Here is a 72089-nt window from a genome sequence, read left to right on the forward strand (position 1 = left end):
TGGTATCTGCTCCTTTGCACAAAGAGGAACAGGATTAGCACTGCCAGAGCCCTACAAAATGACCCCCAGCAGGCCACTGGTGTGAATGTCTCTGACCAAACAATCAGAAACAAACTTCAAGAGGGTAGTCTGAGGGCCCGACGACCTTTAGTTGGCCCTGCGCTCACTGCCTGATACTGTGGAGCTCGATTGGCCTTTGCCATTGAACACCAGAATTGGCAGGTTCACCATTGGCGCCCTGTGCTTTTCACAGATGAGAGGAGGTTCGCCCTGAGCACATGTGACAGACATGAAAGCATCAGGAGAAGCCGTGGAGAACGTTATGCTGCCTGCAACATCATTCAGCACGACCGGTTTGGTGGTGGTTCAGTGATGGTCTGGGGAGGCATATCCATGGAGGGACGCACAGACCTCCACAGTCCGGACAATGGCACCCTGACTGTCATTAGGTATCAGGATGAACTCCTTGAACCCATTGTCAGACCCTACACTGGTGCAGTGGGTCCGGGGTTCCTCCTGGTGCACAACAATGCCCGGCCTCATGTGGCAAGAGTATGCAGCCAGTTCCTGGAGGATGAAGGAATTGATACCATTCAATGGACCCCATGCTGGGCCGACCTAAATCTAATAGAACACCTCAGGGACATTATGTTTCGGTCCATCCGACCCCGCCAGGTTGTACCTCAGTCTGTTCAGGAGCTCAGTGATGCCCTGGTCCAGATCTGGAAGGAAATACCCCAGGATACCATCCGTTGTCTCATTAGGAGCATCCCCCGACGTTGTCAGGCATGCATACAAGCACATGGGGGGCCATACAAGCTACTGAGCACCATTTTGAGTTGCTGCAATGAAATTTCAGCAAAATGGACTAGCCTGGTGCATAATTTTTTACTTTGATTTTCGGGGTGTCTTTAAATTCAGCCCTCTGTAGGTTGATAATTTTAATTTCCATCCAACAATGTGGCATCCTCTTGTTCCTAACACATTACCAAGTCCATATCAGTATAGATATCCAGCATGATCTTTTTTCCTATTGAGATCCAATGTGTTTTCAAAGTGTTCCTTTAATTTTTTTTGAGCAGTGTATTATCTTAGGTTGAGTCAGTCAAATAATTAGTATTCTTAGAAGAAGTAAGAAATGCCCATATTTCTCCCAGTTCCATGTTCTATAACCAAATTGTTAGTTTTGGACAAACCAGGAAGGGTTATTTTTTGCTCTTTCTGTGGCTAGTAGGGTGATACGTTCCTATGTGGTCACTGAGTCAGGAAATTAGCAAAAAGTTGAATTCAGAAACGTAAGAACCTCTCAGGATTATATTGCTCCTCTGTTGTGTGGATTTCCCCTTACATCCTGTTTAGTCATCTGGAGAAAAAAATGCAGTGAAATCTCCCTAATAGGTACACCAATGGCAATACAAAACATGACAAAGGTTATAACTTCTTCATTCTAGAACCAAAAATGACGGTGAATGACGGTGAAGTATTTTTCCTAAAAAAAGGAATCTATGTCCACATGAGACACCTAAGAATAAAATACATATGCTGTAGATGAATAAGTACCCACCATACACTCTAAAGAGAATTGAAGCTTGTTCAGCATGCCGTGTCTGTATCTTGACTATGTAATGACCACCATCATCGACACTGAGATCCGTTATGGCCAAAGAACCATTGGGAAATGCTTGGACCCGTGTAAAATATTTCTCTCCCACAGCTATAGGTGACTCATCATCAGGGAAATAGGTGAGGATTTGATATTTAGAACCTGTGTCTGGTCCTTTAAACCAAAGGAAAGTCCGAATCTTGTCAGTAATTCCAGTAACACTTAAAGTGACGGAGCTTTGGATAACTGGATTCTGAGGGATCAGCTGAATATTGATTGCAGAGACCATGGCCATCCATGCACTGAGGACTGAAGAAAGAACATGTGAAAAAAGAATCCAATACTAATCTTTCTATTGATACAATTTATAACAAGTTAGATAATCACCAATTTTGGGGTATTCCATTCACACCCCAAAGAGTGAGTTGAGCATAGGTTAACTCAAATAGTTCATGTGAGTTGGCATGCTGTATTGCATTTATGTGCATTTCGCCTCCTGGAAGACACAAAGGGTCTACTGCACGACTGAGCCAAAACTTGTGTTGGCCTACTGTTTTGCAGGTGCATTGATGCACACTGCGCTGACTTGTGTTAACTAAGCATTGCAATGAAAACAAGTGGAGCTTGCTCTACCTTTGTCCAGCTCAAACAAGCCCAAATCAGTGCAAAATGCCAGTGTGAAGGGTTCCCATTTCTTATTTTTCACAGGCCCTTGTGTTGGCATGCATTGAAATAAATGTGGCAACATAGCTGGTGTGAATCGACCCTTTATTAGAGATGTTTCTCTCATGTTTATTTGCCCAAAGATATGCTTTAATATCCCCTTGTAGGGTATTTTTTTTAGGTGTTTTTATAGACCAAAGCTGGCAATAGATGGATTGCAATTCGGCCAGCTCAGCAAGGACTGACTAAATATTCAAGGCTCACCTTCTTCCCATTGACCGCAGCTCACCACTCCCGATCCTCAGCCCACTTTCTTTCCCCTTGTTCACAGCTCACCTCCCCATCCACAGGTCACCTTCTCTACTCTTGTCCACAGCTCACCCTCTCCCCCCTGTCCACAGCTCACCTCCCTGTCCATAGGTCACCTTCTCTACTCTCCTCCACAGCTCACCTTCTCCCCCCCATCCACAGTTCACCTTCCCATCCACAGGTACCTTCTCTACTCTCGTCCACAGCTCACCCTCTCCCCCCTTTCCACAGCTCACCTCCCTGTCCACAGGTCACCTTCTCTACTCTCGTCCACAGCTCACCTCCCCCCCCCATCCCCAGTTCACCTTCCCATCCACAGGTACCTTCTCTACTCTCGTCCACAGCTCACCTCACCCCCCTGTCCACAGCTCACCTCCCTGTCCACAGGTCACCTTCTCTACTCTCGTCCACAGCTCACCTTCTCCCCCCCCGTCCACAGTTCTCCTTCCCATCCACAGGTACCTTCTCTACTCTCGTCCACAGCTCACCTCACCCCCCCTGTCCACAGCTCACCTCCCTGTCCACAGGTCACCTTCTCTACTCTCATCCACAGCTCACCTCACCCCCCTGTCCACAGCTCACCTCCCTGTCCACAGGTCACCTTCTCTACTCTCGTCCACAGCTCCCCTCACCCCATCCCCAGCCCACCTTCTTTCCCCTTGTTCACAGCTCACCTCTCCATCCACAGGTCACCTTCTCTACTCTCATTCACAGCTCACCTTGCCCCCATCCACAGCCCACCTTCTCTTCCCCTGTTCACAGCTCCCCTCCTTGTCCACAGGTCACCCTCTCTATTTTTCCTACTTTTTCTTCTCTCGTCCACAGTTCACCCCAATCCCCGTTACACTCCACAGCTCGCCCCCCCACCCACAGGTTACCTTCTCTTCTCTCATTCCACCCCTCCCCCCATCCACAACTCACCCCCATCCACAGCCCACAGCTCACCATCTCACACCCTCCACATTCCACAGCAGCCACCCATCCACAACTTCACTTTTAACGTCTGTCAACATAACACCTCTGCCCACCCCCCCCCCCCCCCCCAATCCACAGCTTACACGTCCAGTCCACAGTCACCTCTGCATCCCCATCCACACAGCAAACAGGAACAAACTTGAGGCTGTCAATCACAGATTGTGCCCTCCCCATCACAATTTTTCTCTTGGTGTCAGGAAAATTTATCAGAAGTGATACAGATAGCAGGAGAATGAAGCAGCAAACATAAGTTACACTAAGTGCTCTGGATTGAGATAAGTACATACTATACAGAGATATGTTTTGTTCATATTTAATGTCTGAGGTTTACAAGCACTTTAAAGGGTAACTTCACTTTCATGGGAAAAAAATTGCTAACAAAAAATAGCGTATACAATTGCTACTCAAGTCATATTGTAATTGATTGTTCTTAAAAATTAACTTTCTTTTCAATCTGCAGCCACTGTAACTTTCTGTAAAATGCTTTGTAATATGGCTACCTGGAGCTGTTCTGTACACAGAATGTATACTGACCACACCCCAGAAACATCATTTCCTGCTTGTGTGATTGGCTCACCAATTTTCCCAGAAGTCTGCACTAAGATACAAGTCAGATTCCTGGCATCCACTGCAACAAAAATTTTGTTGAGATAATCCCAATAGGAACACGTCTAAAGGGATGCAGACCCTGCAATTTTCCCCAATAGAGCCCTGCAGGCAAAGCAGCTGATTGATAATTAAGAAACCACTTCCATTATTCCATTAGACTCACTTTCTCACATGGACACAAACACACAGGGATTTCTTCAGAATAACAAAAGGTGGGAATCTGCAGCAAAGTTTGTTAAAATCCTTGTACTGTACAGAGATCACCCAGAGGAGAATGTTTTTTTTCCAACAAAAGTGGAGTTACTCTCTAAGCACAAAACACACAATGACTTCTAGCACCATAAAGTCTCAATGGGCAACAGACCATCATCAGCCATAGATGGAAATCCTTCAGCTATGCTCCACCCATACAACCCTCCTCAGTTTGGGGAGTCAACTAAATAACTGTAAGCACCCAGGAGAGCACAAACATCTAGTGCATGGGTCTCCAAACGTTCTAAGCAAAGGGCTAGTTTACTGTCCTTCAGGTTTTTTAGTGGGCTGGACTGTGGTTAGCGAAAGAAAGAAATGCTCCATGGAAATGAACAGTGTCCCATCATTGGTGTTAGTGGAAGGAATAGTGTCCCATTGATGCTGTCAGTGAGAGGAATAGTTTCCCATCATTGATGTTAGTAGGAGGGGTAGTGCGCCGAGGGCTGGATAAAGGCAACGCAAAGCAAAGGGCCACATGTGGCCCCCGGGCCGCAGTTTGCAGACCTCTGGTTTAGTGCATTACCATAGATTTATTGTGTTCAAATAATAGCAAAATGAATACTCACAAAAGTAGAGGATATGTAGGAAATCTGAGGAAGGGGGTGCATCCCCTGAAACACGTTCAGCTTGCCAGTGCAGTGGTATTGTATGTCAGGTTACGCGATTCCCACATTGGACTATATTGCGCTTACATATCCTCTACTTTTGTCAGTGTATTCTGATTGTGTATCAATCCCACTGTGAGAATACAATTGTCCCAGCGGGAAGGATGCAGCCATCCACCTCACTTGTGTGGATTGGAGTATCCGCTCAGTTTTTTTCCTTCAGACCACAACCTAAATGAAAAAAAAATAATAATAATAATCTTAGGCTATAAGGCTATTTTTTTTTTTTAACCAGGCCCTTACAGGTATATGCCATAATGTGCTAGTATTAGCACAATATGACAGACTTACCTGTCAGAGGAAGCCCTACAGCGCTGAGCTGTTACCATTCCCAATGATCCCGGGCCCTTTGATCTTCACCCATTCTTCCTTCTGGGTTCTGATTGTTTGGCTGCTTACATGGCCGGGTCACGATGACTTCACTCCCACATTCAAAAAACGAATGTAGCCACCATCTCTAAGGATTGTGAGCTGAAATATATTACATTTTTGTTCTTGGGTAGACATGTGCATGACGAAAAAATGTGTTTCCTTTCGCTTAATTGTATTAATCTAGTTATTTCATTTCCTGAAATTCAGTTGATTCATTCAATTCGTATTTGGGATATGGAATTCGTTTGATGTCTTTTTCACATTTTTTTCGAATTTACCAATTTTTTTTTTTTAATTAGAAACGTTTGAAATGATACATTTTGAATCCCTCAAATCGAAAACGTCCAATTTTTTTTTTTTTCGATTTGAAGTGAAGAAACAAAAGAAAAATGTTCATCAAATGATTACAATGACTCTCTAAATATCCTTTGGCTTAACCACTTAGCGACCGCCCACCGCAGTTTTACTGCGGCAGGCAGCCCCTCCTGGGCAAAGCGACGTAGTACTACGTCGCTCGCTCAGGAGACTCTAGGGGACGAGCGTGTGCCACCAGCGGCGCGCTCCCGCCCTCGCTCGTCAGCTGGGGAGCCAGTGCATGTGACCGGCGGCTCCTATGGCCACTGAACAAAAGAAATCTAACTGAATCCTCCATCCATGCTAATAATACGGACAGACCAATCCCATCTGCCGGCACCAGCAGCTGTCACAATTTCCAAACAGTTACCAGCATCTGATTGGCTGAAGTCACTGTTCGCCCAAACAATTGACTTTTGTTGGAAGGAGCGATTCCGCCAGGGCCATACACTGCTGGAATTTTGATCAAGCCAGCAGGAAGCTGTACAAATTCAAGCCAGGCTAAACCTAATAGATATTTTTTATTTTTTTTTAAATCACTGAAATCTGGTTGAAGTGTCAAAGCATCAAAGGCAAAAATGGCAGTTAATGAGAGATCATTTAACCACTTCTGGAAGGTTTACCCCTTCATGACTAGGTCATTTTTTGCAAAACGGCACTGCGTTACTTTAACTAACAATTGTGCGATCATGCGACGCTGTACCCAAAAAAAAAAAATAATGTCCTTTTTCCCCACAAATAGAGCTTTTGGTGATGTTTGATCATCTCTGCGTTTTTTTATTTTTTGCGCTATAAACAAAAAAAGACCAACAATTAAAAAAAAAAAAAAACAATATTTTTTACTTTTTGCTATAAAGCATATCCAATAAAAAAATGTAAAGAATCAAAATCCCAATAAGTGTATATTGATTGGATTGCACAAAAGTTATTGCGTCTACAAACTATGGGATAGATTTATGGCATTTTTGTTTTTTTGAATGTTTTTACTAGTACAGTAATGGCGTAGATTCAGTGATTTTTAGGGGGCTGCGACATTGCGGCGGACAAATCGGACACTTAAGTGACACTTTTGACACTAATGGCTCGTTTCCACTGAGCTTTCTGGTACGGTTTGGTTCGGTACGGTACGCTATTTATGCCGTTTCCATTGTGAATGGTACCCTAATTCCGAACCGTACTGTACCACTTTTTTGATACCCTTTCGTTGGGGTACCAAGCACATTAGTACCGTACCAACTGGGTGGAGCTACACTCTGCAGAACTTTGATTGGTTGACAGAGAATTCTCTATCACAGCTTTACTGCTACACCACGCCTATCATGAAAGGGTACTATTGGCAGTGGAAACGCAATGTGTACCGTACCGAACCGTACCGCACTGAACCGAACCGTACCGTACCACTCAGTGGAAACGAGGCATAAGGGACTAGGGTTGCCACCTCATCCCTTTAAACCAGAACACACATTAATTACACAGGTTCTAGGGCTAATATAATGCACATAAGGCACTAACTGAGTTTAATTACCACCTTCATCAGCCACAGAACCTGTGTAATTAATGTGTGTCCTGGTTTAAAGTGATGAGGTGGCACCCTTATAAGGGCCACTTTTTGGGGACCAGTGATACCAATACAGTGACCAGTGCTAAAAAATGCACTGTCACTGAACTAATGACATTGGCAGGGAAGGGGTTAACATCAGGGGCGATCAAAGGGTTAAATGTGTTCCCTGGGAGTGCTTGTTATCTGTGTGGGGGAGGTGCTTTGACTGGGGGAAAACAGAGATCTGTGTTCCTGCTTAGCAGAAACACAAGATCTCCATCTTCCCCTCTGACAGAATGGCGGTCTGCCTTGTTTACATAGTCAGACTGTCCTTCCGCCTTTCTCATGAAAGATCGCCGGGCTCCAGCAAACATCGGGTCCATCGTATCCACTAAATGTCTCTTGCTGTGTCCAATCACAGCAGGAGTGGGTCGCCGGTGATGCGCGTGCGTGCCCCAGACCCAGTACATGAAATCGCATACAGGTACGTCATTTGGCGCAGGAGGGCTCTGAAGAAGAGGCTAAGCCTCGAAACTTGTTAGCCATCATCCATCGAGGACTTTGCTTCTGTTAACGCGATACAGATTGTTCCAGCTGTTTGGATTTGAAGCCTACTATTGGGGATAATGCAATACTGTAATAATGACACTGGCAGGGAAGGGGTTAACCCTATGGGTGATCAAGGGGTTAAATGTGAGCCTAGGGGAGTGATTCTAACTGGGGAGGGGGGCGTGGCTTCTGAAATGACCAAAGAGACCTGTAATCCTATAAAGAAGGATCACAGGGGCTGTATGATCATTTCAGGGAGAAGAACGGTCAGCTGTGTTTAACAGATGACCGTTCTTCTCTCTCAGCGGGGAACGATCGCGGGTGTCAGGCGGCAATCAGAGCCACCTGACCCATGCATCGGCTTCCCCGCCCCCTAGCTATCCGTGTGTGACCGACGTAGGTCTACGTCGGTTTGTGTAGGAGAGCCACCAGGCAACAGGTGGTAGGGAAGCGGTTAATAACCACGCTGACAACCAACTGGAGTTAATGGTCAAAGAGGCCTTTTATTAACCAATGTAATAAATAATATAAGACATAACAACCTGAATACAATGTAAATACAGTGGAACTGAAGCCTCAAGGTCCTCGTAGGCCTCACTCACAAGAAGAAAATACCTGCGACCTACTACAGGCCTCCAGCCGCAACACCACCGACTCAGAAACAACCAGCCGCAGATACCTCTATTATAACAACTGGGATCCGTACCTTAGATGGGTGCCTACCAAGTACATTTTTAGTGCCCACAGTAACCTACAAGGACCTTGAACCCCGCCATCCGCTTGAGAACAAGCGACCCAATCCCACAACCCAAATAAATTACGCAATCAACAGAAGGGAGTAAAAATAATTACAGGGCGGGCGGGAGGGAAGTTTTCCCCTGGCTGATCCCCCTTCAACTGAGGATCAGCCCTCCCTTCTGCCTATCCACCCCCCCCCCTGCAACTCCTCCCATGCCTTACCTACTCCCCTTCCTAAACCAATTGCAACCAAGTATGTATCTAAATATATTTTAACTATGTTTTTATCCCCATGACCCTTTAACCCCCTGTCATGCCGGTGTAACGTTAAAAATTCCCTACCCTCGTCCCTTCCGGTGAGGGTACGTCATTCATCAGCTGAGCAGCTTCCCAGTGCGCATGCTCAGAGCTGCGGAGGGTAGGGAATTTTCACGGGGTAGTGTTTTTTAACGTTACACCGCGTCATTCATCAGCTGTTGCCGCGCGTCCCACTGCGCATGTCCAGCCACTAAATGAAATGATCTCGGCTCCAAGCCTGAGACTTTCCTGCGGGCGCACGTCGTTCATCAGCAGATGCGGCGTCCCAGATCATTGCGGCTCCAAGAAAATGTTAAAGCGGCGGGGGTCTATGAAAATGTAAAACATTTTCCTGGAGCCGAGATCAGGGAAGTCTCAGGGTTGGAGCCGAGATGATTTCATTTAGCGGCTGGGCATGGGCAGTGGGACACGCGGCAACAGCTGATGAATGACGCGGTGTAACGTTAAAAAACCCTACCCCGTGAAAATTCCCTACCCCCCGCAGCTGTGAGCATGCGCACTGGGAAGCGGCTCAGCTGGTGAATGACGTACCCTCACCAGAAGGGACGAGGGTAGGGAATTTTCACGGGTAGAGTTTTTTTACAGAACACCGGCCCTCCGGTTATGTCTTGCTTTTATTTTATTCCCTGTTGATAAAGTAGATTTGCCAACAGAGCAGTGCTACTACATTAGTGCTACATTAGTTGCTATTTTGCTGTTAGTGCTACTACATTTTTCAAAACTACATTCTGCAATTTGCTGAAGAAGAAGCCACATCCTATAATTACACTGATTAGCTTTCAACAAAGTATGTGACAAACAGAAAGTTGGACATTGTTCTGTAGAATAATATATGAATTCTGATTGGCTGCTGTGAACAGAACAAGAACTGTTTGGGCACTTTTATAAAAGAAAGTCCAATGCTCATTATCCATATACAGATCTACACTGCGGTGAGTATAAAATATGTAAGATATTACCTGTTATTGTGGACCCGCTCATGGCTCTGTCTTCTTCTGCTGTTGTCTTCCTTCTGTATGACATCTGCAGTTGGCCTTCCTTCGCAGGATACACTGCCCTGGGTTGATAACAGACAAAACTTCCTGATGACGGACAGGATCCCAGAGCCACCGACTCCTATTTCTGGAAAGGAAATCTTACTAGCTGACTTGTTACATTCAGTATTTCTACCATTACCTAGGAAATGACTTACAAGTGCTTGTACTCAAGGCGGTTATGGATAATGGACGGAAAGGAAAAAGACAATTTCATCCACTGGATCAAAGTTTGCTAAGAAAGCGAAGTTTTAGATCATTTTTTTTTTTTTATTTTAACATTCGAAAGAGAGAACAAGGCTTAACCACTTCAGCTCCGGAAGATTTACCCCCCCCCCCCTCATGACCAGACCATTTTTTTTACAGCACTGCGTTACTTTAACCACTTCGGGACTGGAAGGTTTTACCCCCTTAAAGCGGTTGTATCCCCAGCGAAAAACAAACAAACCCTGTAGGACAATGGCATAATGTACTAGTATGCATCGCATACTAGCTCATTATGAAATACTTACCTTAGATCGAAACCCCCGCAGTGCCGCCCACTTACCAGTGAAACAGCTAACATGTTCGGCCATCCTGCTTCCTGGTCCTTGTCCTCCGGCCATCTGATTGGCCAGAGGCGCGATGACATCACTCCCGCGCATGGGTTTACATAGGCAGACCACCATTCTGCCTTTCTCTTGAATGATCAGCAGGTCCCAGTGGACATCGCAATCGCTGGACCCACTGATTGGCTCCCGCCGTGTCCAATCACAGCGGGAGCGGGTCGCCAGCGGCGCGCGCCCCAAACTTGGACGTGGCAGATCTTAGTACTAGGTACAGGATCTGGCACAGAGCGGCCGACCTGCCGATTTATATCTACGTGGGGCGGTCCGCTAGGGGTTAAGCTGGCCTTACACTTGTAAAATTGTGTTTGACATTTTTCATTTGAACCACTTCCGGACCGCCCGCCGCAATTTTACTCCTGCGCGAGCCAAAGTAGGTCTACGTCGGTCGCGTGCCTGCAGCCAGGCGGCAAGCGCACTGGCGGCACGCTCCCACCCCCACTCGTCAGCAGGGACTCTGATGCACGGGGCAGGTGGCTCGGATTGCCGCCTGACACCCATGATCGTTCCCCGCTGAGAGAGAAGGACGGTCAGCTGTTGTAAACACAGCTGACTGTTTGTCGTTCTGGAATGATCACAGAGCCCATGTGATCCTTCTATATAGGATCACAGGTCTCTGTGATCATTTCACAAACCACGCCCCCTCACAGTTAGAATCACGCCCCTAGGTACACATTTAACCCCTTGATCCCCCACAGTGCTAACCCCTTCCCTGCCAGTGTCATTATTACAATAACAGTTCATATTTTTAGCACTGATTACTGTAGTAATGTCACTGGTCCCCCCAAAAGTGTCAAAAATGTCAGTTAGGGGTTCGATCTGTCAGCTGCAATGTCGCAGTCCCGCTAAAAATCGCAGATTGCCACCATTACTAGTATAAAAAAAAATGACATAAATCTTTCCCGTAGTTAGTAGACGTGATAACTTTTGCGCAAACAAATCAAAATACGCTTATTGCGATTTTTTTTTTTTACCAAAAATATGTAGTAGAAAACAAATTGGCCTAAAATGTTAAAAATTTTTGATTTTTACATTTTTTGGGGGGGAAATGTTAAATAGCAGAATGTGAAAAATATTGTTTTTTTTTCCTTTTTTTTAAGAATTGTCGTTCTTTTTAACTTTTGTTTATAGCGCAAAAATTAAAAAATCGCACAGGGGATCAAATACCACCAAAAGAAAGCTCTATTTGTGGGAAAAAAAGGACAATTGTCTATTAAAGTAACGCAGTGCCGAATTGCAAAAAAATGGTCTGGTCATTAAGGGGGAAAATCTTCCGGATCTTTGGATTTCAAATGGTTAGTTGGGTCAAATTCATTTTGAGTGCAGGGATGAGAAAATGCGAAGGAGTTGGGTAGAAACATTTTCTCTAACAATTTTCTTACAATGTGATTTTCATTTGGAAAAGTCAATTTATTCCAATATCGAATGTTTAGAGCAATCACAATTTGGAACTACTTTCAAACAACATTTATCAAATATGCTGAGAATTTTCGTAGGGCTGTCTGTGCTCATTTGAAAATCTACTGGTGAATGACCAGCTTTAGAACCCCTTCCAGAATTTTTTTGATGTGTCCCCAAAGATTTCCCCTTACTTTTTGTCACAGTGACCCCCTGTCACCAGCATGGGAATAATACGTTTCCTTGTAGGAGCATAAGTTAAAAAAAAAAAAAGGAAACTTACAGGGAAACCAAAACTGGCGCACAACTATTAGTTTCAGGTTGATAATAAGGGTGGTGAATTCAGAGGGCTGGCCGGTCACAAGGAGCTTTGACAATTTTACAGATGGGAGGAAAGAACGGTAAAGATGAATTCAGGTTTGGATATTTTCTACATACACTATATTACCAAAAGTTTTGGGACGCCTGCCTTTACACACACATGAATTTTAATGGCATCCCAGTCTTAGTCTGTAGGGTTCAATATTGAGTTGGCCCACCCTTTGCAGCTATAACAGCTTCAACTCTACTGGGAAGGCTGTCCACAAGGTTTAGGAGTGTGTCTTTGGGAATGTTTGACTATTCCTTCAGAAGCGCATTTGTGAGGTCAGGCACTGATGTTGGATGCGAAGACCTGGCTCGCAGTCTCGGCTTTAATTCATCCCAAAGGAGTTTTATTGAGTTAAGGTCAGGCCAGTCAAGTTCCTCTACTCCAAACTCACTCATCAATGTCTTTATGGACCTTGCTTGTGCACTGGTGCGTGGTCATGTTGGAAGAGGAAGAGGCCATCCCCAAACTGTTCCCACAAAGTTGGGAGCACGAAATTGTCCAAAATGTCTTGGTATTCTGACACCTTAAGGGTTCCCTTTACTGGAACTAAGGGGCCAAGCCCAACCACTGAAAAACAACCCCACACCCAGTGCTTTAAGTGGGCCGGTATGCACTGGTACTCAGTACCGCCACTTTCAAATATGGCTCTTGAGCATACCGCCACCTCTCCATGCGCCTTAGCGTACCAGTACCATTTTGGACATCTGCCCCCTCAATTGCCCCCCCCCCCAAGAATATTTCCCACTCCAGAGCCAGACCCAGGCCAGGGGGGGGGGGGGGGTGCTCTGTGGGGACCCTGATGTGGGGTGGGGGGGGGGTGACAAAATTTATAGGCTATAATAGAGTACCGGCACCTCTTTTGGGCCACTTAAAACACTGCCCACACCACCAAATGATTTGGACCAGTGCACAAAGCAAGGTCCATAAAGACATGGATGAGCGAGTTTGAGGTGGAGGAACTTGACTGTCCTGCACATAGTCCTGACCTCAACCTGACAGATCACCTTTGGGATGAATTAGAGCAGAGACTGCGAGTCAGGCCTTCTCATTCAACATCAGTGCCTGACCTCACCTATGCGCTTCTGGAAGAATGGTGAAACATTCCCATAGACACTCCTAAACCTTGTGGACAGCCTTCCCAGAAGAGTTGAAGCTGTTAGAGTTGAAAAGGATGGGCCAACTCAATATTGAACCCTACAGACTAAGACATTAATGTCTTTACACACACATGAACATTAAAGTTCATGTGTGTGTAAAGACATGCGTCCCAGTGCTTTTGGTAATATAGTGTAGCTACATTGGTCCAGCTTGGACCACTGTAATTATGTACAGTATATACCATACCTGGTTAATGCCTCCAGAACTATGGTGCCCAACCTGTGGCCCGAGGGCCGGATATGGGCCTTTTGTATATGATGTGCGGGCCTCTGATCCCAACAATCTGTAGTGGGAACCTTGATTAGGGTAATAGCACTGATTTCTACTAGCCTCATAATATGTTCCCATGTTCCTATTGTCTTCTGCAGCATATTCCCAGCCATAAATGTATCCTGGTCACACTCTCTGGCCCTAATTTCCCCTATTTGGTCTGCAGTTTCTGGCAGTCCTCTCAAGAATTACATATATTGACCATTAAGTGCGGCCCTTTGATGCCAGGGGCCGCATTTGAGGCCCCCTTTAGCTCGTAAGTTGACAATCACTGATCTATAAGCTTGACAACACTGAAGAAGACACCACTACTCCAGTGATCTTCACTTGCTTCTGGGTCCCATGCTGACCAGCTGGCCTGGGACATTGTGAACATAGAAGATCGGCCACTTGGCAAGGGAGCCATTGAGAATGCTTTGTATTTTCTGAAGGAATGCAAAGTGTTCTCTGATTGGATGAGGCAGGATGGTGATGTCACATTGGTCCAACCTCGACCAGTGTAACTATGTATAAAATATTCATACCTGGATATTTTATAAAGGTAATTGAAAAATGAAGCAGTCTGCATTCCAAACATTCTTGTTTGGGGACACACTACCATAAATATAAGTGGCACTAGGTGCACCATCCAGCTGCAGCAGCTTTCAGCTTCTCCTATGGTTTGACAGGCTGTCGGCAGTGCGGAGGGATGGTGCCCCTGTGCCCCCCGCCCGCAGCTGAACACCGGAATCTTTACATTTTTAATTTCAAAAACCACTTCCACTTTTTTTTTTTATAATCTGATTATAATAATTTTATTTTCTTGAAAATTCTTTTGTGTTTTGTATTTTCTTGCAAAATAAATACAAAACAGTAAGTCTCCATTCACACTGGTATGACTTGTCAGGCGACTTGGTCAGCCTGACACGTCACGCACTGTCGCGTCCCATAGTGTAGTACAGGACCGGTTCTAATAGGAGCGACACAAGTCGCTCCGACTTAGAAAAAGGGTCCTGTACTACTTCGGGGCGACCTGGAGCGACGTGCATAGACATTCATTTTATGAAGTCTGTGCAAGTCGTGCCGAAGTCGGATCCGACCCAGTGTGAACGGACACTGACTGCAAATATTTAATAGAATAAAAACATGCATTAAAAAAAAAAAAAAAAAAAAGGGGGGGGGGGGCTGGAAACAAATACAAAACAGTTCAGTATACCATTACCTTAAAAAGCCCTCACTAGACCCCACCAACCTGAACAACTTAAGACCCATTTCACTGCTCCCAGTCACTTCTAAACTTCTAGAACGCTTAGTCTACAACCGTCTCAGCTCCTACCTCAGTGAAAATAACCTTATTGATCCCTTACAGTCTGGCTTTTGCTCGCAGCACTCTACAGAAACTGCCTTACTAAAACTCACAGACGATCTACTAACTGCTAAAACCAATGGCCACTACTCCATACTTCTATTACTCGACCTTTCTGCGAACTTTGATACTGTTGACCACCCGCTCCTTCTTAATAAACTCCGTTCCCTTGGCCTCCAAGATTCTGCTCTATCTTGGTTCTCCTCCTACCTATCGCAGCGCTCCTTCAGTGTTACCCACAACTTTACCTCCTCCTCCCCATTGCCCCTTTCTGTGGGGGTTCCCCAAGGCTCTGTTCTTGGACCCCTCCTCTTCTCTATCTACACCGCCTCCCTCGGTCACTTGATAAAGGCCCATGGCTTCCAATACCATCTATACTCCGATGACACTCAAATCTATCTGTCTACTCCTCACTTCACTCCTTCAGTCTCCTCTGGCATTGCTAACTTACTGACATATCAACATGGATGTCGCACCACTTCCTCAAACTAAATCTCTCTAAAACTGAGCTGGTAATATTCCCTCCCGCCCGTGCCCCCCTCCATGACTTTTCTATCAAAGTTAGTTATGCAACCATCAATCCCTCCCCTCATGCCAGGGTATAGGTGTAATCCTGGACTCTGACCTATCCTTTCAGCCCCAAATCCAATCGTTGTCAAAAGTTTGTAGACTTCACCTCCACAATATCTCTAAAATTCGCCCCTTTTTAACAACTGAAACCACCAAGCTACTCATTCACTCCCTAGTTATTTCTCGCCTCGACTATTGCAACTCCCTTCTCATAGGCCTACCCCTTCATAGGCTATCCCCTCTTCAGTCTATCATGAACGCTGCTGCCAGGCTTATCCACCTTACCAACCGCTCAGCGTCTGCCTCCCCTCTCTGCAAATCCCTACACTGGCTCCCGATTGCCCAGCGAATTAAATTCAAAATGCTAACCATAACATACAAAGCCATTCACAACTCTGCCCCGAGCTACATCACCAATCTTGTCTTCAAATATCAAACAAACCGTCCTCTCCGCTCCTCTCAAGACCTCCTAATCTCAAGCTCCCTTGTCTCCTCCTCTCATGCTTGTCTCCAGGATTTCTCCAGGGCCTCTCTCATCCTCTGGAACGCTCTACCTCAACCTGTACGGCTATCTCCTACTCTAGCTGCTTTCAGGTGATCCCTGAAAACTCATCTTTCAGGGAAGCCTATCACACCGCCAACTAGTCTGCCATCAGCTCATTCCCTACTCTTACCTCTTGTAACACCTGCCCCACCCAGTGCTGTATCTTGGCCTAGGCCAACAAGGCCCAGGCCTAGGGCAGCACTTTGCAGGGGGGCAGCAAAAAAGATGATGGGGCTGCACTGATATGCTGCCCTGATGGGCACTGATGGGCACTAATAGACTGCACTGATGGCCACTGATGAGGCAGGACTGATAAGCTGCACTGATAACACAGCACTGATGGGCAATGATATGATGCACTGATAGGCTGCACTGGTGGCCACTGATGGGGGCTGTACTGAAGGCCACTGATGAGGACGCACTGATATGCTGCACTGATGTGCAGTAATGAGGTTGCACTGATGGGCAGTAATGAGGTTGTACTGATGAGCACTGAGGAAGCTGAACTTATGGGAACTGCTGAGGCTGCACTGATGGGTACTGATAGACTGTGGTTGTGGTTTACAGATTACAGGGCGGGTCATAAACAGGAAAGGTTGTGGCCTTTACAGGAAGGGGTGGGTCATATTTAAATTGGGGGTGCCCAAGTTTAGTCAGGCCTAGGGCAGCACAAAACCTAAATACACCACTGGCCCCACCCCATTAGATTGTAAGCTCTTCTGAGCAGGGCCCTCTAAATCCCCTTGTATTTTATTGTATTGTATATGTACTGTTTCCCTCTAATATTGTAAAGCGCTGCGTAAATTGCTGGTGCTATAAAAATCCTTAATAATAATAATAATTACCTGTGAAAAGTACAGTTAATGTTTACAAAGCCACCCTATAGATCTAATACAGAGGTAAAAATACAAGGGTACCCCACACCAAAGTGCAATACAGCATACAGATTTTATTAATTTTTAACAATAAACAGTAATAATATAAGGAAAGGCAATCCTGTACATTCATTGCTTGACATATAGATACATCAGATAAGTGCTCACAATCACTTATGTAGCTTGCTGGTAAAGAGTACATGGTAGTGCAACTACATCTAGTAAGCATGGGACTATTTGGCTGCAAAAGATAAAAAAATTAAAGATTTCAGAAAGAATAGTAGTATAATACTTTGATTGGTATTAAACCCAAAAGTAAACATTTATTATAATGCGGCTTTATTTTTTTTATTTTTATTTTTTTTTTATTGAAAGTGTATTCCTTATACAAAGATGCATAAAACATTTCTCCACTCCCCCCCCCCCCCAAGAAAAAAAAAAGTATACAGTTGTTGTTCCTATAAGTTTACATACCCTGGCAGAATGAATGATTTCTGACTTTTCTGTGTTTGGCTGAAGTAATTTATTATCAATCAACTGTGTTTACTCTTTTTACTGCATTTATTGATAGATAAATTGCAATATATTACCATTCTGGGTCTTTTTTTAATACTGATTTAAATAGTTGGCAGAAAACATGCAAAATTGGAATGGGGTGGGGGGGGGGGGGGGTAAAGGAAGAAATGAAGAAAAAAGAAAAAGCATATAACCTTTTATATTGGAAGAGAGAAGGATGACAGGGAGAGAAGGGGGTATAGTAATCGCAGGTGGCCCACCCTTTGCAGCTATGAAAGCTTCAACTAATCTGGGAAGGCTGTCCACAAGGTTTAGGAGTGTGTCTATGGGAATGTTTGACCATTCTTCCAGAAGCGCATTTGTGAGGTCAGGCACTGATGTTGGAGAGAAGGCCTGGCTCGCAGTCTCCTCTCTAATTCATCCCAAAGGTGTTTTATCGGGTTGAGGTCAAGACTCTGTGCAGGCCAGTCAAGTTCCTCCACCCCAAAATCACTCACCCAGGTCTTTATGGACCTTGCTTTGTGCACTACAGCGCAGTCATGTTGGAACAGGAAGGGGCCATCCCCAAACTGTTCCCACAAAGTTGAGAGCTTGAAATTGTCCAAAATGTCTTGGTATGCTGACACCTTAAGAATTCCCTTCACTGGAACTAAGGGGCCAAGCCCAACCCCTGAAAAACAACCCCACACCATAATCCCACTCCACCAAATAATTTGGACCAGTGCACAAAGCAAGGTCCATAAAGACATGGATGAGCGAGTTTGGGATGGAGGAACTTGACTGGCCTGGACATAGTCCTGACCTCAACCTGACAGATCACCTTGTTTTTCAAAAGGCAAACTTTTTGGATATCCTCAGTGATATACAATGTTTTGTGTGTAGAAAACCTGCAACAAACAAACATATTTAACCACTTCCCGCCCGCCCTATTACAGATTGACGGCGGGAATGTGGTTGAGTTATCCTGACCGGACGTCATATGACGGCGGCAGGATAACTCCGCTCTGGGCGCCCCCCGGGGGCGCGCAGAGCGGCGATCGGTGATGCGAGGTGTCAGTCTGACACCCTGCATCTCCGATCTCGGTAAAGAGCCTCTGACGGAGGCTCTTTACCATGTGATCAGCCGTGTCCAATCACGGCTGGTCACATAGTAAATAGGAACAGCCGTTGATCGGCTTTCCTTAGTTCGTGCCTGACAGGCACGAGTAAAGGAGCGCCGATCGGCGGCTCCCCTGACAGGGGGGGGGGTCGGCACTGGTAATCAGATCATTGATTACCAGTGCAGACCCTCGGGGGGGGGGATGCCACTAGATCCACCAGGGATGCCCACTATGACCCCAGGGATGCCCACTATGACCCCAGGGATGCCCACTATGGCCACCAGGGATGGCAATCAGGGCTCAGGGAGCCCCCCATTGCCCTCCCCATCAGTGATGCCCACCAGTGTCCTCCCTATCAGTGCTGCCCACAAGTGCCCATCACTGCCATCCTTTAATGTCGCCCACCAGTGCCCATTATTGCCCACCAGTGCCGCCTATCAGTGCCCATCAGTGCCGCCTGTCAGTGCCGATCAGTGCCGCCCATCAGTGCCCATCAGTGCCCACCAGTGCCGCCTATCAGTGCCCATTAGTGCCCGTCAGTGCCACCTATCAATGCCCGTCAGTGCCACCTATCAGTGTCCATCAATGCCGCCTATCAGTGCCCAGCAGTGCCGCCTATCAGTGCCCACCAATGCTGCATATCTGTGCTACCTATCAGTGCCACATATCAGTGCCTATCAGTGCCGCATATCAGTGCCGCCTATCAGTGCCACCTATCAGTGCCACCCCATCAGTGCCACCCCATCAGTGCCACCCCATCAGTGCCTCCTCATCAGTGCCTGTCAGTGCAGTCTCATCAGTGCTCATCAGTGCAGGAAAAAAATTATTTATTTACAAAATTGTATAACATAAACAAAATTTTATTTTTTTTTTTTAAACTTTTCGGTCTTTTTTTATTTGTTTAGCAAAAAGTAAAAATCGCAGAGGTGATCAAATACCACCAAAAGAAAGCTCTATTTGTGGGGGGAAAATGACATAAATTTGGTGAAGGTACAGTGTTGCATGACCGCGCAATTGTCATTCAAAATGCAACAGCGCTAAAAGGGGAAAATTGGCCTGGGCGGGAAGGGAGGGAAGTGCCCTGTATTAAAGTGGTTAACATTAGTAAAAAGGAATTATACTGAAAGTACAAACTTTTATAATGCAATTTTATTTTTTAATATAAAGCAAGCAAAAACATAGTCGATCCTACCCAATGCATTTTCAGTTATACATTTGTTTTACAGTCCTAAACCTACGACTCCCATTACTATTACCAGCAACAATGTCAGGACCTGAATTACCTGCTGGTGGCACTGTGCTCCCCAGAGTGGAAGGTTGAAGTTCCAATGTCCACCAGCAGGTGTCCCCCAGCAGTCTCCAATAATCAGTCTCCAGTCCACCTAATGCTGGCTGCTGGGTGGGTATATAGGCCCAACTCTTCCATTACACTTTGTGCCAGTATTTCCTTGTGTTCCTCATCTTGTATATATTGTACATACAGTAATTAGTTTGTTAGGCTTCCTGTTATTTAGTTAAGCATTTTTGATTATATGGTTGTAGTTCATTTGTATCTACTTAATGTTTTCTTGTTTCCTGTTTGGTGTGTGGATTTTGTTTTATTATCATTTAATTTACTTCACTATATATATAGTCTAGTCTCAGTTTCTATGTATAGCCACCCAGATCTGGCCATCTTTATTGCGGAATCCTTACAAACAAACTAGTTGCTTACCCCATTTTCGTATATCTCCTCCACTGGGAATTCTTTGCAGGTTTGAAGTTCCTTTTCCTGCTCTGAAATTAATTAGATATGTATTTATTTGCAGTTACTTAAAGAACAAAGCAATATCTTCTGGCATCATTTTTGGGACCTGTACAGTATCACTGGCGAGCTATTAACCACTTGGGGACCGCCCTACGCAGATATACAGTGGCAGGGCGGCCCTCCTGCACGAACCGTCGTACCTGTACGCCGGCTCGCGCTCTGGAGTGCGCGCACGTGCCGCTGGTAACCCTCTCCTGATGTGGCGAATCAGCCGGTCCGCCGAGACATGCTGATTTTTTTTGGAGGAGAGGCAGAACGGCGGTCTGCCTATGTAAAAAAGGCAGACCGCTGTTCTGTCAGAGAGGAAAATGGAAATCTTGTGTTTCTGCCAAGCAGAAACACAGGTCTCTGTCTTCCTCCAGTTAGGCCATCCCCTACACAGTTAAAAAGCACTCCCTAGGAGCGATGTCCACCAGGATCCGCTGATTGTTTGGAGGAGAGGCAGAACTGTTCTGTCAGAGAGGAAAATGGCCAAATATGCCAAGCAGAAACACAGGTCTCTGTCTTCTTCCAGTTAGGCCATCCCCCACACAGCTGGAAAGCACTCCCTAAGAGCACACTTAACCCTTTGATAGCCCCTGATGTTAACCCCTTCTCTGCAGTGTCATTAGGACAGTGACAGTGCATTTTTTAGTACTGATTGCTGTAATGGTGTCTCCTGGAGGTTCTGAAAACACAAAACAACTGAGATACAAGGGAGGGGAGGGGCGTTTTAAACTCTTTCTGATTTGTGTTCCCTGTAGAGGGCAGAGCCAATCACGCGACATCACGTGGCTCCGGCCAGTAATACAGCCAGAGTCTGCAGACCCGGAAGGAAGATGGGCGAAGATGGATGCAGCCGGCAGTGGGGACAACGCGGGCTTCGTTGCAGGTAAGTGTCAATGCATACTAGCACATTATGCAATGCATACTAGCACATTATGTGTTTACTTTGCAGGGGAAAAAAAAGGAAGAGTTTACTTCCTCTTTAAGGTTTTTACACTTAAAGTGACACTAAAGGCTTAAATTAAAGGCAGCATCCGCTGTGGGCTGCAACAACATAGGATGCATGAAGGTAAAAAACCATCAGGCTTTACAATTGATTTAAAAAACAAAAAAAAAAAAAAAAAAAAAACCCCAAAATATATATATATATATATATATATATATATATATATATATATATATATATATATATATATATATATATATACATAGGTCCCATTTATGTGAGGCTGTTGTCTTGCAAAGTACAGGTTCTCTTTAGGCTCAGTTGTAGCACAATGCAATGTACCTACTTGTATCCTCCTTCTTTGCTGGAGAGGAAAATCTTTTGCACATCATGACAACCACAATAATGAGAAACACAAAGCCCAACACTGCGCCACTGATGATGCCAACAAATGCTTCCATTTTAAAACCAGATTCTAGAAGGGAACAGATTATTGGTGTCAAATCATACAATTGTTGTTTACATAGCAAATGAAATACTATATGCATATCTGATCTGAAAATACTATTTAGGGTATACAAAAAGAATGTATTTCCACTTTTGCAGTCAAATTCGAGAAAACCCCACTTTCTTACCTTTCTGATATTTTTAAAACGGAACTACACTGAATCTGAGCGCCACAAACCAAAAAGTGCTTTTTAATTGATTTTTAATATTCAAAGCCAACTCATCCATCCATCCTTGGCTCTATGGTTTATTTTGCTGAGAATTCACTTAGAAAAACACTCTCTAGAATTTCTGGCCATGGCTATCTTGAATAAGGGCAGATGATTAATGTAGAATTTACTTCCTGGAATCCATCTGCCTTTAGCTCAGACATGCAGGCATGCCGCATGAGGGTGTGCTTAGCTGACCCGATGTCCGCTGAGACCTGCCGATTGTTCCCAAGACAGACAGAACAGCGGTCTGCCTATGTAAACAAGATAAGCAGGAACATGGATCTCTGTCTTCTTAGAGTACAAGCACTTCCCCCACACAGTTAGCAAGCACTCCCTAGGAACACATTTAACCCTTTGATCGCCCCTGATGTTAACTCCTTCCCTGCCAGTGTCATTAGTACAATGGCAGTTCATATTTTTAGCACTGATTACTGTATTAGTGTCACTGGTCCCCAAAAGTGTCACTAAGGGAGAATCTTGGATTACTGAGACACTCGTGGACATCGCTGGACAGAGAGGGACCTCAGGTAAGTGTTAGGGGGGCCGAGGGGGGCTGCTTCACACAGAAGTTTTTTTTATCTTAATCATATAATGCATAAAGATAAAAAAGCGTCTGACCTTACAGCTCTTTAAAATATACAGTATCTCACAAAGGTGAGTACACCCCTCACATTCTTGTAAATATTTTATTATATCTTTTCATGTGACAACACTGAAGAAATGACACTTTGCTACAATGTAAAGTAGTGAGTGTACAGCTTGTATAACAGTGTAAATTTGCTGTCCCCTCAAAATAACTCAACACACAGCCATTATTGTCTAAACCGCTGGCAACAAAAGTGAGTACACCCCTAAGTGGAGGTGTCTAAACTGGGCCCAAAGTGTCAATATTGTGTTTGGCCACCATTATTTTCCAGTGCTGCCGTACCCTTCTTGGGCATGGCGTTCACCAGAGCTTCACAGGTTGCCACTGGAGTCCTCTTCCACTCCTCCATGATGACATCACAGAGCTGGTGGATGTTAGAGACCTTGCGCTCCTCCACCTTCCGTTTGAGGATGCCCCACAGATGCTCAATAGGGTTTAGGTCTGGAGACATACTTGGCCAGTCCATCACCTTTACCTTCAGCTTCTTTAGTAAGGCAGTGGTCATCTTGGAGGTGTGTTTGGGGTCGTTCTCATGTTGGAATACTTCCCTGTGGCCAGGGCCGGCCTTAGGTGTTCAGGCGCCCTGTGCGAGCTAATCCTGTGGCGCCCCCACGCGCGCAATTTCTTGCACCTTTTTTGCACTTTATTTGACTTTTCTTTTTTATGATCACTAATAACTTAGCCCCCCTTACATCAGAGACCCCCCACACATCAGAGACCCCCCACACAAAGTCCCCCTTAATTTAGAGCCCCCCTACATCAGAGAGCCCCCACACAGATCCCCCCTCACATCAGAGACCCACCTCACACCAGAGACCCCCACACAGAGCCCCCCTCACATCAGAGACCCCCCACACAAAGCCCCCCTCACATCAGAGACCCACCTCACATCAGAGACCCCCACACAAAGCCCCCCTCACATCAGAGACCCCCACACAGAGCCCCCCTCACATCAGAGACCCCCGACACAGAGCCCCCCTCACATCAGAGACCCCCCACACAAAGCCCCCCTCACATCAGTGACCCCACACACAGAGCCCCCTTACATCAGAGACCCCCCACACAAATCCCCCCTCACATCAGAGACCCCCCACACAAAACCCCCTCACATCAGAGACCCCCCACACAGAGCCCCCTTTCATCAGAGACCCCCCACACAAAGCCCCCCTTACATCAGAGACCCCCCACACATCAGAGACCCCCCAAACAAAGCCCCCCTAACATCAGAGATCTCCCCACACAAAGCCCCCCTAACATCCGAGTCCCCCCTCACACCAGAGACCCCCCACACAAAGCCCCCCTTACATCAGAGACCCCCCCACACATCAGAGACCCCCCACACAAAGCCCCCCTAACATCAGAGATCCCCCACACAAAGCCCCCTAACATCCGAGTCCCCCCCACACAGAGCCCCCCTCACATCAGAGACCCCCCACACAAATCCCCCCTCACATCAGAGACCCCCACACAAAGCCCCCTTACATCAGAGACCCCCACATCAGAGAACCCCCACACAAAGCCCCCCTAACATCCGAGTCCCCCCCACACAGGGCCCCCCTCACATCAGAGACCCCCCCACACAAATCCCCCCTCACATCAGAGACCCCCACACAAAGCCCCCTTACATCAGAGACCCCCACATCAGAGAACCCCCACACAGAGCCCCTCTTACATCAGCGACCCCCCACACCAAGCCCCCCTGACATCAGAGACCCCCCACACAAAGCCCCCCTCACATCAGAGACCCCCCACACAAAGCCCCCCTCACATCAGAGACCCCACACACAGAGCCCCCTTACATCAGAGACCCCCACACAAAGCCCCCCTTACATCAGAGACCCCCCACACAAAGCCCCCCTAACATTAGAGACCCCCCACACAGAGCCCCCCTTACATCAGAGACCCCCCACACAAAGCCCCCCTTACATCAGAGACCCCCCACACACAGCCCCCCTTACATCAGAGACCCCCCACACAAAGCCCCACCTAACATTAGAGACCCCCACACAGAGCCCCCCTCACATCAGAGACCCCACACAAAGAGCCCCCCTTACATCAGAGACCCCCGCACACAGAGCCCCCTTACATCAGAGCCCCCCCCCCACACAGAGCCCCCCACATCAGAGACAGCCCCCCACATCAGACAGCCCCCTTCACACAGAGCCCCCCCACATCAGAGACCTCACTTACCTCATGCTGTCTGCACTCTGCAGCTTTTTTTTTTCTTTAAACTTCCCGCCCACACATCCCCGGGGAGTGTGGGTGGGGTAGGAGGAGGAGGGTGGGGCAAGGAGGAGCTGACGATCCCTGCAGGGAGGAGGGAATCTGTCACCATGGTGGATCGGAGGCTGAGCTGTGTGTGATACACAGCTCGCCTCAGACTATCAGCAGCAGTAGGTGAGGTGACCGAGGCACAGTGGGAGGTTAGCGGCGGCCGCGGCCTGTGTTAACCCTGTCCAGGCCACGGTCGCCGCTTACCTCCCGCTGTGCCTGATCTTCTGCGAGCTGTGATGGCCGCACGGCGCCCTTGTTGCCCATGGCGCCCTGTGCGGCCGCACGGCTCGCACACCCCTAAGGCCGGCCCTGCCTGTGGCCCAGGCTCCGAAGGGAGGGGATCATGCTCTGCTTCAGTATGTCACAGTACATGTTGGCATTTAATGGATGCCTCAATTAACTGTAGCTCCCCAGTTCCGGCAGCACTCATGTAGCCCCAGACCATAAGGGCAGATGATTAATGTAGAATTTACTTCCTGGAATCCATCTGCCTTTAGCTCAGACATGCAGGCATGCCGCATGAGGGTGTGCTTAGCTGACCCGATGTCCGCTGAGACCTGCCGATTGTTCCCAAGACAGACAGAACAGTGGTCTGCCTATGTAAACAAGATAAGCAGGAACATGGATCTCTGTCTTCTTAGAGTACAAGCACTTCCCCCACACAGTTAGCAAGCACTCCTTAGGAACACATTTAACCCTTTGATCGCCCCTGATGTTAACTCCTTCCCTGCCAGTGTCATTAGTACAATGGCAGTTCATATTTTTAGCACTGATTACTGTATTAGTGTCACTGGTCCCCAAAAGTGTCACTAAGGGAGAATCTTGGATTACTGAGACACTCGTGGACATCGCTGGACAGAGAGGGACCTCAGGTAAGTGCTAGGGGGGCCGAGGGGGGCTGCTTCACACAGAAGTTTTTTTTATCTTAATCATATAATGCATAAAGATAAAAAAGCGTCTGACCTTACAGCTCTTTAAAATATACAGTATCTCACAAAAGTGAGTACACCCCTCACATTCTTGTAAATATTTTATTATATCTTTTCATGTGACAACACTGAAGAAACCCCCGCACACAGAGCCCCCTTACATCAGAGCCCCCCCCCACACAGAGCCCCCCACATCAGAGACAGCCCCCCACATCAGACAGCCCCCCTCACACAGAGCCCCCCCACATCAGAGACCATGTAGCCCCAGACCATAACACTCCCACCACCATGCTTGACTGTAGGCAAGACACATTTGTCTTTGCACTCCTCAGCTGGTTTCCACCACACACGCTTGACACCATCTGAACCAAATACATTTATCTTGGTCTCATCAGACCACAGGACATGGTTCCAGTAACCCATGTCCTTAGTCTGCTTGTCTTCAGCAACTGTTTGTGGGCTTTCTTGTGCATCAACTTTAGAAGAGGCTTCCTTCTGGGATGACAGCCATGCAGACCAATTTGATGCAGTGTGCGGCGTATGGTCTGAGCACTGACAGGCTGACCCCCCACCCCTTCAACCTCTGCAACAATGCTGGCAGCACTCATACGTCTATTTCCCTAAGACAACATCTGGAGATGACGCTGAGCACGTGCACTCAACCTCTTTGGTCACCCATAGCAAGGCCTGTTCTGATTGGAACCTGTCCTGTTAAACCTCTGTATGGTCTTGGCCACCATGATGCAGCTCAGTTTCAGGGTCTTGGCAATCTTTTTTTGTATAGCCTAGGCCATCTTTATGTAGAGCAACAATTCTTTTTTTCAGATCCTCAGAGTTCTTTGTCATGAGGTGCCATGTTGAACTTCCAGTGACCAGTATGAGAGAGTGAGAGCAATAACACCAAATTTAACACACCTGCTCCCCATTAAAACCTGAGACCTTGTAACACTAATGAGCAGGGGCAGACTGGCAACTTTCGGCCCAGGGGGCAAGTACAAACCAGAGGCCTATGGTGCAGCGACTCGGCCCCCCACCCACTCTCCTTCTTCCCATCCTCCTCCGGACCCCCATTCCAAGCTGAAGCCCTGCTCCAAATACTCTCTACTTACCAGCTGAAACCGAGTCCCCGACCTGGCCAGCAGGGGGCGGTTGGGGGGAGCTGGGACAGCTGGGTCAAGGCTGGCCGGGGGAGAAGATTCTCCAGTGGGGCATGGAACCGGCCTCTGCTCGGACACAGTTTACACCATTGATGCTGGGGGTAGACCTGCGCTCTGTCCTAGTCTTCAAACCGCACTCAGTAGGTCAGTGGAAGGGACTTTACCAGGAATCCTTTAGACATGTCTGTGGCAGAAGCAGTGAAGCCTTTTTACGGGGCATCAGAGCAGCCCGGGGGACAATTGCCCCCCTGCCCCCTGGCCCAGTCCTCCCCTGCTAACGAGTCATGGGACACCGGGGAGGGAGGTACTCACTTTTGTGAGATACTGTATGCATTTGCCTATGTATGTATAAGTAGTTGTACTGGCAGGCATTAAATGGAATGTTTTGCTTTTTCCTGCATGGTCAGACCCTGCACTGCTTCCCGTTACAGCTGAACTTTAGGATTTACTATTGCATATTTAAGGTATATGTAAATATGTATGCAGGCAGGTGCAGTCTACTTTCTCCGCCGCAGATGGCGCTCTTCTCTAGTGGCATTGCAGCTGGAGAGGAGGTCAAGAGGAACATGGTTCCTCAATGGTTTCCTGGGTCACTGGGGAAGCTGTCTTGTTGGGTGATGCCACCCCATGTGACTCTGGCAGCCATTTTGGATCAGGCAGAGCCTAGTTAAGGCCATGGCTCCCAGGCTTGCCGCACTTAATGAGAGTTGATGGCGTAGTGATATGTACCCCATCCGTTAGGGACAGTACTAGTGGTAAGGGAAGGGTTCCTGATGAGGACGGAAAGCGCAATGACGCATCTTCCTGGACCTTTTCTCATTTGGGCACAAGATGGCCAGGCTGCATTATTAGTTCTTATGGTAGGTGCATTAGTTTTCTTTTTCTGGCTTATTCCTTTAATTTTCACCTGGTGATCCTGTCATGAGTTCTAGTTAAAACTGTGTAGAGACAGACTGTTCATACTGAATATTCAAAATGTCCTGTGACATAGACACAGCATTCGTGAGACAGAGGACTATGTTGCAAGGCTGTCCCGGCAAATCCGGGACAGTTGGCATCTATGTTTTCTGTTTTCGACAAAGCGCAGAGGCAATTGTCCATAGTTGATGATTGGTAGTTATTATTTGTAAAACAATAGCATTTATAACTTAGGGATTCAGCCACCTAATGTGTCTTATGGCAAATAGCAAGTGGTATCTCTTAGTGAACTGAATATCCTAGAACTTACCTGTCACAGTGATAAACATTAAGGCACTGGCAGAGCGCTTTGTTATCAAGTTCTTCACTTCACATGTGTAATTTCCTTCATTCATTGAGGTGATCTGCTCAATGAGGAGTGTGTAATTGTGATGGGGTGTGAGGTTCCTTCCATTTAATTGCCAGCTGTAAATGGGGGTGGGAAAAGATTCCGCAACACATACCAATGACATGACAGAACCAATGGTCACCTGGGAGGAGCCTAAGATGTTCACATTTTGCGGACCATCTGTTATAGAATTAGAGAATTAAAAGACAAGATATTTTTTTAGTCCTGACTATAAAATAATAATTATAAACTAAGAAAATATGCAAAAAAACACTTCACGTTCCCTTTATTGCCACAAATTACTTTATATACAGTACATTTAAGTAGCAGTGCTAAGCTTGCTAGTCAGGGTGGCAAACATACTGTATTTGTAACCTGGCTGGAAGCCTTTTATGGGGTGGGATCTGCACGTCTCTGGCACTTGCAGCAGACCATTCCAACATAAGTGTAGCCCAGCAGCAACTTTTTAAGTAGTGGGAGCCACATGTCCCTATGCACTCCTACCACACCTCAGCCCGCTCCATGTCTTCTACTGGTGGATAGGTATGGTGAGCTGCAAGAAGAGAGAGACTCTCACTCTGCCCATTGGTTTTAGGACTGGGGAGAAGGTGTCCCCAGCATAGATGGAGGGGTGGCCATCTTGGGGAAGACCATAAGAAGCCAGGGCTCAAACTTTAACAGAACCCTTCAGATCTGGCAGGAGGAGAAGAGCCCATACTGAGTAACACACAGGGCGATTGAAAGGTGCTAGGCTCTACTGCTGTACAGAGAGAACTTGACAGTCCAGACTGCTGCGCTGCTGCCTTTAGGACTACTGTGCTGCTATACAGGTGCTGCATAGAGGACATTGCTGCAGTGAGCTGAGCAGAATTTTGTGAGCCCTGTTTTAAAGAAGAGTGGACTTAGCTGCAGATCATGGCAAGACTGCTGATTTGGACTCCAAAGAAAAGGGAGATTGGCTGCAAATATCTCTTGTGGCAGAGCAATTCAGGGCAGAGCCACAACCCACTGATAGCCCAAACCATGGAGAGGACTGAGAGGTATGGAAAGGGAGAAGGCTTCAAATCCAGTTAATGGCTTTAGAGGGGAGCCCTGTGTATGTGTGGCATGAGCTCTCGCCTGGCTTTTGGGAGGCAGCGCTTGACCAGCATTCTTCCTCCCCAGCTTGGGATTATTAACACATATATAGAGAGCAATCCAACAGGAGACCCAAGAGCCCAATGCCAGCAGGCTGTGTTTAAGATCCCCTTGACCAGTGGCATAGCTAGACCTTTAAAATATAGCTAGGCGATATAGTTGACTCGTTATTTGAGTTTATAACTGTACTTGAGCTTGAAATTACTGTTGCATACCCTGCTGTAATATTGCTTCCTGCAGGGTTCAGAGCCCATTCACACTAGCACGACTTGTCAGGCGACTTGTCAGCCTGACAAGTCGCGCTCCCTCGCGGTCCATTGACCGCTACAGGACCCATTCTAATAGGAGCGACACAAGTCGCTCCGACTTAGAAAAAGGGTCCTGTACTATTTCGGGGCGACCTCGGAGCGACTTGCATAGACTTCCATTATGTGAAGTCCCTGCAAGTTGCTCCGAAGTCGTGGTGCACTGTAATGCACAAGTCGCCTCCGAAGTAGTAAGGAGTCGTGTCGCCTCTATGTGAACCGGCTCTTATTGTTTTGTTTTAAATAAAGCTCCCTTTACATTAAAAGTGTGTTGGTGAGTGTGGGTTTAATCAGGGCAGGTCACTAGTTGAAGACAACAGAAGGACCATAGAAGGTCCTTAGAGAGTAGCACAAAATATGTTGCTCACTGGTGAGTCATAGGTCAAATCCAGGAGAATGAGATATCTACAGGGCAACTTATGGCGACTATCAAGGAAGAAAAAGAGGCAACTGTTACTATTGCCATCCAATTTGTCTAATTTGGTGCCATGTCAAGGCCATTGCCACTGGGCCGTGGCAATCGTGGCCATGCCCAGCCTTAACAGAGGGTAAGCCTACATAAAATCCTCATTTTTTCTCAACCTCAAATTTTTTCTTAGTGTAGCACCCTTTTAGTTAGGTTGCTAGGTAAATTTGTTTTTGGTTTCTTCTGTAAACACAGCAGCAGTAATTGTTTAATTTGGTCTGTTGGGAGCTTCACAGGCTGGGAGATTGTTTGCTTGCCCTGTCTCTACAGGAAGCTTCTAGAACTTAGGGCAGAAGAGTCTACCTGCATGGTCTTCAGCTGTGCAGCTATACACTGTCCATGTCTTTAACTATGTGTGCTACATACTCCTGCATGGTCTTCACAAATAGACTGAATAAGTATTTAACTACTCGTGATATACTTCTGCATGGTCCCCAGCTGTGCATCTGCAGACCGTATTAGTTAATTTGTCACCAAGAAGTGTCCTTCCCAAGCTGTATTAAAGGAGGATCACAGGAGTGCAGTTTGTTCTGCACTCCTGTGACCCGTATTCAGCTGACAGCGGGCTAAAATCTGCTGTCGGCTGATGTCACAGAGCCAGTCCAGGCTCGGGCAAGATTGCAACAACGAAGTTGGGATCTGTCCACATGCCTGGACCGATGTGTCGCTGAGAGCCTGAGCTGGCAGCTACCACCCCCCCCCCCTCCAAATCCCAGTGCTTCGGGGGAAGGAGAGCAGACAGTAACCAGCTCTATGCTCAGGAAGCCCTGGAACCGAATGATCGTCAGTGTTTGATCACTCAGGTCTCAGTGGTAGAGCCAGCAGAGGACAGATGCAGCATTGGACCAATGTTGCATTCGCCCAGGTAAGTATGATCCAAGTCCATACTTCTCTTTTAAGCATTTTGGAGTACATCAAACCCCACAACCCTTTCCTGTTACAAGTTTATTCAGCAGTATAATACATAAATAAGTTTCTAAGCCAGAGTGAATGGACCATTGCTGTGTGCCTGGCTGCCTCTGCACTCTTTGGGAAAGAATATGTTCTAAATTCAGCGGCCCTTTCTGCGGTGAGTGCTACATTAGTTCAGATATTCTAGTTGGGATTGTCCTGGCTGACCACTGCTCAAACTGGAGACAAACTCATAGGACAGGAGCTTCCTCAGGCTTGCCTTTTCTTTCATGTTCACTGCTCCTCTGATCACTGAGTAACCCAGAATTTATTACTCTCACAGCTTATATATAATCACCCTTAGAATACTCAACCATGACCATCTGAGAAAGTACTTAATTACCAATTCTTAGCACTCACAAGCTATGGCCAATGTGTAGAAATCGCTGATCTTCTTACTGGCCATGTTCTCAGCCGTGCACTGATAGTCCCCTGAGTCTGAACGATTGGTCCTGGAGAAAGTAATGGTCTTATTATTTGATAATAATACAGCACCAGATGGCAGACGGCCACCACCTTTACTCCATATTATTCTCTCAGCGTTAGAAGAGGCACATGTGAGGGTGATTGTGTCATCTTCCTGTGGCTCAGGGTCAGATACTTTGATCACAGGCTTTGAAACTGGATCTGTTAGTTAAAATACAAATTATTATAAATTCAGCAATAGTTCAATATTGATAAAACTTGATAAATTATTTTTATTTACAAAAACTGCTATATAAACCTGCATTCAATTTGTTATTCAGGCCTAGAGCCCCAGGCTTGAAGGGAAGGGCCCCGACCAGGGGTCCGGGGGGCCCTTTATGGTTTCTTATACCGGGGCCCTGAAGGTTCTAGTTATGCCTCTGGCACATCTGGACATACCCGGTAGGTTTCCCGCACATGTGCAGACACCATGAGATGTCGGACTTCATACCTGCATCAACTACATACTTGTGCCGCAAGTCTCTGGTGCCTCTCTAAACCCTGTGGCACATCTGTGCCCCCAGAGTGCCCTGTAAGAGCAATTTTATTCTTGCCTAGGAGAGCAAGAAGGAATAGCTGCCTTGCAGCACGAAAGTTTCAGAAACAAAAAAAATAAGAAAACATTTTTTAATCTAATTAGGGAGGGAGGAGGAGGAGTCAGGTTGCAATAAATTGCTCATGCCCAGAAGCTGTTTAGCAGGGGAATGCGGCGTCGCTCGGAAGTGACGAGCGGGGCCGGTGCCGTCGCATTGATTCCTGGGAGCGATGACGTTCAGCTCCCAGGAATCAGTGCAAGCCCGGAAGTGACGACGGAGCCGCGGCACAGAGGGAGGAAGTGAAGACTAGGTGAGTATCTTCGATCTTCAATTACAAGGTGAGTAAATAAAAAAAAAAAAAACCTAACTATCCAATTCCTTTTCAGGTGAAGGTGTAGAAGCGGACGGGCACAAAAAAAAATATCGATTTTGTGCCAAATCTGCCTATCTGGAGAAGATGTCCAGAATCCTTTCGGATAGAGAGACCTATCTCCCTTTGAGGGGTAACCCAACCCGTAAATATAAGGTTGAACTAACTACTTTGGTGAATCAGGGCTTTGTTGATAAAATTCTTAATAAGAAAGAGAAGGCGTATTTGGTCCCTGCTGCCCCAAGAGTACCCGTAATGTATTACCTTCCAAAAATTCACAAGGACCCTGTTCATCCTCCGGGTCGCCCAATTATCAGCGGCATAGATTCGGTGACCTCCCGAATAGGGAAGTACATTGATGCCTATCTGCAGCCGCTGGTAGTTGGTACGCCCACGTTCTTGCGTGATTCTACTCAGGTTCTGAGGTTGTTGGGGGAGGTGGAGTGGAGGGAGGGTTATGTTCTGGCCACGGCAGACGTGACCTCCCTGTACACCATAATCTTACATTCCGACGGCCTGAAGGCTGTTGAGTCATTCTTGCAGCGGGATCAATTTTTGATTCCAGCACAAAGAACGTGGGTACTTAGTCTCCTCTCCTTCGCCATGACCCACAACTATTTTTGGTTTGGGGGCTCGTACTTCCTGCAGACAAAATGGGTGGCCATGGGTGCCAAATTTGCACCTAGCATGGCCAACCTGTTCATGGCGAAGTGGGAGGAGGACTTCGTTTTAAATGATCAAAGCCCGGAGTTGGTCCTCTGGAAGCGTTATATTGATGATGTCATAGTTGTCTGGAATGGCACGATGGACTCACTTGACGTTTTCTTCCGGGGATTAAATGACAATGACTTGGGCATTAAGTTACAACACGAAGCCAGTGAAAGTAATATCCACTTTTTGAATTTGGATATTAAGGTCAGTGGGGACTCGTTGGTGACCACAACTTTCTTTAAAACCACGGATAGGAACGGGTTTATTGGGAGGGATAGTTTTCATCATCCCTCCTGGCTAAACTCCGTACCTAAGAGTCAGTTCCTACGAGTAAGAAGGAACTGTTCTCACGTGGCAGACTACTTTCAGCAGGCCAGTGTCCTTAAGGGGCGTTTTTTGGATAAGGGATATGCTGAGGTGGATCTGAATAGGGTCATCAATGAGGTAGCTGATAGGGATAGGGCTTCAATGCTCACGGATACCCCAAAAGGTAATGCCTTTGACGGGAAAGTTGGGGTTCCGTTTATAACAACCTACACCCAACAATATCGGGACCTGAAGAATATCATCTCTAGGCATTGGAAAGTACTCCAGAATGATAGAGTTCTGGCTCCAGTGTTAGGAGATCAACCAAAGGTCATCTATCGTGGAGTCCCCCCTTTGAGGCTTCAGGTAGCGCCGAATGTGGTTGATCGACCTCTTAAATCTGCTTTTTTTCCTCAGATTAAGGGGTTTTTCCCATGCTGCAAGTGTGTTGTATGTAAGGCTAATGCCATTAAAGACAGGAAAGTGATATCTTTCCAGTCTAATGTTACTAAAAAAGTCTATACTATAGGCTTCTTTATCACATGCTCCACCAAAAATGTGGTTTACCTTTTGGAATGTCCCTGTGGCTTTCAGTATATCGGGAGGACAATTAGAACTATGCAAATAAGAGTTAACGAGCATCTGGGGAATATCCGGCACGGATTCCCCAAGCATAGTGTCACCCGACATTATCTGGAATGTCAGAATAAAAAGCCACAGGGACATCCATTATAGGTATCGATAAATTTACAGCAAATTGGAGGGGGAGCAATGTGAAACAAGAAATTTCAAGTAAGGAGACCCGTTGGATATTTGACATGAAATGTTATACGCCTCATGGTTTGAATGTAGACTGGGATGTCAACTGTTTTATCAATAACGGGTGACAGTAATGCATGCCAGTCTACCTCCCTGGTGCTCCTATACTGATAAAAGGGTTTTTTCCTCCCCTTTTTTAGCTTTTTAGCATTTTTAACCTTTTATTCAATACTGGAGAATTACTATCTGCATATTTATTAATCTTTTTTAAACAATGCTTTTATCAATTAATGGACTATTGTTTAAGCTTAGTATAATTTTTAGTAATATGAGGTTGCGGTAACACAAGTTTTATATATGTCATATTTATTTGTCTGTTATAAGTATGATATAATTGTGTATGATATAATCATGGCAGCTGCATTGTATTATATATGTTCCGCCTTGGGATTTTTTTCAGTTTCCCCTGAAGGTGTATATGTTTTTTTATGTGATCAGAATCATATAATTAACTATTTATGGATCACTTAGTTATAATTGCCCGTAATGGGTTAACTTTGTTTTTCCCTTTTTCCATGAGATCGCTGTGTTGTTCTTTATTGTGGGCGTCCCGGTTGTTGATAGATGCCTTGGAGTTAATAGTCCGCTGGATGTAGGATTAACCTGATTGGATGTTTCCTATTGGGTGACCTCTAGAGGGGAGTTCACTTCCTGGGTCTCTGGCACTGAGCAGCGGTGAAACGCAAGCTCTCCTGCAGTGAGATCGTGGACCGGAAGTGATGTATCTCCGCCGATGACATCACTTCCGGTGGACGTACTTCCGGTGGCTCCGGACTTCCGGGACCCCAGCGATCACTTACAAGGCCTGTTATTATAAATAGCGTGAGGACGGCGGCGGACACTGCCTTTGAGAATGTCCTAGGGAGGACGAAACATCAGGCACGTCCGCTTGTCTTCACGCCTGTTCCTGGTTTTTCACTTTATGCGCATTGATTTGTCTACAAATGTGAGTTGCCATTTATATATTTTTAATGAATAAAGCTGAGTAGATTACTATGCCATTGGAGTCTTCCTCTTGATTTTGAAGTATTTCACCTACTGCACGGGTTTATTTGGGATACTGGAAGCGTGCCCTCCTTGGATTGACCATCTTAGGATTGGTTTCAGCACTATAGAGGACCTCCTTCCCGGATTCATTTACCACCTGCTCATGTGACCCACTGTAACAGGGGGTCTAGGGTTCCGGTAAGCTGACATCTATAATCTGTTGCACGTGGTGATGATGTCTTCCATTTAATTGACTCCATCTTTGGTGGCTGGACTCTCACATCTTTTCATTGAGGATCATCATCTGTGTATTTTTTTGGACTCTTACTTTACAGTGTTTTGTCCTATATACATGATTGGCGCTGTACTTGTATTTATATCCTTACTGCCTTAGTTGTTTTTTTGTACTGGCTGCCTTATTATTCAATTATTGTTCATTAATCCTGACTGTGACCCGAGCGCGGCTTATTTTTCCCTATTAATATCTCCTAAACCATGCAGGTTTAGGAGATATTCATTTTACCTACAGTTAAGGCTTATCATAGGCTTACCTGTAGGTAGAAGTTTAATGGCGGAGTATACTACCGCTTTAAGTGTATGTAAACACGATCATAAAAATCTTATTTAAGCTTTGCAAATATGAAACATATATCACATTTTGGCCACTAGAGGGAACCGGCTATACATGCGTTAATCTCTTAGACATAGGACATTTCATTCAACTTGCACAAATGCTTCTGGCATTCGTACAGGGAATGTTTTATAAATAGATCCCATTGTGTCCTGTTCGATCATTTTTATTTATTCCAAAAATATGCAAATTTTACAATAAATATAAACCTGCCTAGACCAGTGAGGTGCTTGTCAACATAGCCTGAAAAACTGAAGGCAAAAAATATTCCTGTGAAAGCACAGGAGATAAAAAAAAATGGAGATATGAATTATAATTGATTAATGTATACTTTTCTCTGTTTAATCTCTTCAAAAAATTCACAACCTTTCTAATGCTTGTATCAATCTCATCCACAATGGACCCGGATGAGATATAAACTCATAATGGTGTGTAAGGCTCGCTGGACCACAAACACCACAAAGACAAAAACATAAAACAAAAAACACTTTATCATAACGTTGGGACGCCAGAATGATATCCACACAGGGGAGCTCCAACCGGCAATTACCATATAATTACATTAACAAATTGAATTTAGATACTGTAAGTTTGTAGTTACCCTGCATGGACCCCTGGAGTGCTTGAGATGGGGGTGGAAAGAACGGGTGGTTCAGGAGACTAAAAATAGAGATGGATATAAATGTATCCAACCATGGTGGCAAAAAGTTCTTCTTAACCATTTCCGGACCGCTTACAGTATATTTACTGAGGCAGGCTGGCTTGTACAGGTAAAACGACATAGATCTACGTCGCTCGCCTAGGAGGAGCTAGGGGGAGAGCGCGCGCCACCGGTGGCGCGCTCCTGCCCCCGATCCTTAGCAGGGAAGCCGATGCACATGTCAGACGGCTCCGATTGCCACCTGACACCCGCAATCGCTCCCCGCAGAGAAAGAAGGGCGGTCGGTTGTTGTAAACACAGTCGATCGTCCTTCTCCCTGAAATGATCACAGAGCTCATGTGATCCATCTATACAGGGAGTGCAGAATTATTAGGCAAATGAGTATTTTGACCACATCATCCTCTTTATGCATGTTGTCTTACTCCAAGCTGTATAGGCTCGAAAGCCTACTACCAATTAAGCATATTAGGTGATGTGCATCTCTGTAATGAGAAGGGGTGTGGTCTAATGACATCAACACCCTATATCAGGTGTGCATAATTATTAGGCAACTTCCTTTCCTTGGGCAAAATGGGTCAAAAGAAGGACTTGACAGGCTCAGAAAAGTCAAAAATAGTGAGATATCTTGCAGAGGGATGCAGCACTCTTAAAATTGCAAAGCTTCTGAAGCGTGATCATCGAACAATCAAGCATTTCATTCAAAATAGTCAACAGGGTAGCAAGAAGCGTGTGGAAAAACCAAGGCGCAAAATAACAGCCCATGAACTGAGAAAAGTCAAGCGTGCAGCTGCCAAGATGCCACTTGCCACCAGTTTGGCCATATTTCAGATCTGCAACATCACTGGAGTGCCCAAAAGCACAAGGTGTGCAATACTCAGGGGCATGGCCAAGGTAAGAAAGGCTGAAAGACGACCACCACTGAACAAGACACACAAGCTGAAACGTCAAGACTGGGCCAAGAAATATCTCAAGACTGATTTTTCAAAGGTTTTATGGACTGATGAAATGAGAGTGAGTCTTGATGGGCCAGATGGATGGGCCCGTGGCTGGATTGGTAAAGGGCAGAGAGCTCCAGTCCGACTCAGATGCCAGCAAGGTAGAGGTGGAGTACTGGTTTGGGCTGGTATCATCAAAGATGAGCTTGTGGGGCCTTTTCGGGTTGAGGATGGAGTCAAGCTCAACTCCCAGTCCTACTGCCAGTTTCTGGAAGACACCTTCTTCAAGCAGTGGTACAGGAAGAAGTCTGCATCCTTCAAGAAAAACATCACACGCGTCCAAGTACTCCACAGCGTGGCTGGCAAGAAAGGGTATAAAAGAAGAAAAGCTAATGACATGGCCTCCTTGTTCACCTGATCTGAACCCCATTGAGAACCTGTGGTCCATCATCAAATGTGAGATTTACAAGGAGGGAAAACAGTACACCTCTCTGAACAGTGTCTGGGAGGCTGTGGTTGCTGCTGCACGCAATGTTGATGGTGAACAGATCAAAGCACTGACAGAATCCATGGATGGCAGGCTTTTGAGTGTCCTTGCAAAGAAAGGTGGCTATATTGGTCACTGATTTGTTTTTGTTTTGTTTTTGAATGTCAGAAATGTATATTTGTGAATGTTGAGATGTTATATTGGTTTCACTGGTAAAAATAAATAATTGAAATGGGTATACTGTATATGATTTTTGTTAAGTTGCCTAATAATTATACACAGTAATAGTCACCTGCACACACAGATATCCCCCTAAAATAGCTAAAACTAAAAACAAACTAAAAACTACTTCCAAAAATAGTCAGCTTTGATATTAATGAGTTTTTTGGGTTCATTGAGAACATGGTTGTTGTTCAATAATAAAATGAATCCTCAAAAATACTCATTTGCCTAATAATTCTGCACTCCCTGTATAGGATCACATGTCTCTGTGGTTATTTCAGAAGCCACGCCCCCCCACAGTTAGAACCACTCCCCTAGGGTCACATTTAACCCCTTGATCACCTATACTGTTAACCCCTTCACTGCCAGTGTCATTATTACAGTAACAGTGCATATTGTTAGCACTGATTACTGTAGTAATGTCACTGGTACCCCCAAAAGCATCAAAAATGTCAGTTAGTGGTCCGATCTGTCCGCCACAATGTCGCAGTCCCGCTAAAAGACGCAGATCGCCGCCATTACTAGTACAAAAAAAAAAAAAACAATAAAAATGACATAAATCTTTCCCGTAGTTAGTAGACACGATAACTTTTGTGCAAACCAATCAAAATACGGTTATTGCTGTTTTTTTATACCAAAAAATATGTAGCAGAAAACAAATTGGCCTAAAATGTTAAAAAATTTAGATTTTTAATTTTTTTTGGGAATGTTATTTAGCAGAAAGTGAAAAATATTGTTTTTTTTTTTTTTTCAAAATTGTCGCTCTTTTTTTTGTTTATAGTGCAAAAAATAAAAATCGTAGAGGTGATCAATTACTACCAAAAGAAAGCTCTATTTGTGGGAAAAAAAGGACGTAAATTTCGTTTGGGTACAGCTTCGCACGACCGCGCAATTGTCTGTTAAATAACGCAGTGCCGAATCGCAAAATAGGGCCTGGTTATTAAGGGGGCAAATCCTTCCGGTCTTAAAATGGTTAAAAATCTCAGATGAACAAATACAATATTATAAGTAAATGTTCTGGAATGCCAGTAATGGGTGGAATAATTGCAGGTTCCCATCAGCTTGGTGCCAACAAATTAATGATGGATATAATGAGGTGCTAAATGCATATGATAAAAAAGCTCAAAGTTCACAGTGAGTGCAACAAAAAAGGCTCCTTTAAAAGTGAAAGTTCCAATATTAGATAAACTGACTCTTGTTCCGGATACTAACAGCTGATCATGCTCAGCCCTGCTCGCCTCTCCTCTGGGGATAATAGAGAAGCAGAGATGTATAGTAACTAAGTAGAACTACTTCACTACTGTACTTAAGTACTGAAAGGCGGTATCTGTACTTTCCTAGAGTAGAATTTTTTTCTCCTACTTCCACTTTTACTTCACTACATTTTTTCGATGACTTCAATACTTCTACTCCGATATTTTTTTTTTTGTGCTGCATAGTTACTCGTTACTATTATAAAAATGACCACTGCCAGAACAGTAGATGGCAGGTTTCATGAAGCTCAAAACGTGTGTATTATCAGCGCATACGAAAATAAATGCTACTGTATGTATAAATAAAAGCTGCATTTGAAATAATAAAAAACAATATGATGTTCAAACTTTTGACTTCTTTCTTTAATAACTACATAACACAGTACTTGTACTTTTACTTTCAGTACTTGAGTATCAAAATTGAAAAAAAAAAAACTACTTGCAATACTTAAGTACAAAAAATGTTGAATACTTTAGTACTTCTACTCAAGTCACTTTTTGATCGAGCACTTGTACTTTTACTCAAGTATGGGTTTCGAGTACTTTATACAACTCCGTAGAGAAGGCATCTCAGGGGATGTTAACTTTTAACCCGTAACTCCAGTTGTGAAAAAAATATGGAGGCCACCGCTGCTGACCTCTCATTGTGGAAATACTAGTTTTTTGATTGTCATGGTGATCCTTTGGCTTTCAGCTCCCAATCACACTTTTGTGTTGTGGTAATGCACACTAAAAAATTTACAATAATATTTATTACCACAATGCTGATCTTTCTCTGCTGCAATGTCTTTCTCTACTCCACTCTGTGACTGGACAGTGAAAGGAGAAGCAGCGTACTAATGAGTTCATCTCTGTGTCACGCTGCTCTCTCCCCCTATGTATACTGCAACACACCTAACTGGCTTATGGTGCTGCTTCTCTCTCCCCTCTCAGAGCTGTGCAATAGACTGCAAGAGACTGATTACAATACAAATTGGGTTGCTTACACTGCTCGACTTTACAAATGATAAATAGGAAATATTTAACCACTTTAACACCGGAGGATTTTGCTGTCTTACGTCCAGGCCACTTTTTGCGATTCGGCACTGTACAACTTTAACTGACAATTGCGTGGTCATGCAACGCCGTACCCAAACGAAATTTACATTCTTTTTTTCCCCACAAACAGAGCTTTCTTTTGGTGGTATTTGATCACCTGTGCGATTTTCATTTTTTGCGATATTAATAAAAAAAATCGACAATTTTGAAAAAATAACAATATTTTTCTAATTTGACAGTTAAAAAATATCCAATATATTCAATTTTTGTCATATATTTAGGCCACAATGCATTTAGCTACATGTCTTTGACAAAAAAATTCTCAATGAGCGTATTTTTAACCGCTTTAAGACCGGAATATTTTACCCCATTCCTGACCAGGCTATATTTTGCGATTCGGCACTGCTTTTTTTGCGATTCGGACAATTGCGCGGTCGTGCGACGCTGCACCCAAATTAAATGTATGTCCTTTTTTTCCCCACAAATAGAGCTTTATTTTGGTGGTATTTGATCACCTGTGCGATTTTTACTTTTTGCGCTATAAACAAAAAAAGAGCGACAATTTTGAAAAAATAACAATATTTTTCACATTTTTTTATATGAAATCCCCCCCCAAAAAATGTAAAAATCTAAATTTTTTAACATTTTAGGCCAATTGGTTTTCTGCTACATATTTTTGGTAAAAAAAAAATCGCAATAAGCGTATTTTGATTGGTTTGCGCAAAAGTTATCGCAGCTACCAACTACGGGAAATTTATGTCATTTTTATTGTTTTTTTTTTAAACTAGTAATGGTGGCAATCTGGCGGCGATCTGCGATTTTTTTTGCGGGACTGCGACATTGCAGCGGACAGATCGGACCCTTGACTGACATTTTTGACACTTTTGGGGGTACCAATGACATTACTACAGTAATCAGTGCTATAAATATGCACTATTACTGTAAAAATTACACTGGCAGGGAAGGGGTTAACTTTATTGGTGATCAAGGGTTAATGTATGCCTGGTGCTTCCTAACGTGTGTGGGGGGAGGGGACTGTGTGACACAGGGACAGATCGCATGTTCAGCTATGCTGAACCCTGCAATCTGACCCTGCCTGTCACAGAGGAGTTCCGCCCGCTTTGTTTACACAAGCGGGCGGATCTCCACACTCGATCCCCGACGATCGGGGAAGAGCGGCGGTGATCATCGCTGCTCCTCCCCTGGCCCGACTCCCGCTGTGACTGAAAACAGCGGGAGCGAGCCTCCGGCGGCGCGCGCGCCGCCCACAAGGGGGGGAGTCCAGCGACGTAGGTCTACGTTGCTGGACGATATCGAGCCACTTTGCCGCAGTACGGTCAACATGACCGGTCAGCAAGTGGTTAAAGGATAAATTCCCCTTTTGGAATATTTCAGCATCTGCACCTCCTCCCTTCCCTGTGACAGTGGGTGGGGGATTTTCTCCCAGCACCCGCTATCACAGTTTGAACACAGCGTGGCCATGTGGGGCTCCACCCACTGGTTGAGTCATTTATTTTTAGTTTCCTGTGAATGAATAGACTACTGTATCAGAGGTACAGGCAGACAGCTATCCTGAGGGTCTGCAGGAGCCAGACAATGCACCAGTGAAAAAATAATAATAATTGCACTTTTTTTTTAATCTGCAAAAAAAAAAAAGTGTATTTATTTATTTATTTTTTTTAAAAGGTGAACTTAACAAATAATCCTTTTTAAACAATGTTGAAGATACTGATTGGTTGCTGCAGTCCAATAGCATATTTTTGCACAATTTTATTAATGAGGCTTATCTTTTTAAAACTTTATAATATTACTCACCATAGACATTCAGATCTAGAGTGCTTTCCAGAGCTGTTTTTTGTGTCTGTACCTTTACTAAGTATTTCCCCTGGTCTGTGGTCTTAAGGCTGGCAATCTGCAATGATCCATTGGGAAAGGCAGTGATCCGAGGGTCATAAAGACGCCCAGGAATTAGGGGATCGCTGTCACCAGGAATATAGGCAAGAATTTGATGCTCATACGATGAAGTCAGTCCTTTAAACCAAGAGCAAGACTTAATTCTTTCAGTAATCCCAATAATGTTTAGAGTTGCAGATCCCTGGGTCACTGGATACTGAGGGATCAGCTGGATACTCATCATTCCACTGGACACATCCACCAACACACCGAGGAGAACTAAAAGAGAAAACAATAAAATGAAATCATAGCTTAAATCAGTGTTTCTCAACATTTTTTCAGTCAAGGCACCCTTTAAAAATGATGGACAGTTTTGAGGCATCCCATTCTAAAATGTAAAAGCTATTCTAATAGTTTTACATATTGCAGCAACATCCAGAAGTCCAAGTAGGACACCCAACGTTAGAGGTGATTTATTCTTCCAAAGCAAATACACCTTTGCAATCTGGTACTGACTAGTATTCCAATGTTTCTCTTCTCCCTCAGTTTTTCTCAATCACTCAGCTAATGTGACCCCAATGGTGATAAAGAGGGGCAGGGGTGGGTCAAAAAAGTATGCTTTGCAGGTGACTGAGACCTCTTCATCAACTGATGATGCCATTGGTCATTAGAATGTTGACAGCCAGAAGGTTGTTGTAATGGTGCATAATGAAAACCTGTACCTTAGTGTAACTGTAAGGCAGGCTTCATCCACACGTTGACTTGTATACAATTTTTGTGCAATTTTTAGGCATTTTGCCAAGGCACCCCTGAAGAAGCTTGGTTGAAAAAGGCTGGCATAAATAATGCAAAAGAACTACATTATATAATTTACATCATGACATACATTGGTACATTTATTATAAAAAAATTACGTTATGAAGTGGTAAGGGACCTTAGCTTTAGCAGGCTTCTTATCCTAACTTGTAGGCAGGGTCTACTAGGCTATGTTCTACCAAATTTTGGTTATCACTGTATGGCCCTGTAATAGTTAAATATGTTTATTGTGTAAAATATGTTTATTGTGTATTTTGCTGCCAGGCTGTCGAATGTTAGGAGGGGATTAATGTTGTTGGCTCCCGGGTATAAATAGCACTGCCCTCTTGTGGCATGCTATAAAATTCAATGGGAATCAACTATGCAGGGCCTTCGATGGGGAATGGCATGGAGGAATGCTGTAACATGTAGAACTGTTCTTGCTATTTTTCTTGCCCTTAGACTGGGTACCCAGTCGAGGTACCAAAGTCAGATTAATCTGAGATGGACTCTGTTCTATAGACTTTGCACTGTTCTCTCCTGTCACCTTTTTTCTCTTGGTGTTAGGTAAACTTGTCAGAAGTGATTCATGCTGATAACAGGAGCGAAGCAGCAGACAGAAATGACACTTAGTGCTCTTAACCACTTGCCTACTGGGCACTTCCTACCCAGGCCAATTTTCAGCTTTCAGTGATGTCACTTTGAATGACAATTGCGCAGTCATGCATTGCTGTACCCAAAAAAATGTGTTACCATTTTTTTGAGACACATAGAGCTTACTTTTGGTGGCATTAAATCACCACTGGGTTTTTATTTTTTGCTAAAATTTTGAAAAAAAAATTTTTTTCTTTAGTGTCTGGTATAACATTTTGTAATTAAGTCGTTTTTTGCCTTCACTGATGTGCGCTGGTGAGGCTGAACTGATGGGCACTGATGAAGAGGTACTGATAGGTGGCACTAATATGCAGTACAGATTAGCACTGATAGGCAGCATGGATAGGCAGCACTGAAGGGCAACACTAAATGGCACTGATAGACAATAAAAGGCAGCACTGACTTGGCTCACTGATGGGTACTGATTGGCATCACTGATGGGCACTGTTGGGGCTGCACTGATTATCAGGGCAATGATGATCAGTGCCCTGATTATCTGTGCAGATCTCCCCTGTGAGGAAATGCTGCGGACCTGCTCTCCTCTCCCTACACGCTGTCAGTGTGAGGAGAGGAATGCCGATAACTGGCATTTCCTTTTTTACATGTGATCGGCTGTGATTGCACACAGATGATCACATGGGTAAAGAGCCTTGTCATCAGCTTTTTACAGAGATCAGTGATGCGCCACGTCCCAGAGACAGTGCGCACCACCTATAGTCGTGCCCCCGTGAGGGCACGCATGCGCAGCGCGAGTGGGAGGACGTCATATGAGGCAGTTAATTGAGACAAGTACACACTTGGGATATGCTCTGCTCATATTTCATGTCTGAGGTTTACAACCACTTTAAGTTCTGCTTTAAACGTAAAATTGCATTAAAAATTGCATGGTACATTAAAGCTAGGAACACATTAGTAGAATTTCAAATGAAAACTTCTACGAAAAGGTTTAGGAAAATGTGCTTTTAGAACATTTCAATGTCATTTGAAAGTAATTCAAGATTGTGTTTGCTTTTAAAGTTTATTTTTGTTTTTTTTTTAATCGCCGCCATTACTCGTTAAAAAAAAAAACACCAAAAATGACAGAAATCTTTCCCTTAGTTAGTAAACGCAATAACTTTTACGCAAACCAATCCAAATAATTTTTTTTTTACCAAAAATAGTGAGAAAACAAATTGGCCTAAAATGATAAAAACTTTAGATTTCATATAAAAAAAATGTGAAAAATATTATTTTTTCAAAATTGTCGCTCTTTTTTTGTTTATAGCACAAAAAGTAAAAATCGCACAGGTGATCAAATACCACCAAAATGAATCTCTGTTTGTGGGAAAAAAAAGGACGTAAATTTAGTTTGGGTATGGCATTGCATGACCGCGCAATTGTCAGTTAAATTCGCACAGTGCCGATTCACAAAAAGTTGCCCAGACGTAAGACAGCAAAATCCTCCAGGGGTAAAGTGGTTAAACAGAATTCATCTCAGAACAAAGCCTTGTGGTTGAATAAAAAATATCAGCATAAAGAATGGTACTTGCATTGAGAAGTGCCGCTTGTGCTGATGGCTGCTTAGTTGAAATCTTCTGGGGTTGAAGGGGCAATACTGTTACCTAAACATTTTTTACCTTAACACAGGGAATGCATTAAGGTAAAAAATATTTAGGCTTTAGAATCACTTTAACGTTTGATTTTGGAATGAATGGACTTTACCAAAGGAATATCACATGCAGTGTTAGAAATTGTTATATTTCAGAAAAATTTTCCATCCTGATCCTTCAAATTTTTTCATCACAGTCAAAAACAAATGTTGACCCCATTACTAATTGGAAAACCAAACTAAAATTCTTACATTGAAAAATGTCTAAATAAGTCCCACCAGTGTATACCCAAGTGCTTTACATTTTAGGAGGAGACCATTGAATACTCTACGATTTAGCCCAACTAAATGAAAAACACATTAGATAAAGAAGCTCAGGTGGGTGAATGTGTCTTCCATTTTTTTTTTAGAAACTGAAAACAGAGGATTAGGGAGTTCAGTATGAACATTTATTCTATTTGAGGGTGCTGATTAAGTCTGGAGGCTCAGTTTCACACATGCTTGATGTGAATATTTTCAGTTTCTCTAATTAGCAGCTCTGGTTAATGCAATTATGTGCATGTATACAAATATGGATTACCGTATTTATCGGCGTATAACATGCACTTTTTCCTCCTAAAAATGGAGAAAAAGTAGCTGTGCGTGTTATATGCCAATATAAAAAAAAAATGTCCAGAAAGCAGCGCCGAGAGGTAGAAGGGGTGGGCGGCGCCGAGGAGAAGGAAGGACGCGCTGTCTTTGGAAGTCCCACCTCCTATGCCGATGTCAATCATAGGCGGCGGGACTTCAGATGAGAGCGCGTCCTTTCTTCTCCTCTGCGCCGCCCACCCCTTCTACTTCTCGGCGCTGCTTTCTGGAAATAAAAGTGATGTGTATAGTGACGCTGGCGAGGCTGTTATTATGGGCGCTGGCGAGGCTGCAATTATGGGCACTGGTGAGGCTGCATGAATGGGCACTGGGGAGGCTGCAATTATGGGCACTGGCACTGGTGAGGCTGCAATTATGGGCACTGGTGCTGGGGAGGCTGCAATTATGGGCACTGGTGCTGGCGAGGCTGCAATTATGGGCACTGCAGAGGCTGCATGTATGGGAACTGGCGAGGCTGCAATTATGGGCACTGGCGCTGGCGAGGCTGCAATTATGGGCACTGGCGCTGGCGAGGCTGCAATTATGGGGACTGGCGCTGGCGAGGCTGCATGTATGGGCACTGCGCTGGCGAGGCTGCATGTATTGGCACTGCGCTGGCGAGGCTGCAATTATGGGCACTGGTGCTGGCGAGGCTGCAATTATGGGCACTGGCGCTGGCAAGGCTGCATGTATGGACACTGGCAAGGCTGCATGTGTGGGTACTGCACTGGCGAGGCTGCATGTATGGGCACTGCACTGGCGAGGCTGCATTTAAGGACACTGCGCTGATGAGGCTGCACTCGTGGGCACTGGTAAGACTACATTTAATTTTTAAAAAATGTTCTGAGTTCAAAGCTGTTTATTTTAAATTTCAGCTTTTTTCCTGAAATTTCTGCCCTAAAATTTAGGTGCGTGTTATACGCCGATAATACGGTAACTATTTAGGTAAGCAGAAAAAAAATGCAACTTACAAACTACATAGTCATTAATTAAAAACCGCTATTAAATAATTCCTTTTTTTTTTAACTGAAGATAAGGCTTATTACAAACTTATGTTCAAATAATTGAAGTGTATTGTGAAAGCAAAAACAGGTAGATAAACATAAAAATAAATATACTGATATTATATAGGCAATACAAAGGGCATTACAGTCACCAGCAATCCCCCTTTGAACTGGAAGGTCTTTTAAACTCCAATGGCAGCCTGCCAAATAGTAAATTCTAGCACTTCAGAAATCAGGATGCACATAAGATATATGAGTATATACTATATTCCAGGTTTTACATGCATGAACACATTGTAAATGCCTATAGAAAAAAACTAAATTGAATCCCCCCCCCCCCCCCCTGCATCCTAAAACCCAGTGTGGTCTTACTTTACCTGTAATAATAGAGCCGCACATCTTGTAATCGTTTATCTTCTTTACTACTCTACTACTATACTTTGTTCTTGCAGGAATGAGGATGTGGTATACTTGTAACTGGTCATATTAACACCAAACTTGGGACTTCCCAATCTGCAAACTATCTATTTCTTGTCTTGCAAGTGAGATGCTGGTATTTCACACTTTTTGGTTTCCCCTGGGCTACCCGTAGCAACTGCATTCAGACATCTTATAACTTTACGTTCTTGGCTCAGTCAAAGATCAGTCTAGGGGTTGTTGTTTTGTTGTTTTTTTTATGTTGGGATAGAAGAAGGGAGGAGTGGGATACTACAACGTTTGAACTATTCGCAATTCTGAGGACTCAAACTTGTGGATGCGGCAGGGCTGCTACTTCATCCTGTATTTTTCTTCAGGGCACTGCCCTAGCACCCTCTTTCTCTGTACCAGCCGACACCCGTCCACTGACTGCACTCCCCAGAGTGGTCCCCTTCCTGGGCAGACCCCTGGGCAAGATCCTCTGTACAGACCATACGGCTTTCCAGATTCTCGCAGTGCCCCAACTCCTCACTCAGCTCTCCTGGGCCTCTGGGTTTAGCTTCACACTGCTGGTTCACCAGGGCGAATGCCTGTGACCATCACCATCCACTTCAGAAGAGGAAGCAGCCGCCACCCTCCTTCTGGGACTCTGCTTCCCGCCAAAAACCTCTACCTCATGTGCCCCTGACTTTATATACCCCATCCCACAATGCACCGAGACAACTGTCTGTGCCAATCCCTGGGGCTGTAACAAAGCCTGTGTGTCATTGGCCAGGTTTCCTCCACTGTCCAATGTGCCTCTCCATTGGGAACAGTGGGGACACTCCCTCAGACCATATGAGTCACACACACTGGGCACACTGAGCAGACCTAACTCACAGATCCTGCTCCCTGTTAAGCAGAGTGCAATATAGAATTTACCTGCTGCTCTTCTGATAGGCAGACCGAGCCAAAAACTATACTCTCTAGCACCTATCTAGGAGGGTGCTACACAAGTATAATAATATTTTACTGTATACTATATATAATATAAGATAAAGTCTGATTTTAGATTTTTCACTAGGGTATTCTGGCTTAAGTCCTGAATTTAGCAAACATACTCCACTTTTTTCACCAGTGGTATATGTACGTAACCCCTAAGGGTCAGTTTTTGTCCTACGTGCATTAACCTGACCTGTCCCCACTGTAGGTGCAATAACCCCTCTGTGATCAGCCTCCACAATTCAGACTAAAAACCAGTGACAAGTCCTATTTTACCAGTCCTTACAACATGTACATTAACATGTACATCAGTAATTTATTTCAAAAAGTGAAACTCATATATTTTCTATAGATACGTTACACACGGAGTGATATTCTTCAGACATTTCTTTCTTTTAATTTTAATTTTGGCTAACAGCTAGTGAAAACCCAATATTCAGTATCACAGAAAATGAAAATATTACATAAGATCAATAAAAAAAAAAGTATTTTAATACAGAAATGTTGGCTTACTGAAAAGTCAGTCCATGTACCGTATAGTAGGCACTCAATACTTGGTCGATTTTTTATCAAGTCCAAACTCAGCGCAGCCGCCTATAAGGAAATTCTAGAGTACTTCATGCTTCCCTCTGCTGACTAGCTTTATAGGGATGCTGATTTCATTTTCCAGCAGGACTTGGCACCTGTCCATGCTGGTTTATTGATCATGGTATCACTGTGCTTGATTGGCCAGAAAACTTGCCTGACCTAAACCCCATAGAGAATCTGTAGAATATGGTAAAGAGGAAGATGAGAGACACCAGACCCAACAATGCAGATGAGCTTAAGGCTGCTATCAAAGAAAACAGGGCTTCCATAACACCTCAGCAGTGCCACAGGCTGATCACCTCCATGCCCCGCCGCATTGATGCAGTAATTCATGCTACAGCAGGGGAAAAAATGCCTTCCTGATCTACTGAGATGCAATCAGATATTACCTGGATCAACTTTACCTATAAATATTAGTACCCAGATATATTATTTACACCTAGGAAATAATCCAGGCCTTTTTTAAAACAATCTACTGAGCTGGCCAGAACCACCACTCGAAGGAGTCTATTCCACATTTTCACAGCTCTTACGGTCAAAAAACCTTTCCGTATTTTGAGCCGAAATCTCTCTTCCTCTAGACATAAGGAATGCCCCCTTGTCCTCACCAAAACCAAGTTCACTATATGGACCCCTTATGTATTTATACAAGTTGATCATATCCCCCCTTAATCTCCTCTTCTCAAGAAAGAAAAAATTCAGTTCCGCTAATCTTTCCTCATGGCTGAGCTCCTCCATGCCTCTTATCGGTTTGGTTGCTCTTCTCTAGCATTTATCCAGTTCCCTGATATCCTTTTTGAGAACTGGTGCCCATACTGAACTGCATATTCCAGATGAGGTCTTACTAATGATTTGTACAGGGGCAAAATTATATCTCTCTATCTCTGGAGTCCACGCCTCTCTTAATACAAGAATGGACTTTGCTTGCTTTGGAAACCGCAGCTTGGCATTGCATGCTATTATTAAACCTATGATCTACCAGAACACCCAGATATTTCTCTACTATGGATTCCCCCAGTTGTACCCCCCCCCCCCCCCCTAGTATGTATGATGCATGCATATTCTTAGCCCCAAGTGCATAACTTTACATTTATCAACATTTAACCTCATTTGCCACATAGTTGCCCAATGAAACAGTTCATTGAGGTCAGCTTGTAAGTTGGAGACATCCTGTAAGGAAGTTATTCCACTGTATAGCTTGGTGTCATCTGCAAAGACTGAAATAGTACTTTTAATAAATTGATATTCCTGCGAGCTAAATGGGTCTAGCACTTCCCTATGGGTATTGCAGCGAGCACAGCACTCTCTCTAAAGTGTATATGATCAAAATAAATTTAAATAATGCTGCGCAATATAAAGTGCTCCAATATGCTGCGCAATATAAAGTGCTTGTGTATATATATATATATATATATATATATATATATATATATGTACAAAATATAATCAATGAGTATAAAAGGTAATAAATTATTATATAAATAAAGTGCAATTAATATTTATAGGGTGACAATAAATAAATAAAAAAGTTCATTCAATATTTGTAGTGACAAATAAAGTGCATTCAATATTTCTATGGTGACAATAAATAGACAATAAAGTGCATTCAATATTTGTAGTGACAATCAATCATCAAATGTAAAGTGCATAAGGTGCCTATATAATCAACAATAAGTGATTATATAAACATTTTTGAAAACTAATAATCATAAGTGAATTATCCAAGTGAAAACCATATTCAAAATAAATAGTACAAAAAGTGCCTGGTGATATTTTTCAGTGCTGGATATTGCACTTCCCATAGACTTCTTATGAATAGTCCATTAAAACTGTGCATCCAATAACAGCCTCTGTAGTGACCTCCACTGCAACACCCTGCGTGTCTGGGTTCTCACCTCCACTCCTGCAGCCTAGGGGTTAAGCTAGGCCATATAGCGCGGATTACCCTCTCAAGGTCACCTTTCACTGAGTACTTTTTTCCTTTCAATGATTTTTATTAGAGAATAACAAATTCAATTAACAGTTGAAATGATACATAAATGAAGACGATCTCGTAACAAGAAATTGTAGAAGAACATATTACATCATAGTCAAGCGGGCCTCTGGCAAACAATGCAGTTATCACACCAAGAGATAAACCATGAGAAAAAAAAAAGGGGCAAACCTTGCTACAAATATATCTCAGCAGAAGGTCACCATCTAGTAAGTGCGGGGGGTTGCCCCCGAAACAGTAGGTCACCACTCCCGAGACACCCCAAAAGGGAGCACTCTGTGTCTCGGAGGCGGTGCTCCACCAATCAGCTACGTAATCGTATAGTAACCCAAATAATCAACACAACAAAGGTGCACTACAAGAGGGTCGTATATCAACCAGCCCTAGGTGAATCTAGAAAAGTACCTGAACTACAGGATTCGAAAATATCTCAAGCCTAACCCAACTGAACCAGAAAAAGGGACTCCGGACCTTGTCCTAGAGGCCCTCACTGGAGAGATCATCCACAGATTGTTATGAGTACCGTAGAACATACAATACAACAAAAAGTGAAAAGGGAGAAGGAAGAGAAAGGGGAAAAGAAGCAGACAGGTTAGGAAGAGAGAAGGGAGAGAAAGCAAAGGGAGTCCAAGAAGTGAAGGAGGTTCCCGCGATCCAACTCCTGAAGACGCTGCGGAAACAGAGAACGATAATAAAAAAAAAAAAAAAAAAAAATTTTTTGGAAAAGTAAGAAAGGTCCAGCCTCAGACCAGTGTCTGAGAATCATTAAATAGTCACATTAACGTGAACTGCCCAGGGTTCCCAGATCTTTTCAAATCTCTCTCTGGAATTGTCCAGAATACTAAACATCTTCTCCTGTGCCATTATCCATGAGATTTTACGCTTAGCCAATTGAAGTGAAACTGAGGGCAGTTTCCACTGCCTGGCTATCGTCATCTTGGCACCGAGGAAGATGTAGAAGATGAGGATCTGTGTGTGTTTAGGGACATTAGGAATGCGTTGGCTCAACAGGGCCTGAGCCGGGGACGGATGTACTGTGAGACCAGTAATCTGTCGGATTATATGATAAACCCGCCGCCAAAACGTCCTAAGTTTAGGGCATTCCCAGAAGATGTGGAGAATAGTGCCAGTCAGGCCACAATCACGAAAGCAGGTTGGAAGCGTGGAGGGAAAAATGGTGGCCAATCTAGCGGGTACCATGTACCATCTCATGAGAACCTTAAGGTTAGCTTCCATGAGACCGATGTTGTGAATACCCCGGAAAGAACGTCCAACGTTTGCGTGCCACTCAGAGAGGTCCCAATCTAGTTTGAGGTCCTGCTCCCATTTGAGCATGTAGGTAGTTTTGGTACTTGCGTCATTTAGAAGAGCATAGATGAGGGAGATTCCCCCTTTGACTTCAACAATATTGGCACACCACTGTTCATAGGGCGTTACCCGCAGGGGTTCAGTAAATTTGGACCTAAGTGAGTGGAGAAAGTGTGAGATTTGGGTCAGCCGGAATCTCTCGACAGGTGGCATCTTCAACTTCGTGGTACAATGAGAGAAAGTGATGGGGCCCGAGCTATCTAAAAAGTGACCAATTCTGTACAGGCCTTTGTCAGTCCACCATTTAAATGCCGCTATGTTCACACCAGGAGGAAAGGCCGGGTTATGGAAAATATGAGTGAGAGGAGCCCAGGGGGAAGTGACTTTGAATGATTTGTGTATTTTATCACAAATGGAAAAAGAATGCGAAAGGGAGGGGGCCATCACTGGAGGGCGGGAATGAGCAGGTCTCCAGAGCAGGTAATCAATTGTGTGTCGGGGGACCGCTTGACGTTCCATATAGTACCAATCAGGCTTCGCCCCCCTGGAATAGATGATGGAAAATTGGGCCAGTTGCGCTGCTTGATAATATTTCCAGAGGTCTGGAACTCCCAAGCCCCCCTGTTTCCTGGAGCGCAGGAGTGTGTGTCTATTGATCCTATGCCCCTTTCTACCCCAGATAAACTTGAAAATATGCCCTTGCAATTTCAGGATGTGGGACTTCAGCACCGGGATTGGAAGCGATCGGAACAGATAGAGAATACGTGGCAGGAGAGTCATCTTAATCGCATTAATCCTGCCTAACCAGGAAATGTGACAACGGGACCAATCAGAGAGATCCTGTTTCAATTTTTGTATCAAGGGTGGGTAATTAGCTGAATAGAGTCCATCTATTGTGGGAGTCAATGAGACACCTAGGTATGGAATGGCATCCGAGTGCCAAGAAAAGGGAAAATGGTCTTTAAGGCGTTCCACCAATGGCTCAGGGAGGGTGACATTAAGTGCTAGAGATTTAGTCATATTGACCCGCAAACCCGATGCCGCCCCGAAGGTGTCCAGGAGAGAAATTATATTGGGAAGGGATATCAGCGGTGAGGTTATGAAAAGCATTATGTCGTCCGCGAACAGTGCGCATTTGTGGGTCTCCGACCCGCATTGTAGGCCGTGAATATCTGGGTGAAGACGGATAGCCGTAGCTAGGGATTCCAAGGCTATGGCGAAAAGGAGTGGGGAGAGAGGACACCCCTGTCTCGTTCCTCTGCGGATTGGAATGTCGGCAGAGTAGTACCCCTGCATCCGGATTTGAGCCACCGGGTGGGAGTATAGGGCTTGGAGCGTAGCGAGAAAAGTGGGGCCGAAACCCCATTTTTCGAGAGTGCGCAAAAGAAATGGCCACGATAGGGAGTCGAAGGCCTTTTGCAAATCCAAGGAAAGTAGAAACCCAGACTGAGAAGGACCTCCGTCCCACCCAGAGTTCAGCAAAGAGATAGCATCTACCACCCTCCGTATCTGGTCAGGTCCCTGTCTACCCGGGATGAATCCCACTTGATCCTTATGAATGTACTGGGCAATAAAGCTGGATAAGCGGTTGGCAAAAATTTTTGTCATAATCTTAAGATCATTATTAATGAGAGAAATTGGTCTGTAATTGCCCACTTCTGAAGGATCTTTTCCTGGTTTGGGGATCACTGAAATGTAGGCTTTGTTAGAGGCTTCTTCTAGGCGAGCGCCGCCCCTGAGGGCATTGAAAAACCTGACCAGATAAGGAGATAGGACCGACGCAAATGTCTTATAATAAGTGTTGGAGAAGCCGTCGGGGCCCGGGGTGGAGTTGGGGCGGAGAGCCTTGATAACATCCCGCACCTCCTGTTCCTCAATAGGGGATTCCAAGATGGATCTATGTGAGGACGTGAGACAGGGGAGTGGCACATTGTCTAGAAAAGAATCAGGGTTGTCCCCCTTATGGGGGGAAGGAGCAGCATAAAGCCGCGAATAGAAGGAATGGAAGGCATCCATGATAGTATTAGGATTACTAGAAAGGACACCAGCGGGAGATTTTATTTTGGGCAGGGAAATCGCCCTAAACTTAGGGGAGAGTTTTGAAGCCAGTTTTGTCCCCAGTTTATCCCTAAATGCATAAGAGCGAGCTTCCTGCCAACGGAGACTTTTTTCCGCTCTGGAGGTAAGAGCCAGGTTAAGCGATAATTTAGTGGCATGTAATTCTGCCAGGGAAGTAGAAGTAGGAGAGCGCTTGTGAGCTTTACGGAGGCGAGTATACTCCGTCTCTAAACGAGTGATATCAATCTGCCTCTCCCTTTTGATTTTCGCCCCTAGCTGAATTAAGTAGCCCCGCAGTACTGCCTTATGGGCTCCCCAGAGGGTGGAAGGGGTAGTGTCAGGGAGATCGTTAAGAGCAAAGTAGTCGCGAAGTGTAGATTCTATCATGGCGCATATAGCGGGGTCACTTAGAATAGATTCGTTAATTCTCCACGGGGAGGGGCCCCCGTGGTGAAGGGAGCATGAGAGCTGCAGGGTGACCATAGAATGGTCCGACCATGGGACATCCCTGATTTTAGACTTCCGGGCAGAAGGAATGTCTGTTGTGGGGATGAAGATATGGTCAATGCGTGCCAGCGTATTGTGGGGGGCAGAAAAATGGGTATAATCTCGGGAAGAAGGGTTCAATTCGCGCCATATATCTATAAGGCCCAGCGCGTGAAGCGATCTGGCCACTCGAAGGCTTTGTTTAGAGGGTCCGCGAAGTTTGCCACTAGAGGATGCAGATTTATCTAAGGAGCAGTCGAGTGCCAGGTTAGAGTCCCCCCCAATGACAACGCGTCCCTCTAAATGGGGAGAGAGAAGGAGAAGCATCTCAGAAAGGAATTTCGCTTGCCCCTTGTTAGGGGCATAGTAGGAGACAAACGTGTACAAAACATTGTGGATGTGGCCTTTGACGAGAATGTAGCGACCTTGTGGGTCCCGAACGGTGTGAAGGTGCATGAAGGGAAGAGATTTTGCAAAGAATATAGCCACCCCTTTCTGTTTGGAGGGAGCATTGGCAAGAAAAAACAAGGGGTATTTATGGTGGACATATGTCGGTTGATATGTGTCTGGAAAGTGAGTCTCCTGAAGCAGGAGAACCCCCATGCCTTGGGAATGATAATGCTGAAACACCTTTCTGCGTTTAACAGGTGAATTTAAGCCCTGTGTGTTGTGTGATGCCACCTGTAGAGAGGAGACCGTACTCACGTTAGGCTGCATGGTGCACGGGTGGGAGATACGCTGGTGGAGGCGGCCCGGCAAGGTCCCGAGAGTTTCCCCGCAGGAGTCGAATCACAGCTTCAGCAGGCGCGATGAGAACAGTAGTGAATCGGTTGAACCGCAGGAACCTGGAGGGGAGAAAAACAAGACAGGAAAAAGAGAAGAAGAAGAGGGAAAAAAGAACAGCAGAGAAAAAAGAAGGCTGCAAGAGCGTGGTCTTGCAGAATGATGAGGAGACCGTGGGCGGAACCCACCGTTCCCCATCGCATGAACAAATGCGTCCTGAACCGGTCAGGGCGCATTCCTGAAGGAGGCAAGATGAAGTCATCTTACGTCCAACAGGAGGAGGCACACTAAGGCCTCTCCGGCCATAGGGCCCCAGGCCGGCATACCTGTAAATATAAACAGCAAAAAGTAAACAAGCACTAAAATCACCCCTATGGATATATAATGAGAGCAAATGCCCAAAAGGCATCTTGGGGAGGTGAGGACAAGGGAGGAGGGAAGGGAAAGGTACCACAGGAAGGGGAAGAGTGCAAGGAGAGGGAGGGGGAGCGGGGAGTGAGAAAAAACGAGTGGAGAGTAGTGGGAAACAGGTAAGTGGAGGGGTACTTGGAGGAGGAAGGAAGCTAGGGATCGTACGGCAAATAAGTAAGCAGTCAATAATGAACAATAGTCCTGGCTAAAAAAAAAAAAAAAAAAAAAAAAAAAAAGTAAGGTCAATTAGGGCACAAAGTATGAAAGGGAATGTTTGCTGGAAAAGAGACAAGTTAACAATCCAAAAACAGACCCGAAAAGGGGGCCAATAAGAAAGGGAAAAAAGAAAAAAAGTAAAAAAAATTTGTATCGGGAGGTAGGGATCAGCAGGGACCCCGTTCAGGCGAAGAAGGATGAACTTCGACGACCGATGAAAGAAGATTCCTGAAGACCAGCGAGGACATCAGGGAGGCTGGACATCACGGTGGCGCTTCGTCTGTTGCTGGTTCCATACTGAGGACAAAGGGCTGATCGGTGGGGGACGCTTGGAAGATTCCCTCCTGGAGGTGGACGGTACAGGAGAAGGGTCTCTTGTGATAATACCCAGTCGTAGGAGCAGGCCTTCACCCTCCTGGAAGTTGGAGAAGCCATGAGTCTTATTCTGAAATTGGAAATTCAACCTGAAGGGGAAGGACCACCAATACTTCAGTGATCTAGAAGCAAGCACCTGCGTGAGCGGCTTCAAAGCTCTGCGGCGCTGAATAGTGAGGGGGGAGAGGTCCGCAAAGAGTTGAATCTAGTGGCCTTGGATGGAGAGAACCTCTCTACCCCTACTCTTTTTCATGAGCTCTTCCTTGACTCCGTAAAAATGCGTCTTGACGATAACATCCCTGGGGAGGCCATCTTTGCGGGGAGGTTGGAGGGCTCTGTGTGCCCGATCGAGTTCCAAGCGATGATCAGAAATATCCGGGATAATATCTTTAATAAAGGATTTGATAGTGGCAGGAATGTCCGTGATGATCTCAGGGATCCCCCTGACCCTGAAATTCAAGCGTCTGCTTCTGTTTTCAAGATCATCCAGTTTACTGAGTGCTGTGTCCAGCTGATCTTGTATAGTCTGGATGCAAGCAGTATTTTGATTGGCCCGTGCGACCGTTTGATCCAAGGTGTTCTCGATTGCTTCAATCCGGGTGCCAATGTTCTGGAGTTCCGCTTTAATGGAGCCCGTGATCTGTGAGGCATTTTGAGCAAGGCCAGTGGCCAGCATTTCTGAGAACTTAGCCATTAAGAGTGAGAGATCAGGGAAATGTCCTAGAGAGTGGGGGCCCAGCTGGTGTGGTGAAGCCAGGGCCTCAGGTGGATGCAGCCCCTGGATCCCTGGGGCTTGTTCCAGGGTCCTGCTGAGGAGAGATTCTGTAGAGGCCGGTGAGGCAAGTGCGGGCTGTGGGAGGTATGCGGGGGTCGCTGGGGAGGACCAGGGATCTGGGGAAGCTGAGGGGGTGTCCATATTGAAAGCAAGAACGTCTCCTACCTCCCTCTGGCTGTGATCCTCTGAGGGGAGGAAAGGTGCGGTCGCCATCTTGGCCGGGTCCCGCTCTGGAGAGGAGAAGTGCAGGCGGCGGGAAACCTCTTTCCGGCAACCCGCTGACATCCAAGGGGGGGCCGCTGGAGGAGGAGGGAGCTGACGGTACAGAGTGCGGGGTGTAGTGCGCTCCGATGCCGGCGCTGGGGTCCTTTACAGACCGAAGAGGCGCGGAGCTCCGGGCTAAGCTGCCATATCGGAGCAGCCGCGCATGCGCACTCCTCACTGAGTACTTTTAATCCCAGACCCTATATAATTTACAACATATTAAAAAGTAAGGGTCCCCTTGGGGTACACCACTGATGTGTAGGGAACTTTGTCAAACGCTTTTCCACGCAAAATCCAAGTATACTACGTCCACAGCCACCCCTCTGTCCAAGGTTTTACTTACCTCCTCATAGAAAGAAATCAGGTTTGTTTGACAGCTTCTGTCTTTCATGAATCCATGATGTCTGTTGCTTAAAATATTTTTTTCCAACAAGAACTCATCTATGTGGTCTTTTATTAAACTCTCCAGTATCTTCCCGACTATAGAAGTTAAACTAACAGGTCTATAGTTACTTGGCAAAGAGTTTGATCCCTTTTTAAATATAGGCACCACATTGGCCCTACGCCAATCCAGTGGTACTATTCCAGTCCTTAACGAGTCCCTAAAAATTAGAAACAAAGGCTTTGAAATAACAGAGCTCAATTCTTTTAGGATGCGTGGGTGGATGCCATCTGGTCAAGGTGCTTTATTTACCTTTTTTCTATCTAAATATTTCTGGACCATATCACTTTTGAGCCATTGTGGATCATTTTGGGCTGTGTCAATACCATCCCCATTATGGTCATGAGCTCCCCCATGCTCCTTTGTATACACAGAGCTGAAGAAAGTACCGTATATACTCGAGTATAAGCCGAGTTTTTCAGCACATTTTTTTGTGCTGAAAACCTCCCCCTTTGGCTTATACTCGAGTCAAGAAAAAAACAAAAAAAGTCCCTGGCCGCTCCGACGTGCTTAAGCTTTAAAAATGGCGCCGCCCGGCGCATACATGTCATTGCGCACGCGCCGCCGCCGCTCGGGAGAGGCCGGGAATAGCCGAAAGTATACGAGCGGCGGCGGCGCGTGCGCAATGACGTGTCGGCGCCGGGGCGGCGCCATTTTTAAAATGAAGGCGCCTCTGGAACAGGTAAGTGAGACAGCTGCACTACCTGCCATTATGCAGGGCTGCGGGCATACTACAAGGGATGCAGTGCTGCGGGCATGGTCCACCTGTACCATGCCCACAGCACTGCATCTCCTGTAGTATGCCCACAACCCCGGATCCTCTTGTACCATGCCAGTACCCTGCATTCTCCTGTACCATGCCAGTACCCTGCATTCTCCTGTACCATGCCAGTACCCTGCATTCTCCTGTACCTTGCCAGCCACCCTGCATTCTCCTGCACCATGCCAGTCACCCTGCATTCTCCTGTACCATGCCAGTACCCTGCATTCTCCTGTACCATGCCAGTACCCTGCATTCTCCTGTACCATGCCTGCCACCCTGCATTCTCCTGCACCATGCCAGTCACCCTGCATTCTCCTGTACCATGCCAGTACCCTGCATTCTTCTGTACCATGCCAGTACCCTGCATTCTCCTGTACCATGCCAGCCACCCTGCATTCTCCTGCACCATGCCAGTCACCCTGCATTCTCCTGTACCATGCCAGTACCCTGCATTCTCCTGTACCATGCCCGCCGCCCTGCATTCTCACCCTAGGCTTATACTCGAGTCAATCATTTTTCCCGTCTTTTTGTGGTAAAAGTAGGGGCCTCGGCTTATACTCGGGTCGGCTTATACTCGAGTATATACGGTATTTAATAAATGTGCCTTCTCTTTCTTCCCACTCACCCACTCCAGATTCTTTTGTAAAGGGCCTACATGCTCAGACCTGAACTTTTTACTATTAATATATTTGAAGAATTTATTGGAGTTTGTCCTACTATCTTTTGTAATCTTTCATTTTTAATTTTTGCATCCTTGATTTCCTTTTTACATATCCTGTTATATTCTTTGTAACAATTAAGCAATGATAGTGTTCCTTCTTTTTAAAAAAATTTAGAAAGCTCTTTTCTTATTATTTATAGCTTTTTTAACTTTGGCCGTGAGCCACATTGGTTTTATTTTTAGCCTTTTAAACTTATTACCCATGGGAATATACTTTGCAGTGAGTTCACATACAGTTTTTTTTAAGAATTCCTATTTCCGTTCTGTGTTCATCAATGCCAATATTTCCTCCTAGTCTAAGTCTTGGAGAGCAGCCCTCTTCCTTGGAAAATTTGCTCTCCTAAAGTTAAGTGTCTTTATATTTCATGTATGTGTTTGTTGCTTACAGCTAACATTAAATTAAATCATATTATGGTCTCTGCTACCCAGATGTTCTTTTATATGAATATTGGAAATAAGCTCTGCATGGTTTGAGATTACCAGGTCCAGCAGGGCATCATTTCTAGTTGGGGCCTCAATAAACTGCGCCATAAAATTGTCTTGTAATAGGTTTATACATTTTTGCCTATTAACTGTTCCAGCAGTGCCATTACTCCAGTCAATGTTTGGGTAGTTGAAATCCCCCATTATTATCACTGTCACAGCCCTTGCAGCCCTTTCAGTATGCCAAATTCTCTGAGATACTGAATGTGCGGTTTTCACTAGCTGTAAGCCATAATCATCAAAATTAAAAGAAAGAAATGCTTGAAATATATCACCGTGTGTGTAACACATCTATATAAAATATGAGGTTCACTTTTTAAATTGAATTACTGAAATAAATTACCTTTTTGATTATATTCTAATTTTATGAGACGCACCTGTGTGTGTGTGTGTGTGTGTATGTGTATGTGTATATGTATATATATATATATATATATATATATATATGTATATACAATTATATAATTATATATATATATATACATTAATATATATGCACACACATACATAAAGTATATGCAGAACTCCCAATCCTGGAAGAAGATTGTAATCTATAAGATTAATATACTGTATATAAATTGCCATAATTGTAGTATATGACTAGGTACAGTTTGCCATTAATGCAAGACAGAGGGGCAGCAACAGGATTTGCATGGAAGATGGTAAGATCACTGTAACAGTCATTTTGGCAGCACCAAATCCACCAAAGCAAAAGAAAAATGGCAGTTGTGCAGATCAATTTATAGGTAAAAAAAAAAAAAAAAAAAATGGTGTTCTGGCACTACAGACCAGAAGTGACCATAAAATCAGGTAAAGTAAACAGAGATTTCAATTCAATATCTTTGAAATAAAACCTTTAGATTAGTTAAAACCTAAGTTTGGTTGAATTTAAAATAAAAAAAAATCAGCATAAGTGCCCCTTGTGCTGATGGCTGCTGCCTTAGGCTCGGTACGTACCTATGCGTTTCTTGGTGCTTTTGCAGAAATGCACTACAGTTCATTTAACATGGTTTCCTATGGTACACATGTTTTTCAAAAGGATCACAGACTTTTTTAAATGGAAAATGGTGCTTTTTTTGCTTTTTTGGTTCAATAAACTTCAATGGGGAAGCTGCAGAAAGACATGTAGTGCGTTTTTTTGCCATGATTTTACCACGATTTTGCCACATTTTTTGTTTTAATTTGCCCAACAATAAATTGGCCAAAAAAAAGCATAAAAGACACAAATTGCAGCAAAAACATGTGTGCAAAAACACAAAACACACAGCAAAAAGCACTGCAGAAACTAGAAAACGCAAACTGCATAGGACTGAACCGAGCCCCAGTTGAAATCTTCCATCTCTTGCTCCCCCCTCCCCAGACACTAAAACTGTCATTCATAGAAGCTGTACTAGAGATTTCATCAATGAAAAGTGCTCTATGAATGGAGGAGTGGACTTTGCATTCATAACTAGTGCTTTGTACTTTTCAATAAAGGGAACTATCATGTAGCTTCCATAAACGGAGAAGGGAGGCAGAAAGCGTTGGCATACTCAGCTCTCAGATTACCATTGATGACACTCTATACGCAACCCTCAGCAAAAGTATATACATCAGGTATAATCTCCAGAAGCTTCAATTTAACTAATGGAAAAAGACAAGGATGCCATCTATCCCCTTTAATTTTTTCATTAGTGATAGAACCACTAGCAGTGTATATACAAGGAAACAGAGATGTCAAAGGTTTAAAAATAGGCCAAAATAAACATAAAATAGGATTATTTGCCGATGACATTATACTTACACTCTTTTTTAATATACATGTCGCTTGGTCCATAGCTGCTCCGGCTTTAGATATACATGTTCAGGGTTTGCTCCCCCAACTCTTTGCTTGTTTATTATGTATTCGGTCTGACCAGACTTCTGCGGTTGAGCACCCCATCCCCCACACATACCTGTACTCTATCAGTGTCCACTATCAAGTAGATATAGGAGGAGTCCCATGTAGTGCATTAGCACATCCATCCCAGCAAGGAGTGTTGTCTCCAAGGGTTAGAGAGGCTGGATTCATCCTTTTTTATGGATAGTGTAGGACCCACTGATAATGGGGTACTTTGACGCAGTGGTGGGCTTGAGCACGATATGGCCATATGGTGGGACTAAATCCCCATTTTTATTTATGGATTGTCTCCATATTTGATAGTCATTTCTTTTGCATGTGTGCGCTATTCTTTTTTAATATACATGTCGCTTGGTCCATAGCTGAACCAGCTTTAGATATACATGTTCAGGGTTTGCTCCCCCAACTTTTTGCTTATTTGCTTGTTTATTATACTCACACTAACCAATCCTACAGCTTCAGTACCTGCCGTCCAAAAACTACTAGAAAGATCTGGAAATCTATCATACTACAATATCAACCAAAACAAATGTTATACCCTACCGATGAATCTTTCAAAGACTATCACTAACAATTTACGTTTGAAATACAACCACAATTGGGATGAAAGTTCTATATCATACCTAGGAAAACAACTAGCTTACCCACACTCCAAACTGTTCGAAGCTAATTTTCCTAATATTTTAGAACAAGTCAGCAAAGGTCTGCAAAATATGCAAAAGACCCAACTATCATGGGTCGGTTAAATTGTGGCATTTAGGATGCAAACCCTTCCAAAAATTCAATATTACTTCCGATCTCTTCCTATCCCGATCCCTGCCAAATTTTTCATGCAGATAAATTTGAAACGTAAACATTTCATCTGGAAATGGAAAAAAACCTAGGGTGGCATTTTTATTACTAACTACCTCCAAACCCTTAGGAGGCATGGGATCACCAGATATTAAAAACTATTACTGTGCATCTTTACTGGACCAGATGAAATACTGGTTTTCCTCTCCTGAGGACAAACTTTGGCTAATTATCGAAAAAGAGGTCACCTCAGGCCATGGCCTATATGCCTTATCTATTGCTAGCTATGCATTTCCCAAAATCAGCACATCTAATTTACTTAACATCAGATCAACACTAATAGCTTGGAAACCCATACTATCTAAAACCAAAGATAAAAAAACAGAGCCAAGGTATCAATTCCAACAAAAATGATAGCCTCTTTGATTCAACAAGGTCATTTTTATTTAAAAGTTTACCAATACAATTACATAGTTACATAGTTACATAGTTAGTGAGGCTGAAAAAAGACACAAGTCCATCCAGTTCAACCTATGTGTGTGTGTTTGCTTTTAACCGTACATTGTATACCCCTGTATGTTGTGGTCTTTAAGGTGTCCATCCAATAGTTTTTTGAAACTATCAATGCTCCCCGCTGATACGACTGCTTGCGGAAGAGAATTCCACATCCTTACCGCTCTTACAGTGAAGAACCCCTTACGCACTTTAAGGTTAAACCGCCTTTCCTCTAGTTTTAGTGAGTGGCCACGTGTCTTATTGTATTCCCTTACTCTAAATAGTTTGTTCCTTATGCTAGGGTCGCCAGTACAGTATTTGTACATTGATATCATATCCCCCCTCAAGCGTCTCTTCTCCAGAGAGAATAGGTTCAGTGCTTGTAGTCTTTCCTCATAGCCGATGTCCTCCATTCCCCTAATTATTTTTGTTGCCCTTCTCTGGACTTTCTCCAGTTCCAGCACATCCTTCCTGAGGACCGGTGCCCAGAACTGGACAGCATACTCCAGATGTGGCCGGACCAGAGTCTTGTAGAGTGGAAGAATAATCTCTTTATTTCTGGAGTGAATCCCCTTTTTTATACAACCCAGTATTCTGTTGGCTTTGCTTGCAGCGGCTTGGCATTGCATGCCACTGCCAAGCCTGTTGTCTACCAGTACCCCCAGGTCCCTTTCCATCCTAGACTCACCCAGAGGTTCCCCCCCCTAGTGAGTAGCTTGCTTTCTGGTTTCTGGCCCCCAAGTGCATTACTTTACATTTTTCTACATTAAATCTCATCTGCCATGTAGTTGCCCACCCCGTTATTTTGTTCAGGTCTGCTTGCAAGATTTCCACATCCTGCATAGAAGATATTGGCATGCCTAATTTAGTATCATCTGCAAATACTGAGATTGTACTAGATATCCCCTCCTCTAGATCATTTATGAATAAATTAAACAGGATTGGTCCCAGGACAGAACCCTGGGGGACCCCACTTTCCACACCCGCCCAATCCGAGTACTCCCCATTAATCACCACCCTCTGTACTCTCCCCTGGAGCCAGTTCTCTATCCAGGTACTCACCTTATGGTCCATACCTACCTTCCTTAGTTTGTACAGTAAGCGTTTGTGGGGAACGGTGTCAAAGGCCTTTGCAAAGTCCAGATACACCACATCCACAGGCTTTCCTTTATCTAGGTGGCAGCTCACTTCATCGTAGAAGGTTAATAGATTGGTTTGGCATGAACGATTTTTCATGAATCCATGCTGATTACTACTTATAATACCGTTTTCATTACTAAAGTCTTGTATGTGGTCCCTTATCATCCCCTCCAAAATTTTGCAGACTACAGATGTTAGGCTGACCGGCCTATAGTTACCCGGGATATATCTCGGCCCCTTTTTAAATATTGGTACCACGTTGGCTTTTTTCCAATCAGCCAACAATGTAAGAGCGCAATATTAAACAAAGTCACAAAACACACCCACTTAAAAGGGTTCAACCCCCATAACACCATAGAATACCCTTCTAGCAACCTGGTATTATTTTACTAAAAATAATGAAGTAAAAAGGAAAGGAATCTCCTTTTTTTTTTTTTTTTTTTACAAAATATTAGCTTACCAACCAAGTGAAAATAAAAACTCTCATATGATCAAATGGGGGAAAGACCTAGGTCAAGAGTTTTCCTGGAACCAATGGCAAAATGCTGTAAAGATATCCAGTAAAACCACCTCATGTATTAAACACTGGGACAACTCACAAAAAATATTAAATAGACTAGTGATCGACCAATATCATTTTTTTATTGCCGATACCGATACCAATATTTTTGTCATCGCCTATCGGCCGATATATTTTCGTACATTTAATTTTCTTTTTTTTACTTGACAAGTACTCTTGTGGGGGGATCTGGAGGTCTAAAAGAGCCCAAACCCCTCCTCTGCACTTAAAAGCATTCAAAACGCAAATATTGGCTGTTTTGAATGCTGTCATTTTTTTGAATCTGGCGCCAGTACCCAGAAGTGATGTCATGACATCACTTCCAGGTTTTTGCATGGAGACCCGATCAGAGCCGAATGCGGCTTTGAACGGGCCTTCGGCGGCCGTGCAGGCTGGTTACCCGGGTCTCCCGTTGAGACGGGAGACCCGGGCGAGCCGCGAAGGCGGCGGGAGGGGGGGGACGTCCCCTCCCGCTCCTTGTAATGACAGCCGAGTATCTTCTCAGCCGCATCAGTTGTCATTAAAAGACAGACGGTCGCCGGTACCGCGGTGATGCCTCTAGCTTCAGGCATCACTCCGGTACAAGCACTTTCCCAAATATCGGTAATATCTGTAACCTCCAGGGCCGATTCTGATATATCGGGGAAAGTGCATATCAGCCCTTTCAGCATATCAGGCTTTGCCGATAATCGGTCGATCCCTAAAATAGATGGTTTTGATCCCATACAAACCATCAAAAATATACCTTCCACGTCTCCTATTTGTTGGCAATGTAATTAAAAAATTGGTAACCTTTACCACACTCAATGGAAGCTGTAAAAATCTACATAATTAGTGGAAGTCTATATTCTCCTTCATAGCTACCTTTACGGGAAACCTAACTAAGCTTACCCCTGCTACGGCCCAACTGGGAATAAATCTCAATAAATATCCCTCAATATATAGAACGATTGTTGTTCTTATATTAAAAGCGGCAAGGCTAATTATAATAACCAGTTTATGGAAATCTAATGAGGCATCTAATCTATCAAATGTCATTGCTAGAGTAAACACCCAAGCACAATATGAAATGATGTTAGCTTATAAGAACTACTGTATCATTACCAAACAAATAGCAAGCTTGGCTATGTCACCCTAGAGCAGGGTTGTCAAACTCAATTTCATTGCGGGCCGCATCAGCATTATGGTTGCCCCCAAGGGCCAGTTGTATCTGTCATACTGTATAAATGTATCTACTGCAATTCTGAAAAGGAGGGTTGCACATCGCTGTTGTCATCCACAAGAAACATTACTAGAGACTGCTCAGAGAGAATTTGATTCTGCCATTGTGTTCTGTCTGAAGTCTCCAATAAAGTTTCTTGTGGAATTATACCAGTGGTGTGCGACCCTCTTTTTTAACTGGCATGGAATCAGTGTATTCTCATAATACTTATAAGTAGATGCCGAAGAGCACCCCAACCCCCCATACATCCAATGTCAAGAGCCCCCCACCATCAGAAGTCAAGAGTCCTCCACCCTTACATCACAGTGCACCCCCTTAACTTGTGCTGCTGCCAGGAAGAAGCTGGAGGCTAAGCTTCAGGAGAGGTGCAAGGAGGCCACATGAAATGGCTTGGTGGGCCTTGTGCTTGACACATGTGCCCTAGAGCCTCTAAATACTTAAAAGAACATATCCCCTAACAACCCTCTTAAGTCTGAGTTTTCGGTAAGGTCCTTTACATATCACCACATTCTCTATTCATTGTAAATTTAGTCAGTTTGATAATCAGCTTGAACCCAATTGGGGTAGGCAGGTTTTGGTTATCAAGGTTTCTATCAACATTTAATGACCTTCCTTGTGTTGCAAACGGTTTTTACTATATGTGTTATTTCTACCACTAAAACCAATCCTTTACAGTTATAATCTATGTTACTGAATGTTCGTAACAATGTTCATTATAAATAAAAATGTATTGTTTTTTTTAAAAAAAAAAAGAAGATTACCACTGTGTGTGTGTGTGTGTGTGTGTGTGTGTGGGGGGGTTTAGGGGTTTGAGGGGGGGGGGGGGGAGGATCAGAGGATTGAAGATTTCCACAAGAAAGCAGCACAAAATACATTTCTCATTCAGTCTAAGTATTGTCCTTCTGATTTAGAAAAAAAAAAAAAAACTACATTTAGATTTTAGGAGTTGGTGGGGGAGGGTTTTCCTTTATTTATTTAATTTTTTTTATAAGGCTAGAGATCAGCTTTAAATTGTTTTATCAATTATTTTATTAACCGCTTGCTGACTGCGCACAGTATATTTACTGCGGCAGTCAGCCCCGGCCAGGCAGAGTGACGTATATCTACGTCGCTAGCCTGTCACCGGGTTTTGAGCCAATAGCGGGCGAGCGCGCGCCCGCCTCGGCTCGTTCACAGAGGAGTCCGGGCGTGTGACCGGCGAACTCGATGTCCGCCGGTCACACTACGATCGTCGGTAGAGCGGGAGAAAGGCGGGCGGCTTATGTAAACAAACCGCCTGTCATTCTCCCCTGTGTAAAAATGGAGATCAGACGGTTCTACTATGTAGAAACGTTGATCTCTGTTTTTACAATAGGAGACATGTCCAATCACAGTTAGAAACACGCCCCTAGGACACACTTAACCCCTCCCTCTCCAATACAGTTAACCCCTTCCCTGCCAGTGTCATTTTTGCAGTAACAGTGCATATGTATAGCACTGATTACTGCAGTAATGTCACTGGTAACTAGTGATGTCGCGAACATAAAATTCGCCGTTCGCGAACCGGCGAACATTGCGAACCGCCATAGACTTTAATAGGCAGGCGAATTTTAAAACCCACAGGGACTCTTTCTGGCCACAATAGTAATGGAAAAGTTGTTTCAAGGGGACAAACACCTGGACTGTGGCATGCCGGAGGGGGATCCATGGCAAAACTCCCATGGAAAATGACGTAGTTGACGCAGAGTCGGGTTTTATTCCATAAAGGGCATAAATCACCTAACATTCCTAAATTGTTTGGAATAACGTGCTTTAAAACATCCAGTGTGTGTATACGATCAGGTATGATATTGTATCGATCAGGTACTGTAAGGGTTACGCCCGCTTCACAGTGACAGACCAAACTCCCCGTTTAACGCACCGCAAACAACCGCAAACAGACCAGAACCAACCAAAATGGGACAGGAACTGGGCTTTAAGGGTTAGGGTTAGGGTTAGGTTTAGTGTTAGGGGCTAGGGTTAGGGTTACGGTGAGATACTTAGGGTTAGAGTTAGTAACCCTACCCCTACGCCTCTAACCCTAACAGTCTAACCCTAAGCACTAAAAATAACCCTAACCCTAGCCCTAACCCTAACCCTAGCCCTAACCCTAATTCTAATTTTTTTTCTGGTTCTGGACATGCTACAGAGCTGAAACTTCACAGGTACACTTTTTAGACCCCCAGACACTGAATCACACAAAAAAAAGTTCTTAAAAATTTTAATTTTTTGATAGAGAGCCAATTATTGGAAAAATTAAAAAAAATAAATAAATAAAAAAAAATAAAAAAATTATTTGGATTTAGTGTCTGGGGGGGTCTAAAACGTGTACCTGTGAAGTTTCAGTAGAGTTTTTTCAGTAGAGCAGGGATGGTGGGAACCCCTTTTACACCTATATGATCTTTTTTTCTGGTTCTGGACATGCTACAGAGCTGAAACTTCACACGTACACTTTTTAGACCCCCCAGACAATAAATCCAAAGAAATTTGTTTTTTTTTTATTTTTCCAATAATTGTCTCTCTATCAAAAATGACAATTTTTAAGAACTTCTTTTGTGTGATTTAGTGTCTAGGGGGTCTAAAAAGTGTACCTGTGAAGTTTCAGCTCTGTAGCATGTCCAGAACCAGAAAAAAAGATAATTTTTCAGTAGAGCAGGGATGGTGGGAACCCCTTTTACACCTATATGATCTTTTTTTTCTGGTTCTGGACATGCTACAGAGCTGAAACTTCACAGGTACGCTTTTTAGACCCCCCCGGACACTAATCCAAAAAAAGTCATGCCTGCCACCGTATATATCAGTGGTGGGTGGGCAGTGGCACTGCAGTGGGCACAGTACACTCTGTGGACCTGACAGTCACTGGCAGCCCAGGCAACTGCAATAATAAAAAAATATTTTTTTTTTTCAATTTGCAACAAGATGCTGTGCCACCGTATATATATCAGTGGTGGGCAGTGCACTGCAGTGGGTACAGTACACTCTGTGGACCTGACACAGCACTCACTGCAATTATGACAGAGGAAAAGAAAAAATATTTTTTAAAATGCAAGGTACTGTGCCTGTGCCACCCGAAATGAGTGTGGTGTGCACACAGTACAGTCTGTGGCCTCTCACACACAGCGGGCAGGTAACTGCAGTGCACAATAGATATATATATATATATATTTAAAATACTCAAATACCAGCCCTCAAAAGGGCTTTCGGGGACAATATATATATATATATATATATATATATATATATATATATATATATATATATATATATATCACAGAACAAAAAAAATTACACAAATACCAGCCCTCAAAAGGGCTTTTTGGGGACAATAGATATATATATATATCCAAAAAAAACCTCAAATACCAGCCCTAGGAAGGGCTTTTTGGGGTGCTGTCCTTACAGCAGGAGTGTACCAAGAACACTGGCTAACAACAAGACCGGGAACACTGACTAACTGTCCCTAGCTATAACAGCAGCAGCAGCAGCACTTTCCCTGCTCTCAGTAACACAGAAATGATCTAAGATGGATGCTGCCCTTGCTTATTTATAGGAGGTGGGAGGGTGTGGGAGGGAGGTATGCTGATTGGCCTGGAATGTGTCTGCTGACTGTGAGATTCAGGGTCAAAGTTTACCTCAATGATGATGTATAGGAGGCGGACCGAACATCGCATATGTTCGCCCGCAGCGGCGAACGCGAACATGCAAAGTTCGCCGGGAACTGTTCAGGACATCTCTACTGGTAACCCCAAAAGTGTCAAAAATGTCAGTCAAGGGTCCAATCTGTCCGCCGCAATGTCGCATATCGCCGCCATTACTCGTTAAAAAAAAAAAAACACCAAAAATTACAAAAATCTTTCCCTTTGTTAGTAAACACGATAACTTTTTTTTACCAAACATATGTAGCATAAAACAAATTGGCTGCAAATGTTAAAAAATTTTGATTTTTACATTTTTTTCGGGGGGAATTTCATATAATAAAAATGAAAAATATTGTTATTTTTGCAAAATTTATGCTCTTTTTTTGTTTATAGCGCATGATCAAAAAATCGCACAGGTGATCAAATACCACCAAAAGAAAGCTCTGTTTGTGGGAAAAAAAGGACGTGAAATTAGTTTAGGTACAGCGTCGCATGACCGTGCAATTGTCCGTTAAAGTCACGCAGTAAAAAATCGCAAAAAACCCCCTGGTCAGGAAGGGGGTAAAATCTTCCGGGGCTTAAGTGGTTAAAGAGGTTGTAAACCCGATCAACTTTCTTTTTTTTTTTTGGCAACCTGTAAGAGAAACACATAATGAGCTAGTATGCATCGCATACTAGCTCATTATGCAATACTTACCTTAGAACGAGCCCCCGCCGTGCAGCCGGCTTACCTGTATGACGGGCGACATGTCCAGTCGCCCGTCTTCCGGGATCGCGGCATCCGGCCATCTGATTGGCTGGAGTCGAGGTGACGTCACTCCCGCGCATGCGCGCGGGAGCCGACAGTCACGGCACGGGGCTCTGAAGAAACGGCACCAGCGGCCGTTCCTTCAGAGCGCATGCGCCAGTGACGTCACTGGCTGCATGTAAGGTAAAAATCTCCTAAACGGTACATGTTTAGGAGATATTTACAGTACCTATAGGTAAGCCTTAAGGCTTACCTATAGATAAAAGTGTCAGAGGAGGGTTTACTTCCTCTTTAAAGTATATGTATTCCTTCAGCTTGTAAAACAACACATGCTGTTTAAAACAGAAAAGAAAGGTGGTACATTTGTGTATAGATATACAAAACATTATAATACCTTTTAGTTCCCCTTTTAACCCTCTGTTCTCAGCTGTATAGAGAGGTGGAGGAGGGGAAACAGCAGTTCACTGGTCTTTCAAGTGAAAGGATGTGCAGAGAGGGCGTGTCGGGACAAGTCTGATCATTGGAGGAGAGCAGGCTGAGTTCCCAGGACAACTAGATAACTGACCATGCTGTGCTCCCATACCAAATGTGGTCACATTTTGATAGGAAAGCAGAGAGATTGGTAGGAACACCAGGGATTTTACAAAAAGGAAGCACTACAAATAGAACAGGAGACCTTCTCATACAAGTACATGGTACAGCGGGGACATATCAGGAATATGAAATGTTAGGTTTACATACTCTTTAACAGAAGTTCTTGTTGCTTACTTTTGTAAATAGATAGGAAGCCACACAGTAGTAAATGTTCGCTTATTAAAAATATTTACATACTCAACTATCCATAAGCCGGCCACACACTGGTATATTTTTCTACAAATATTCACACAAAAAAATCTGGACAGTACATTTGAAAATGCCATCAGAGACTTGGCAAATGTCGTCCAAAGGTTTTTGTTTGCTTTTAACATTTGATTTTGGAATGAATGGAATTTTCCAAACAAATCCTACGTTCACTTTCAAAAAAAATGTTTCAGAGAAAAAATTGACCGACCCGCTCCTTCTAAATGTCAATATTACCCCACTAAGTATTAGTAAGTCAAATTAATATTTCAAAAATGAATATTTTTTAACAAAATCCCACTGGTGTATGGTTACCCATAGTATAGCCACAGGCTCACGTGTACTCCACTTT

General features: G+C 44.4%; 2 protein-coding genes across 3 annotated transcripts in view; both read right to left on the reverse strand.

The window, feature by feature from the left end:
- Positions 1-10001, reverse strand: part of LOC309568672 (cell adhesion molecule CEACAM7-like) — a 38900-nt gene extending 28899 nt beyond the window's left edge. For both annotated transcript variants that reach the window (XM_082274411.1, XM_082274410.1), the window contains exons 1-2: positions 9907-10001; positions 1565-1912 (exon numbers count right to left, since the gene is read on the reverse strand). In XM_082274411.1, the coding sequence (XP_082130537.1) occupies positions 1565-1912; positions 9907-9970 (412 nt within the window). In that variant the 5' untranslated portion in view covers positions 9971-10001. The remainder of the gene's footprint in view (positions 1-1564; positions 1913-9906) is intronic.
- Positions 10002-18486: 8485 nt separating this feature from the next.
- On the reverse strand, positions 18487-57018 carry LOC309568954 (cell adhesion molecule CEACAM8-like; the record flags this gene model as incomplete). Its single annotated transcript, XM_082274719.1, has 10 exons — positions 18487-18519; positions 20447-20508; positions 21817-21945; positions 28424-28681; positions 31721-31987; positions 42597-42953; positions 52674-52783; positions 55911-56018; positions 56145-56282; positions 56882-57018. The coding sequence occupies 10 exons, from the start codon at positions 57016-57018 to the stop codon at positions 18487-18489; spliced, it is 1599 nt and encodes a 532-aa protein (XP_082130845.1).
- Positions 57019-72089: the final 15071 nt, after the last annotated feature.

The sequence above is a fragment of the Pelophylax lessonae genome, assembly GCF_965119305.1.
Source record: "Pelophylax lessonae genome assembly, chromosome: 12".
Classification (NCBI taxonomy): domain Eukaryota; kingdom Metazoa; phylum Chordata; class Amphibia; order Anura; family Ranidae; genus Pelophylax; species Pelophylax lessonae.